This window comes from Hordeum vulgare, chromosome 1H, assembly GCF_904849725.1.
Source record: "Hordeum vulgare subsp. vulgare chromosome 1H, MorexV3_pseudomolecules_assembly, whole genome shotgun sequence".
NCBI classification, from domain to species: domain Eukaryota; kingdom Viridiplantae; phylum Streptophyta; class Magnoliopsida; order Poales; family Poaceae; genus Hordeum; species Hordeum vulgare.
In genome coordinates, this window is record NC_058518.1 from 516,108,825 (window position 1) to 516,180,913 (window position 72,089).

Below are 72,089 nucleotides of genomic sequence, written 5' to 3' on the forward strand. Positions count from 1 at the left end.
CTGTCGGCCGGGTCGGGAGCCGGCCCATGAAGTTGTGGCGGGCGGCCAATTCGGCACCACGCTCACCGGTGTCCCGGAGCTGGTGTCGTTGTTTTCCAGCCGCCGGTCCAAGGTGGAGCAGTCGGCCCGCGTGGTGGCCAGTGATTTGGAGCGCGTGGAGGAGCGCACCAGGGTAAGTGCCTCATCTTGGTCTTGAATTTTTTCCTCTTGCTTCACTGGGGGCGCGCGAGCGCACCCACTGGGTGTAGCCCCCGAGAATCGGGCCGGCCGATCATCGGCCGGGCCGAATCTCTTTGAGCCTCTTTTCTTGTTTTGCTTCTTTAGTGGGGGCGCGCTAGCGCACCCACTGGGTGTAGCGCACGAGAATCGGGCTGGTTATGCCTTAACCAGGCTGAATCTTACTCCTGCTTCTTCTTTGCTTTTTGCAGGATATTTATGATGCCCAGGTGCAGGCTTACAACGAGCTGCGGGCTCAGCACGAGGCGGCCGATGGCCAAGTTGTCGGGCTCCAAGCCCGGCTAGGTGAAGTCGCCGTGGAGCGGGACGCTCTGCGAGATGCTGGCGACCGAGTCGAGGAGCAACTGGCTCTTCTCCAAACGGAAGAGAAGGAGCTCGAGGCGGCCATCGGGTCAAGCTGGAGCAGCTGCGTGGTATGCTGCAGGAGAAGGACGCCTCCCATTCTGCCGACGTGGAACGCCTCGCGTCGGTTCATCTCGAGGAGATGAAGCTCAAGGACGCCACCTTGAGGGAGAAGGAGGAGGCCCTTGTCCAGAAGTAGACGCAGCTGGTCAAGGCGCTGGGATCTGCGGCAACTCTCCAGGAGGAGGTTGCCCGCCTTACTCAAGCGAGCAAGGTGCGGGAGCTCGAGGTCCTGGAGAGCGCCCATGAGACCGATGACGCCTTCCATCGTGAGTCTTTCTTTTTGTTTTGTCTTGAGCTTTCTTGGTCGTCTCCTCTTCTTACTCGTTTTTGCACCCCTTTTCCTGTCTCAGTCCTCTTCCCTGAGACCCACGACGCAGCCGACATGGCCGCCGAGGTGAGCCGTGAGGAGCACCCCGCGGATGGACGGGAGGTAGATGCTACCTCCGGCTGGAGCGTGGAGGACATCGGAGTGGGCCTCAGGGCCCGCCTGTGCGCCCTGGGCGAGTCTGTGGCTCGACTCCAGGTCGCAGGTTCGTCGATGGTGGCGGCCCTGTGGCCGGATGGCGTGGAGCCGGCGTCGATGAGCCGGCTCGCCCGTTGGCTTGCAACTGGCGGGGATCGCCTTGACGCCTGGTGCGCCTCGGCCGCGCGTGCTGGAGACTACATGGCCCTGCTCTTGGCCAAGTCCTGGTATCGAAATATGGACTTGGGCAAGCTCGTCACTCAGCGTGATGGCTCAGATGTGGAGCTGCAGGCCATGGAGGAGGCGCTGCACGTGAGGGCCAGCGACATCGCCGAGTACGTCGCTTCGGACGTGCTTAACTTGGAGCGGGGTGAAGGCGGCAATGTGATCCCTGAAGATCTACACGGCCTTCAGCCCTATGACCATGATGGCAGCTCCGACGAGACGGCCCACGACGTGGATAATGTTGGCACCTCCAGCGGTGCGGTGTACGCCGACTTCGGTGCGGACGGAGCCGGGAGCCCTCGCGGAGGAGACGGCGCAACCGCCTCGGGAGCGGTCGGGGATCGTGAAGCCACCACTTCAGGAGCAGCAGCCGGGGCGACCGATGAGGCCGCAGCCCCGTAGCCGGTGTCCTGTTTTCGTTGTCTGCAATTTCCTTGTGAGTCCAACAGTTCCACCCACTGGGGGTGTAATGAACCTCGGCCGTGGGCTAATGCATTTTGAATGTATATATTCAGCATTATATTCGTATCGCCATGCGTGTTGTTTTATATCTTTATCTTTTGATTCGTGGTTGACTTCTTTTTCTCCAACCCCTGTATTCCCAAGTTTCTACCCCGCCAGCCCGACAGCCAGGAGCCGGTCTGTGACTGGGTCGAGGTTTCTGGCCTTAGAACACAAGACTTAGATTTTTTGAAGCCATCAAGACTTAAAGATTCAGACATAAACCAGCAGAGGCCGACCTGAATGAGATCGTAAAATAGATCAAGCCAACCCGAGCCGGCAACCTTTTTGTAGTCGAACTTTACATGCATCCGGCCTTACCTGGCGTCACCTCGCTAGCCGGACGGCCGGAGCCGGTCTGCAAGCTGTTATGAGGTGACCAGGGATCGGTCCGGCTTACACTATGTGTTCTTCTACTACATAAGGAAGGCATCCGGGCGACTAGCGAGCCCCCGAGCTTATTAGAGCCAGCAAGGGGCTTCGCAGAGTGAGCACTCTAGATATGAATTTTAAAAAGAAGAATGAGGCATGCTCTTTTCATTGTATTCATTGAGAATCCCTAAAGAGGGAGAAAGATACATTTGTGCATGCTCTTTCCGTGTTTGGTACTTGCCTTCTAGCAGTAGAACGGGCGAAGCAATGCCGCGTTCCATGGACATTCCGTCTCCTGGTCGGAGTCGTCCCTCTTGCGCTTCCTTGGCTTTTGGGCATCGATCAAGTAGTATGCGTTGTTGTGCAATGCGCTACTGATGATGAAGGGTCCCTCCCATGGGGATGAGAGCTTGTGCTGGCCGACGGTGCACTGGATTCTTCTGAGGACCAAGTCTCCCTCCGTGAAAGAGAGAGGCTTGATCTTTTTGCTGTAGTAGTATCTCAGCTTCTGTTGATAGATGGTCGTCCGGCTCAAGGCCAAGTCCCTTGCTTCTTCGAGGAGATCCACACCATCTTCTCTTGCCTCATTCGCCTTCGTTTCCGTGTATAGGGTGACCCGAGGTGAGTCGAACTCGATATCCCTAGGAATAATAGCCTCGGACCCGTATACGAGGAAGAACTGAGTGAAGCCGGTCGACCGGTTGGGCGTGGTGCGGAGGCTCCATAGTACAGCCGACAATTCTTCGATCCAGCAGCCGACCGACCTGACAAGTGGTGCCACCAGTCTTGGCTTGATGTCGGCCAGGATCAGGCTGTTGGCCCTCTCCGCCTGGTCATTCGACTGGGGATGTGCCACTGATGCCAAGTCCAGCCGGATGCCTACCTTGGAGCAGTAGAACGCTAGAGCGCCTTTGGCGAAGTTGGTGCCGTTGTCGGTGATGATGCTCTGGGGGACGCCATATCGAACAGAGATGTCCGTAATGAACTTGACAGTCGTGGGGCCATCTAGCTTCTTGATAGGTCTGGCCTCGATCCACTTGGTGAATTTGTCGACGGTTACCAAGAGATGGGTCATGCCACCACGAGCCGTCTTGAAGGGCCCTACCATGTCCAATCCCCAAACGGCGAACGGCCATGACATGGGGATGGCTTTGAGTGCCGAAGGCGGCATGTGGCTCTTTGCGCTGAAGAACTGGCAGCCTTTGCATTTGTCGACCAGATCCACGGCCTACTCGGGGGTCGTGGGCCAGTAGAATCCATGGCAGAACGCCTTGGCTACCAGGGTTCTAGAGGCGGAATGATGCCCGCACTCCCCCTGGTGAATGTCTCTGAGGATCTTCTGTCCCTTTTCTGATCCGACGCAGCGCTGGAACACGCCAGTCACGCTGCGCCGTACCAGCTCGCGATTGATGATGGCGTAGGCTGCAGACCTGCGCTGGATCTGCCTCGCCTCCGCCTCGTCTTGAGGAAGCTCGCCGGAAGGAGGAAGGCCAGGATAGGTTGAGCCCATGACGGAGCCGACACAAGGGCTCGCTCCGCCTCGACCTGACTATTAGGGGCTTCTGCATCCCCCGCGCTTGGTGGAGCAGCGGTCGTGGACTCGAGACGAGGTGTCTCTGGTGCTGCTGTGGCAGCTGGCTCGCCGTCTACCTCCATGACGTCCACCCACTGGGTGTCGAGACGACACGATTCAAGGCAGGGCGGAGCCGGAGTTGTTGTTGTAGCCGGTGCCGCTATTGGAGTTGGCATGGCCAGCGTAGCCGACACAGGAGTTGTAGCCGGCGCAGCTGGTGGAGCCGACGTTGCTTGCACCGTAGATTCAGCCGGTGCCGCTATTGGAGTCGGCGTGGCCAGCGTAGCCGACACAGGAACTGTAGCCGGCGTAACTGGTGGAGCCGACGGTGCTTGCACCGTGGAATCAGCTGGCACGAAGATCAATGCTAACTCACGAGACGACCTGATAGATGGCTTGTGGAGTTGCTCGAGGGAGACGCCGGCTGGGATAGCCTGTCTCATGGAGCCAATTTTGGCCAGAGTATCAGCCGCCTCATTGTCTGCTCTGGGAACATGGTGGAACTTGCAGCCCTTGAAGGGGCCGCTGAGCTGCTGGATGAGGAAGTGGTAGCTTGCCATGTTGGCGTCCCTGGCGTCCCATTCGCCAGAAACTTGCTGCACCACCAAGTCTGAGTCGGCAAAGCATATGAGCCGCCGGATGCCAATCTCCTTGGCGAGCCGGAGGCCGTGAGCCAGCACTTCATACTCGGCGACGTTGTTGGAGGCGGCTAAGTGGATCTGGAGAGCATACTTGAGCTGGTCTCCTTTCGGAGACGTCAAGACGATGCTGTCTCTCAGACCTGTCCGCATCTTCGAGCCGTCGAAGTGCATCTGCCAATGCGTAGAGTCTGGAGGTGGCGGCTTGAACTGGGTCTCGGCCCAGTCGACTAAGAAGTCGGCCACCACCTGGGATTTGATGGCGGTGCGAGGCTCGTAGCGAATATCGTGGTCCGCCATGGCGATGGACCACTTGGCAATCCTGCCCGTTGCATCACAGTTGCCCATGATCTCTGAAAGCGGAGCAGTGCTCACCATAGTGGTGGCATGCTCTTGGAAGTATTGCTTCAACTTCTTTGCAGCAAGGTAAACACCATAACACATTTTTTTGGTAATGGGGATAGTTCTGCTTGGAGGCGGACAAGACCTCGTTGAGGTAGTAGACAGGGCGCTGCACTAACAGTACCTTGCCCTCCTCCTTGCGTTGAACTACCAACACTACACTAACCACGCGAGTGGTCGCGGCAATGTATATTAGTATGGGTTCCCTTTCAGCCGGCGCTGCCAAGATTGGCAGGCTCGGGATGACCCGCTTGAGGTCGCGGAAGGCTTCGTCCGCCTGGTCGTTCCACTCAAATTTCGTCGTCTTCTTCATGAGCTGATAGAGTGGAAGGGCCTTCTAGCCAAGCCGGCTGACGAACCGGCTAACTTCTGGACGTCTAGGATTCGAGCCAGCCGCACCATCCGCTCGATGGTTGTCACAGCCCTAGATTATATCTTGTAGTTAGTTGCATCATTAAGCATTCATGAATGCATTCAAATCATTTTTTTTCAAATTTGGATGATTTACAAATGGGGATGACCAAACTCTAACACCAAACAACATCCAAATAGGTTCAACAAGAGAAAAATCCTAGCTACTCTATATTCAAAACAAAACCCTAGCAACTCTATATGCAAAACAATTCAAAAGTGGTGACAAATCAATGAACCAAAATGGTTTTCATAAAAGTCCATCATTTTTGATAAATGTTGGAAAGAAAATATCACGGGTGATATATATTTTCAAAATACTTTTGGCATTTTATTTTAAACTCAAAAGCCATTGAAATCAATTAATTAATTGATTTCAAATACTTCCTAGTTTTATAAAATGTTGAAACTATTTTTGTGGCATTGATTATTTTTACTTCTGTCACATAATACTATTCTAGGATTTTATAAAATGATTAAATGTTTTATTAAAATCCTAAACCTAAATGCCAGAAAAAAATAAAAAAACAGAAAAAGGAAAAGAGAGAGAGACTTACCTGCGCTCACCTGAAGCGGCCCAGCCCACCAGGGGCACCGCTGTCTTCCTCCTCCTGCCAGGAGGAGAAGCAGCTGCGTGCCCGACGCATCGCCGGGCACCGCCACGTCCCCTGGCCGCCTCCTCCTCGCACCGTCCATATCTCCTCGCCGTGGAAGCCCCAGACCCCCCCCCCTCGAGCTCATCCTCCTCTCCTCTCTCCAGTTTCCCCTTCTCTCTCTCTGCTTCCCTCGTTGCCTCCATTGCCGAGCTAGAGCTCGAGCTCGCCCCTCTGGTCTCTGGCCTTCCCTCGCCTCTCCGAGAAGCCCAAAAGAACCGCCTCGACGCCCTGCTCCACCTCGCCATTGGAACCGAGCCCGGAGGCCCCCTGTCATCGCCTCGCTGCCATCTTCTCCACCTCCAGCCGCCGGACCTTCCTCGTTGATTCGCGCCAACCAAAGTGTCCCCGAGCTCGCCGTCTGCTCCAATCGAATCCCTGTGAGCTTCGGATCCGTTTCCCCCTTGCCTCATCGCCGTTCCCCTCTCCTAGCACCCCGTGCCACCTGAGTCCGAAGCTCCTGCTGCCGGCCATGGCGCCGCCGTGGCCAGTGCCACTTAGGGCTGCTGCCGAGCACCTCTCTGTGCTCTCCGCGCTCGCAGGAACCCGTAGCCGCCTCCTACTCCTTCTCTCGTGCCCCGTAGCCCTATTCCCCACCGTGGCCGAACTCCGGCGACCGCTCCGCTCGTCGCCGTCGTTGCTCCAGCCCACCTTAGAGCCCCAAACCGGCTGGAATGGATGCGGGCGAGTCCCAGCTCCATGTAGATAGCCTCGGCCGCTCGATTGGTCACCGAAGGGTGATTTCCGATCACCTCCGGCGTCGAGCCGCCGGTGGGTCTGACCCTGTCGGCCAGGGGTTTGACTCCCCTGAGTCACAGACAGGTGGGGCCCAGCCCTGTTTAAATTAAGTCAATCTCAAAAATTAACTAACCAGATTAATTAACCTAATGACCCACTGACAATGGGCCCAGACCCTAATTAGAAATAAAAGTTTAAAATTAAACCCTATTTAACACTTGTGTCACTCGCTAGTGGGCCCTCGCTGTCAGGTTTGACCTGGCCCAGGCGTAGTTGACTGCTGACGCAATGTTGATGCAGTGCTGACGCAGTAATTGATTTTCAATTATAAAATTATTTCAGAAAATGCCTAAGACTTGTAAAAATCATAGAAATTAAAATATAACTCGGATGAAAATAATTTATATATGAAAAAGTATCAGAAAAATCCAAGGAATCTGATTATGGCATTTTCATGCATGTTTGAAAAAGTTAACAACACCAAATAGGCAAAATGATGAATAGGGTAAATTTAATAAATAGTTTGGAGTTGGAAATTGATACTTATTTGAATTCCACTTCAATTTCTATGCTCAAACATTGGTCAATGCAAATCAGTACCTCAGAATACTAACTCCATACATGTTGAAACAATTTGTTATGAGCATCAGGTCGAATCAATTAAAAGGGTACCCGGAACAATAACCGGCTTGAAGTGATGTTTGAATCCTAATTCAAACCAACCTCAACTTAGGAAATGATAGTCACATTAGCCCTGCCACCTTTCATTTCATGTCTTGAGCATGCATCATAGTGTTGCATTTCCGTGAGGTAATTGTTGTTCTTTCTTGTTTGCCGGTGTTGTTCCCCCTCGCTAAACGATGTTTTCGACGATGTGATCGTTGACATTGATGAAGACTCATTGCTATCTTCAGACGTGTCAGGCAAGCAAACCCCCCTTGAGCATATTGAAATAAACCCACTCTCTCGCTCCTGCTCTCTTTTACTGCATTAGGACAAACACGATTCAACTGTATATGTTATCGGTAATTGAACCCATTCCTCTGCATGACCTGATTTTGTCACAGTAAATAGTTGAAACCACTTAGCATGAGTAGCAACTGCTTGAGCCTTGTTGTGCTTACTCATCCAAGCTTGTTTACAATGCCTGCTATGCTTAGACTCGTGTCGGGCCTGATCCATCTGAATGATGTATCGGAATGGTTGTGTTCATGTCCTACAGCGTGAGAGTAAAAGTGTGAATCTAATTTGGTAAAGGTAGCGATGAGAGGCCATGTAGGAGTACATGGCGGGTTGTCTCATTGGGACCGTCCTTAAGAACTGAGTTCTGTGTGTGTTATCCAAGACAAGATACTACCACACATTGGGATACTTAATTGACCCTCTCGTCTTATTAATCGCCTAGATCTCTGTCCAGGAGTTGCAATTAGTTTCTGGTGTTTGTAGGAAAAGTGTTGGCGGCCGTGTTTAGCTCTGCCCGACGGGGTAGGCTTCACTACGGTAGATACACAGTGGCACGGTGTACCAAGTGGCACCCGAATGGTGGGCTTGGGAACCCTGCGTGCATCGTTTGGGGCCGTAGAGGAAACCTCGGCCGGACTTCCTTGCGGGTTCAGTCTCAAATAGGCGATAAACCTGGACTAGGGTCTTGTGTGGTTAACGGTCGTGGCCGACACCCACGCCAGTGCTTCCGCTTGAAGGTTGCCGAGATGCATGACGTGCATATGGTGCTAAGTGGTGGGAGCGTGTGTGAAGAAGTATACCCCTGCAGGATGATTCAATCTGTTCTAATAGCCGCGTCCTCGGTTATGGACTACTTGGAAACATTACGTGGTACATAGACAATTTAAATGGATACTCTAAAACATGCAAGATAAGTGTGAGTGCTATGGAAGGCCTTCTCGTAGGGAGACGAGAGTGGATCCATAGTGGTGTATTGAATTGGTGAATATGTGGACTCGTGTGCACTATCCCACCTCAAAGAAAGAACTTGTAGTCGTAGTACAGGTTAGCCAAGAGTCAAAGCTGGCTTGCTGCAATCAAACCCCACAATCCTTTCATTGAAACATGATGCATATATAGATAGTTCTGATGTAAGACTTGTTGAGTACCTTTGTACTCACGGTTGCTTTATTTATGTTTTTGCAGAGAAGACTTAGACTCATTAAAAGGTTTCTACGCGACGTGTTCGATGTTGACCGTAATAGCTTGGGAATCCCAGACAGAGATCTGGCTCCTTTGGTAGGGTCGTAGTAGCTTTTCAGGCTCTTCCAGCCACTTTTAGTAGATGTCTGTAACCAGACATGAATTGCTTCCGCTTGTTGTTTGTATGACTTGAGTGTCGGGTCACGAGACCCCTGTTTGTAATATCATACTATGTTGACTCTTATGAGTCTTTAATAAATGCTTGAGTCATAGAGTTATGTTGTGATGCCATGATTGTATCTACACATATCGTGCATAATGTGTGTATGTTTGAAATGCATTATATGTGTGGGGTTCGACACCTAGTTGATTGCCTTTAGTAGTGCTCTTTACAGGGAAATGCCTCTTTGTGATTCCATCGAGCCTTGGTAGTTTGCTACTGCTCGGAACACATTGATTGACCGGCATGTATCCTTCTTTGCTGCTGTGTCTGTCCCCTCGGGGAAATGTCACGGGGTGTAATGGAGTCCTTGTAGCTTGCTACGACTCGTCTACACACGCTGATGACCGACACCTGCTTTGCTGGGTTATGTATGCCTGTACCTGTACGGTTGTACCGCTGGGGTTTATAACTAGTCATGTCGACCCGGGTTCTTTGTCGTTTGAACGCTAGCAACATATTCATATACGTGAGCCAAAAGACGCAAACGGTCCCGGTCAAGGTAAGGTGGCAGCCGTGGAGTTTACTGTGCGTGAGGCCGCAAAGTGATGTGATGTGTTACAGGCTAGGTTCTTATGACTCAGGATCGGGGTCCCGACAATGGTGCCGATCTTCTCGGCGTTCGCCTCGATGCCACGAGCGGACACGAAGAACCCCAAGAGCTTGCCGCCTGGAACCCCGAAGAAGCACTTCTCTGGGTTGAGCCGGATCTTGTATTCTCGCAGGTTGGCAAACGTCTCCCGCAGGTCATCGAGGAAGCTAAAGTGCTGCTTCGTCTTGACGACGATGTCATCCACATAGACGTGGATGTTTCTGCCGATCTGTGGCAGTAGGCACTTCTGCATGTAGCGTTGGAATGTCGCACCAGCGTTCTTCAGACCGAATGTCATGGTGGTGTAGCAGTAGGCCCCGAAGGGTGTGATGAAGGAGGTATTCAGGCGATCAGCTGGATCCAGCTTGATTTGATGGTAGCCTGAATAAGCATCCAGAAACGACAGCAGTTCGCAGCCTGTAGTGGAGTCGATCACTTGATCTATCCTAGGCAACGCGAAAGGGTCTTTCAGACAGGCCTTATTCAGGCTAGTGTAGTCGATACACATTCGCCAGGTGTTGTTCTTCTTCAGCACCAGGACTGGATTAGCTAACCAGTCTGGGTGGAAAACCTCCATGATGAAGTCGGCTGCAAGGAGCCGGGTGATCTCTTCTCCGATTGTGCGTCGCTTCCCTTCGGCGAAGCGGTGCAAAGGTTGTTTCACCGGCTTTGCATTCGGCCGCACGTGAAGTTTGTGCTCGGCGTACTTGTTCGGAACACCCGACATGTCCTTGGGAGACCATGCGAAGATGTCCCGATTCTCATGGAGGAAGTCGACGAGCTCGCCTTCCTATTTGGGGCTGAGGCCAGCCCCGATGGTGACGCATTGCTTGGGGTTGGCAGGGTCGAGTGGCACCTTCTTGGTCTCTTTGGACGGCTTGAATGAGCCCTCGTCGGTCGACTGGGACGGAGGAGAAGGAATCGCCGGCTGCTCAGTGGCCTGGGCCACGAGCCGGTCGATCTGCCGCTTCTCCTCAGCGATCACCAAGGCGTCGGCGAGGCGACTGCTATCTTGGGCACACTCGAGCGACTTCTTGTAGTCTCCAGCAACAGTGATGATGCCCTTTGGACCCGACATCTTCATCTTTAGGTAGGCGTAGTGCGGAATAGCCATGAATTTGGCTAGAGCCAGTCTGCCCAGCAGCACGTGATACGGGCTGCTGAGGTCTGATACGTCTCAAACGTATCTATAATTTTTGATGGTTTCACTCTCTTATCTTGTCTTCTTTGGTTGTTTTATGTACCTTTTATATCTTTTTTGGGACTAACTTGTTAATTCAGTGCCAAGTGCCAGTTCCTGTTTTTTCCGTGTTTTTGACTCTTTTCAGATCTGATTTTGGAACGGAGTCCAAACGGAAGAAAAACCCCGAAATGATTTTTTCCCGAACGGAAGAAGATCAGGGGGCCTTTGGGCCAAGGCAGATGGGCTTCAGGGAGCCCACAAGCCCCCACTCCGCCACCAGGGGGAGGCGGCGGTGGGCAGGCTTGTGGCCTCCGTGGCCGCCCCCTGACCTAGATCTTTGGCCTATAAATTCCCAAATATTCCACAAAAAATCAGGGGAGCCTCGAAAATACTTTTCCGCCGCCGCAAGCTTCCGTTTCTGCGAGATCTCATCTGGAGGGGACTTTGGAGTTGGAGGGCTTCTTCATCATCATCATCGCCCCTCCAATGACTCGTGAGTAGTTTGTTGGGTAACGTAGCATAAATTCAAAATTTTCCTACGCATATTCAGATCTTCCTATGGAGAGACCAGCAACGAGAGAGGGGTAAGAGCATCTTCATACCTTTGAAGATCGCTAAGCGGAAGCGTTGCTAGAACGCGGTTGACGGAGTCGTACTCGCAGTGATTCAGATCGTGGTGTGATTCCGATCTAGTGCTGAACTACGGCACCTCCGCGTTCAACACACGTGCAGCCCGGTGACGTCTCCCGCACCTTGATCCAGCAAGGAGGAGGGAGAGGTTGGGGAAGAACTCCAGCAGCACGACGGCGTGGTGTCGATGGAGAGACGATGTCTCCCGGCAGGGCTTCGCCAAGCACCGGCAGAGAGAAGGAGAAAGAAGGGCAGGGCTGCGCCGAGAGAGAGAGAGAAAACCGTGTCTCCCAATGGCCAAAACCCCTCTCTATTTATAGGAGGAGGGGGGAGGGTTGAGCCACCCCTAGGGTTCCCTCCCTAGGGGCCAGCGGCCACCAGATGGGAGAGAGGGGGGCGGCGGCTAGGGTGGGAGGGGGTGGCGCACCACCTGGTGGGCCTAAGGCCCACGTGCGCCTAGGGTTGCCCCCTCTCCCCACCACTTGCGCATTGGGCTGGGTGTGGGAGGCGCACCAGCCCACCTAGGGGCTGGTTCCCTCCCGCACTTGGCCCATCTAGCCTCTTGGGGTCGTTGCCCCCATCGGTGGACCCCGGGGCCACCTCCGGTGGTCCCGGTATGTTATCGGTGACACCCGAAACACTTCCGGCGTCCGAACCCATCCATCCTATATATCAATCTTTACCTCTGGACCATTCCGGAGCTCCTCGTGACGTCCGGGATCTCATCCGGGACTCCGAACAACTTTCGGTAACCTCGTATAACAATTCCCTATAACCCTAACGTCATTGAACCTTAAGTGTGTAGACCCTACGGGTTCGGGAGACAGGCAGACATGACCGAGAGACCTCTCCGGCCAATAACCATCAGCGGGGTCTGGATACCCATGGTGTCTCCCACTTGCTTCACGATGATCTCATCGGATGAACCACGATGTCAAGGATTCATTCAATCCCGTATACGATTCCCTTTGTCTGTTGGTATAGAACTTGCCCGAGATTCGATCATCAGTATACCTATACCTTGTTCAATCTAGTTACCGGTAAGTCTCTTTACTCGTTCTGTAGCACGTCATCGTGTGACTAACTCCTTAGTCACATTGAGCTCATGATGATGTTCTACCGAGTGGGCCCAGAGATACCTCTCCATCACACGGAGTGACAAATCCCGATCTCGATTCGTACCAACCCAACAGACACTTTCGGAGGTACCCGTAGTGCACCTTTATAGTCACCCAGTTACGTTGTGACGTTTGATACACCCAAAGCACTCCTATGGTATCCGGGAGTTGCACAATCTCACGGTCGAAGGAAAAGACACTTGACATTAGAAAAGCTTTAGCATACGAACAATACGATCTAGTGCTATGCTTAGGATTGGGTCTTGTCCATCACATCATTCTCCCAATGATGTGATCCCGTTATCAATGATGTCTTCAGCTGCGGCTACGCCTTAAGGGACTTCCTAGGCAAGTATGCAAAGGATTTCCCCCGTGGCCTTGGAGACTTGTGTTGTGTTCCCTCGAAGCGGAAAGGGTGATGTAGCGTAGCGGTGGTAATTATTTCCCTCAGTTTGAGAACCAAGGTATCAATCCAGTGGAGGAGTATCTCAAGATCCTGCACAAACACAAAAGCTTGCTCCCAACGCTATGAAGTGGTTGTCAATTCTTATAGATTGTTTGCCAAGTGAGAACTGAAAGCAACAAAGTAACAAAGCAAAGTAAAAGCGGAGGTGTAAACGATGGATGTGAATAGACCCGGGGGCCGTAGTGTTTACTAGTGGCTTCTCTCATGAAAGCAAGTAGACGGTGGGTGAACAAATTACCGTCGAGCAATTGATAGAACCGCGCAAAGTCGTGACGATATCTATGCAATGATTATTTCTATAGGCATCACGTCCAAAACAAGTAGACCGATATTGTCTGATCTACTACTATTACTCCACACGTCAACCGCTATCCAACATGCATCTTGTGTATTAAGTCCCTAAGAACAGAGTAACGCCTTAAGCAAGATGACATGATGTAGGGTTTGTGCAGGATCTTGAGATACTCCTGCACTGGATTGATACCTTGGTTCTCAAACTGAGGGAAATACTTACCACCGCTACGCTACATCACCCTTTCTGCTTTGAGGGAACACTAACGCAAGGCTCCAAGGCCACGGGGGAAATCCTTTGCATACTTGCCTAGGAAGTCCCTTAAGGCGTAGCCGCAGTAGAAAGATCAAGCCAAGTATTCTCCCGTCGACGTGCCTATTTTTGGCGCCGTTGGAAGGTCTTTTGTTGCAGTAGAAGAAGTATTTCTGGCGCCGTTGCCGGGGATACACAATTAACATCAGAAGTATTTCTGGCGCCGTTGCCCGGGATACACAGCTAACATCAAGGTCCACTACCTCAAACCATATGGACTCTCGGCGGAAGTGAGCCTTGTCGCCGAAGAGGACGTCCAGCTGGATTTTGCCGATAGGCGAGCAGGACTGCCCAGGCACGATGCCGTGGAAGACAGTTTTAGTTGGCAGGACGTCCATCTCCTTGAGCCCGAGCTTGAGGAGAGTGTCGAGGTAGAGGATGTTGATGCTGTTGCCGCCGTCGACCAGCACCCGGGAGAACCTACAGGTGAGCCTCTTGGAGGCGAAGGTGGGGTCGAGGACGAGCGCGTATGAGCCCGGGTTGGGCATCACCGCAGGATGGTCCACCCGGCTCCATGTGATTGGTTTGTCAGACCAATGCATGTACTGGGGAACCGGAGGAACCGGGGCATTCACCTCGCGTCGTCTCTGCCGCACGTTGTGCTTGTGATCGCCTTCACTGGTGAAGACGACGAATGCTCCATCTTGATGGGGGTAGTCGTCGTGGAGGCGGCCGTTGTCGCGAGGCGGCGGCGGTGGAGCTGGTGCATGAGGCGCCGCCTGCGCACCTGGGGTAGCCCGCATGCCATCCCCTTGCGACAGCCGGCGTGCGAAGCTGCACTATCGGAGGGTGTGATTAGACGGTTGTGCCCCAGAATGTATCTTGGAGGGGGCGTCCAGCAGTTGCTCGAAGGACTGCTTGGGCAGCCAGTTGGCGTTGTTCCTGTTGGAACGCTTCCCTGAGGTCCGGCTTGAGGAGCCGACGTCTCGCCCTCCACACTGGCTACCAACTTGTTGTTGGAACGCGAATCCTTCTGATCCGACTTGCGCTTGTTGTTGTTCTGGCCGCCTCGACCGTCTCCAGCCGGCTTGGGAGTAGCCGGCGTGGGGACAGCCTTGTCCGAGGCGGTCACGTTGACGCGCATCGCTGAGTCGGTCGTGGCGTACTTGTCCGCCTTGGCCATGAGCACCGCCAGAGAGGTGGGCTCGAAGCACATAAGCTTGTGCTTGAGGAGGGTGCCATCTCGGCAACCGTCGATGAAGTACTGGATGGCTAGTACCTCATGCACCCCCTCGCAGGAGTTGCGGAGCTCCGTCGACCGGGTGACGTAGTCGCGAAGGGGTTCGTCGGGCCTCTGGATGCACATGGCCAGCTCGCGAGGCCGGCCAGGGTGCTTGTAGGTGCCAGTGAAGTTGCGGACGAACGCCTCCTCAAAATCCACCCAGGAGTTGACGCTGCCGGCCGGAAGGCTGTTAAGCCAAGTCTGAGCCGAGTCGGCCAACATGAGTGGCACGTAGCGACCGCTACGCGCTTGTTGCCCCTGGCAATGCCGACGGCTGTGGTGTAGTCGACCAGCCAGTCCTCTTGCTTGGCAGTGCCATTGTACTTGGGCGTGTCCCGAGGCAAGGTGAAGCCTCGGGGGAATGGCTCCCCTCGGATCCGGGGGGCGAAGCAGGCCGGACCGATGGGACCGTCTTCCTCCAGGAGGGCTGACTCGGCCAGGGTGATGAGACTCCTGCGGGCGTCCCGATCATCCTGGGGAATGCGAGTGCCAATCCGAGTAGCAAGAGGGGAGGCACCTCGCGAACCGTAGACATGGGTCCTTCCCGGGCGAGGAACCTCACACGCCGAATCGCTCGTCGCCACCGCGACGCTTGCTCGAAGTGTGCTCGCTCTGGCGCTGGGAGCGCCGGTCTTGGCTTACCTTGTTGGAAATATGCCCTAGAGGCAATAATAAATTATTTATTATTATATTTCCTTGTTCATAATAATCATTTGTTATCCATGCTAGAATTGTTTGACTGGAAACTCAAATACATGTGTGGATACATAGACAACACACTGTCCCTAGTAAGCCTCTAGTTGACTAGTTCGTTGATCAAAGATGGTCAAGGTTTCCTAGCCATAGGCAAGTGTTGTCACTTGATAACGGGATCACATCATTAGAAGAATCATGTGATGGACAAGACCCAAACTATGAACGTAGCATATTGATCTATGACCATGAGATCATATAACTCACTAGCACCAGACGAATACCTTGTGTGCATCAAACATCGCAACGTAACTGGGTGACTATAAAGGTGCTCTACAAGTATCTCCGAAGGTGTCCATTGAGTTAGTATGGATCAAGACTGGGATTTGTCACTCCGTGTGACGGAGAGGTATCTCGGGGCCCACTCGATAATACAACATCACACACAAGCCTTGCAAGCAGTGTGACTAAGTGTAAGTCATGGGATATTGTATTACACAACGAGTAAAGAGACTTGCCGGTAACGAGATTGAAATAGGTATGCGGATACCGACGATCAAATCTCGGGCAAGTAACATACCGAAGGACAAAGGGAATGACATACGGGATTATATGAATCCGTGACACTCAGGTTCAACCGATAAGATATTCGGAGAATATGTAGGATCCAATATGGGCATCCAGGTCCCGCTATTGGATATTGACCGAGTAGTTTCTCGGGTCATGTCTACATAGTTCTCGAACCCGCATGGTCTGCACACTTAAGGTTCAGTGACGCTTTGGTATAGTTGAGTTATAGGTGTTGGTAACCTAAAGTTGTTCGGAGTCCCAGATGATATCCAGGACATCACGAGGAGCTCCGGAATGGTCCGGAGGTAAAGATTGATATATAGGAAGTCCTGTTTTGGTCAGCAAAAAAGTTTCGGGATCATCGATAGTGTACCGGAGTGTCGGGAGGGGTGCCGGGGACCATCGGGAGGGGTGTAACGCCCTAAGGGGTCTCATGGGCTATGGGAAGAGATAAACCAGCCCCTAGTGGGCTGGAATAAGTTCCCACTAAGGCCCATAATGTTTGAGAAGGAAAAACACAAGGTGGAAAGAGTTTCCAAGTGGGAAGGTGGAATCCTACTCCAAGTAGGATTGGAGTAGGACTCCTCCACCTCCAATTTCGGCCAAACCTTGAGGGTTTGAGGCTGCCTCCTCCCCTCCCTCCCTCTTATATATACTAGAGGTATTGAGGGTTTTTGAGACACAACTTTGCCACGACAGCCCGACCACATACCTCCATGGTTTTTGCTCTAGATCGTATTTCTGCGGAGCTCGGGCGGAGCCCTGCTGAGATAGATCATCACCAACCTCCGGAGCGCCGTCACACTGCCGGAGAACTCATCTACCTCTCCGTCTCTCTTGCTGGATCAAGAAGGCCGAGATCATCGTCGAGCAGTACGTGTGCTGAACGCGGAGGTGTCGTCCGTTCGGCACTAGATCGGAACGGATCGTGGGACGGATCGCGGGATAGTTCGTGGGATGGTTCACTGGCGGATCAAGGGACGTGAGCATGTTCCACTACATCAACCGCGTTTCTTAACGCTTCCTGCTGTGCGATCTACAAGGGTACGCAGATCAGAAATCTCCTCTTGTAGATGGACATCACCATGATAAGTGTTCGTGCGCGTAGGAAAATTTTTGTTTCCCTTGCGACGTTCCCCAACAGTGGCATCATGAGCTAGGTTCATGCGTAGATGTCATCTCGAGTAGAACACAAAAGTTTTTGTGGGAGTGATGTGCGATTTGCTGCCCTCCTTAGTCTTTTCTTGATTCCGCGGTATTGTTGGATCGAAGCGGCTCGGACCGACATTACTCGTACGCTTACGAGAGACTGGTTTCATCGCTACGAGCAACCCCGTTGCTCAAAGATGACTGGCGAGTGTCTGTTTCTCCAACTTTAGTGGAATCGGATTTGACCGAGGAGGTCCTTGGAGAGAGGTTAAATAGCAATTCATACATCTTCGTTGTGGTGTTTGCGTAAGTAAGATGCGATCGTACTAGATACCCATGGCAACCACGTAAAACATGCAACAACAATTAGAGGACGTCTAACTTGTTTTTGTAGGGTATGCTTGTGATGTGATATGGCCAACGACGTGATGTGATATATTGGATGTATGAGATGATCATGTTGTAATAGTTAGTATTGACTTGCACGTCGATGGTACGGCAACCGACAGGAGCCATAGGGTTGTCTTTAAACTAAAGTTTGTGTTTGCAGATGCGTTTACTATATTGCTAGGAAGTAGCATTAGTAGTAATAGCATAAGTAGCACGACAACCCCGATGGCGACACGTTGATGGAGATCATGATGATGTAGATCATGGTGTGGCGCCGGTGACAAGAAGATCATGCCGGTGCTTTGGTGATGGAGATCAAGGAGCACATGATGATGGCCATATCATGTCACTTATGAATTGCATGTGATGTTAATCCTTTTATGCACCTTATTTTGCTTAGAACGACGGTAGCATTATGAGGTGATCTCTCACTAAAATTTCAAGACGAATTTGTGTTCTCCCCGACTGTGCACCGTTGCTACAGTTCATCGTTTCGAGACACCACGTGATGATCGGGTGTGATAGACTCAACGTTCACATACAACGGGTGCAAAACAGTTGCACACGCGGAACACTCGGGTTAAACTTGACGAGCCTAGCATGTGCAGACATAGCCTCGGAACACAAGAGACCGAAAGGTCGAGCATGAATCATATAGTTGATATGATTAGCATAGAGATGCTTACCACTGAAACTATTCTCGACTCACGTGATGATCGGACTTGAGATAGTGGATTTGGATCATGTATCACTCAAATGACTAGAGAGATGTACTTTTTGAGTGGGATTTCTTAAGTAATATGATTAATTGAACTAATTATCATGAACATAGTCTAATGGTCTTTGCGAATTAAGATGTAGCTTGCGCTATAACTCTACTGTTTTTATATGTTCCTAGAGAAAATTTAGTTGAAAGTTCATAGTAGCAACTTTGCGGACTTAGTCCGTAAAACTGAGGATTGTCCTCATTGCTGTGCAGAAGGCTTATGTCCTTAATGCACCACTCGGTGTGCTGCACCTCGAGCGTCGTCTGTGGATGTTGTGAACATCCGACATACACATTTCTGATGACTAGGTGATAGTTCAGTGCTCAATACTTAATGGCTTAGAAGCAAGGCGCCGAAGACGTTTTGAAAACGTCGCAGAACATAAGAGATGTTCAAGGAGATGAAATTGAGATTTCATGCTCGTGCCCTTGTTGAGAGATATAAGACCTCCGACAGGATTCTTTGCCTACAAAGTAAAGGAGAAAAGCTCAAAACCGTTGAGCATGTTCTCAGATTGTCTGAGTACAACAATCGCTTGAATCAAGTGGGAGTTAATCTTCCAGACGAGATAGTGATGGTTCTCCAAAGTCACTGCCACTAAGCTGCTAGAGCTTCGTGATGAACTATAACATATCAAGGATAGATACAATGATCCTTGAGTGATTCGCGATGTTTGACACTGCGAAAGTAGAAATCAAGAAGGAGCATCAATAGTTGATGGTTAGTAAAACCACTAAGTTTCAAGAAAGGCAAGGGCTAGAAGGGATACTTCGTGAAACGGTAAAATAGTTGTTGCACTAATGAAGAGACCCAAGATTAAACCCAAACCGAGACTAAGTGCTTCTGTTATGAGGGGAACGGTCACTGAGACGGAGCTACCCTAGATGCTTGGTAGATAAGAAGGCTGGCAAAGTCGACAGAAGTATATTTGATATACATGATGTTGATGTGTACTTTACTAGTACTCCTAGTAGCGCAAGGGTATTGGATACCGGTTCGGTTACTTAGTGATTAGTAACACGAAATGAAAGCTACGGAATAAACGGAGACTAGCTAAAGGCGAGGTGACGATACGTGTTGGAAGTATTTCCAAGGTTGATATGATCAAACGTCGCACGCTCCCTCTACCATCGGGATTGGTGTTAAACCTAAATAATTGTTATTTGGTGCTTGCGTTAAGCATGAACATGATTGGATCGTGTTTATTGCAATACGATTATTCATTTAAAAGGAATAATGGTTACTCTATTTGCTTGAATAATCACCTTCAATGGTTTATTGAATCTCGATCGTAGTGTTACACATGTTCATGATATTGGTGCCAAAAGATACAAGGTAACGAAGATAGTACCACTTACTTGTGGCACTGCCGCTTGAGTCATGTTGGTATAAATTGCATGAAGAGGCTCCATGCCGATGGATCTTTATACTCACTTGATTTTGAATCACTTGTGACATGCAAATCATACAACATGACCAAGGCCTTGTTTTCATTGAGATGAAACAAGATAGTAACTTGTTGGAAGTAATACATTTTGATGTATGCAGTCCAATGGGTGCTGAGGCACACAGTGGATATCATTATGTTCTTACTTCAATGACGATTTGAATAGATACATGAGTATTTACTTAATGAATCACAAGTCTGAAATATTAAAAAAGATCAATTCTGTTTCAGAGTGAAGTTCGTCGTAACAAGAGGATAAACTGTCTACGATATGATCATAGAGATGAATATGTGAGTTGCGAGTTTTGGTACACAGTTAAGACAATGTGGAAGTTCTTTCGCAATTCATGCCACCAACAACACCATGGTGTGATGGTGTCATAGCCGCGACCTATTTGATATGGCGCATGCTATGATGTCTCTTATCAAATTACCACTATCATTTATGGGTTATGCATTAGAGACAACCGCATTCACTTTAAATAGGGCACCGCGTATTTTCGTTGAGATGACAGAGTATAGACTGAGGTTTAGAGAAATCTAAGCTGTCGTTTCTTGAAAGTTTGGGGATGTGACACTTATGTGAAAAAGTTTCAGTCTGATAAGCTCGAACCCAAAGCGGATAAATGCATCTTCATAGGATATCCAAAATAGTTGGGTACATCTCCTATCTCACATCCGGAAGCAAAGTGTTTGTTTTTAGAAATGGGTCCTTTCTCGAGGAAAGGTTTCTCTCGAAAGAATTGAGTGGGAGGGTGATATAACTTGATGAGGTTATCGAACCATCACTTCAACTAGTGTGTAGCAGGGCGCATGAAGTTGTTCCTGTTGCGCCTACACCAATTGAAGTGGAAGCTGATGATAGTGATCATTGAGCATCAAATCAAGTTACTATAGACCTCGTAGGTCGACAAGGTCGCGTACTACTACAGAGTGGTACGGTAACCCTGTCTTGGAGGTCATGTTGTTGAACAACAATGAACCTACGAGTTATGGAGAAGCAATGGTGGGCCCGGATTTCGACAAATGGCTGGAGGCCATGAAATCCGAGAGAGAATCCATGTATAAAACAAAGTGTAGACTTTGGAAGAACTGCTTGATGGTAGTAAGACTATTAAGTAAAGATGGATCCTTAAAAGGAACACACACGATGATGGTGATAAGTCACTATTAAGAAAAGCTCGACTTGTCGCAAAGATGTTTTCGACAAGATCAAAGAGTTGACTATGATGTGACTTTATCACTCGTAGCGATGCTAAAATTTTGTTGGAATTATGTTAGTAGTTGCTGCATTATTTGTGAAATGTTGCACATAGGAAGTCAAAACATTGTTTCCTCCACGGTTTCCTTGAGGAAAGATTGTATGTGATACAATCAGAATGTTTTGTCGATCCTAAGGATACTAACAAGTATGCAAGCTCCAGCGATCCTTCAATGGACTGGTGCAAGCATCTCGGAGTTGGAATATACACTTTGATGAGATGATCAAATATTTTGGGTTTGTACAAGGTTTATGAAAAACTTGTATTTTCAAAGAAGTGAGTGGGAGCACTATAGAATTTCTGATAAGTATATGTGGTTGACATATTGTTGATTAGAAGTAATGTAGAATTTTTGTGAAGCATAAAAGGTTGTTTGAAAGGAGTTTTTGAAAGGAATACCTAGATTGAGCTACTTGAACACTGAGCATCAAGATCTATGGAGATAGATCGAAACACTTAATAGAAGTTTCAACAAGATGCATGCCTTGACAAGTTTTTGAAGGAGTTCAAAATAGATCAGCAAAGAAGGAGTTCTTGACTGTGTTGTAAGGTGTGAATTTGAGTAAGACTCAAAACCCGACCACAACAGAATAAAGAGAATAGACGAAGGTCGTCTTCTATGCCTTGGCAGTAGACTCTAAAGTATGACATGCTGAGTACTACACCTGATGTGTACCTTGCAACAAGTCTGTTAAGAGGAACAGAGAGTGATCCAGGATTGAATCGCTGATCAACGGTCAAAGTTATCCTTAGTAACTAAATGGACTAAGGAATTTTTCTCGATTATGAAGGTGGTTAAAGAGTTCGTCGTAAAGGGTTACGTCGATGCAAGCTTTGACACTAATCCGAATAACTATGAGTAGTGAAACAGATTCGTATAGTAGAGTAGATATTTGGAGTATTTCCAAATAGCACGTAGTAGCAGCATCTATAAGATGACATAAAGATTTGTAAAGCTCACTCGGATCTGAAAGGGTTCAGAACCGTCGACTAAAACCTCTCTCACAAGCAAGATGTGATCAAACCCCAGAACTGTAAGGGTGTTGGATTCGTTAGAATCACATAATAATGTGGACTAGATTATTGACTCTAGTGCAAGTGGGAGACTGCTGGAAATATGCCCTAGAGGCAATAATAAATTAGTTATTATTATATTTCCTTGTTCATAATAATCGTTTATTACCCTTGCTAGAATTGTATTGATTGGAAACTCAAATACATGTGTGGATACATAGACAACACACTGTCCCTAGTGAGCCTCTAGTTGACTAGTTCGTTGATCAAAGATGGTCAAGGTTTCCTAACCATAGGCAAGTGTTGTCACTTGATAACGGGATCACATCATTAGGAGAATCATGTGATGGACAAGACCCAAACTATGAACGTAGCATATTGATCGTATCGTTTTATTGCTATTGTTTTCTGCGTGTCAAGTATTTGTTCCTATGACCATGAGATCATATAACTCACTGGCATCGGAGGAATACCTTGTTTGCATCAAACGTCACAACATAACTGGGTGACTATAAAGGTGCTCTACAGGTATCTTCGAAGGTGTCCGTTGAGTTAGTATGGATCAAGACTGGGATTTGTCACTCCGTGTGACGGAGAGGTATCTCGGGGCCCTCTCGGTAATACAACATCACACACAAGCCTTGCAAGCAATGTGACTAAGTGTAAGTCACGGGATCTTGTATTACAGAACGAGTAAAGAGACTTGCCGGTAACGAGATTGAAATAGGTATGCGGATACCGACGATCAAATCTCAGGCAAGTAACATACCGAAGGACAAAGGGAATGACATACGGGATTATATGAATCCTTGACACTAAGGTTCAACCGATAAGATATTCGTAGAATATGTAGGATCCAATATGGGCATCCAGGTCCCGCTATTGGATATTGCCCGAGGAGTGTCTCGGGTCATGTCTACATAGTTCTCGAACCCGCATGGTCTGCACACTTAAGGTTCGGTGACGTTTCGGTATAGTTGAGTTATAGGTGTTGGTAACCTAAAGTTGTTCGGAGTCCCAGATGAGATCCAGGACATCACGGGGAGCTTCGAAATGGTCTGAAGGTAAAGATTGATATATAGGAAGTCCTGTTTTGGTCACCGGAAAAGTTTCGGGCTCATCGGTAGTGTACCGGGAGTGCCGGGAGGGGTGCCGGGGACCATCGGGAGGGGTGTAATGCCCCAAGGGGTCTCATGGGCTATGGGAAGAGATAAACCAACCCATAGCGGGCTAGAATAAGTTACCACTAAGGCCCATAAGGTTTGAGAAGGAAAAAACACAAGGTGGAAAGAGTCTCCAAGTGGGAAGGTGGAATCCTACTCCAAGTGGGATTGGAGTAGGACTCCTCCACCTCCAATTTCGGCCAAACCTTGAGGGTTTGAGGCTGTCTCCTCCCCTCCCTCCCTCCTATATATACTAGAGGTATTGAGGGTTTTTGAGACACAACTTTGCCACGACAGCCCGACCACATACCTCCACGGTTTTTCCTCTAGATCGTATTTCTGCGGAGCTCGGGCGGAGCCCTGCTGAGATAGATCATCACCAACCTCCGGAGTGTCGTCACGCTGCCGGAGAACTCATATACCTCTCTGTCTCTCTTGCTGGATCAAGAAGGCTGAGATCATCGTCGAGTTGTACGTGTGCTGAACGCGGAGGTGTCGTCCGTTCGGCACTAGATCGGAACGGATCGTGGGACGGAACAGGGGACGGTTCGTGGGACGGTTCGCGGGGCGGATCGAGGGACGTGAGGACGTTCCACTACATCAACCACGTTTTTTAGCGCTTCCTGTTGTGCGATCTACAAGGGTACGTAGATCGAAAATCTCCTCTCGTAGATGGACATCACCATGGTAGGTCTTCGTGCGCGTAGGAAATTTTTTGTTTTCCTTGCGACGTTCCCCAACATCCCTCGCCCTTCTGGCCGGAGGTGCGATGCGAGGAAGATCCCTCCGCGTGATGCTGACCGCTAGGGTTGCGGCGTGCTCCGGGGTTGGGTCCCGAAGACTCTGACCGGGCCTGACCGGGGTCAAGCGGAGTATGTTGTTTGTTGGTGGCGTCAAGGAGGTCCTTGACCCGCTTCTCCTGGAAGGCACGCTCCTCGCCCTGCAAGCTGGCCATTTCTTCCATGGCCGCTTGCGCCGCCCGCATGTTGGCCGCAGGGGTCTCGTAGGTGGGCTGGTTGCCGCCTAGGATCTCAGCAATGAACCGGCCGCGGCTGCGGACCGATCCAAGACGGCTAGGGGCCTCGGAAATCGGAGTGAGGCCGTATGCGGAGTTATACTCGCGCTGCGTGGCCTCCATCCGACGTTTTGCCGAGGTGACGACAATGCCCTCCTCCAAGATATGCTTGCGAGCCTCCTCCAGTGAGGCTCGGGGGTCGTTAGGGTTTGTGAAGGCAGCGATAGGTGTCTTCATACCGGCGATAGCGTCCTGAAGAGTATCGGCGGTGACAGCAGCATGCTCACCAGCGTCCACCGACGCCTTGCCATGAGCCGTGCTGGTGCCAGCGCCGATAACCATCACCTCCACGACGTTGGAGACGGCGGCGACATGGTATGGGGTGAAGAACCCGACCGACGGCGGAGGGCCATCGAAGACGAGTACGTTGCTGGGGTACACGTCATGTGCAGGCATCTCAGCGATAGAGAGCCTGCTGAAGCTGGCGAAGAGCGCCTCAACGTCGAAGTCCTCGCCGAAGTAGCAAGGACCGTCGTTGAGACGTAAGTCGCTAAAGAGAACGATGAGGTTCTCCATAGCAGCGATGACGACGCTAGGAAGCGCCTCGTCATTAGAATCTTCGTCCGGATCCGCATGGCGGATGGGGACGTCGATCATCATCGGTGTTGCCTCGTCGAAAGCGGGCTCCACGGGCATGCAGACCGATCCGGACGCGATGCATCCGGTGGCGTAGGTGCAGGGCCCCGCCGAGCGCGTAAAGCCAGCCGATGCCGCGATCGGCCCCACGGTGGGCGCGAAATGTCGGTGAATACTCACAACATATGCCATAGGTAGGTAGGCTAAAGTCGGTGAGAACCGAAGGGGCAAAGGAGGACGCTGGGAACGAGGTTGGTACAAGCATGGAACGCACGATGTACCTAGGTTCAGGGCTCTCCGTAGAGATAGGATCCCTAGTCCTGTCGGAGTGTTTGATGTATATGGATGGATTACAAGGTTGCTCTTGGAGCTGTGTTGGGAGGAGAAAGAGGGGAGCAGCCGGCTCGTCTCTGCCTCTCTCTATGTGGTTGGTGGATGTGAAGTGTTGTTCGACCGACCCTCTGCATGGAGGGTGACCGGGGGGTTTTATAGACGAACCCGCCGGCCTACAATATGGATAAAGGGTACAAGAGTGGGACCCGGCTGGCAGCCTCGCCGGCTGACCAGGGGCCCACGAGGGTCTTGTCTTGTCGCTTGAGGGGCCCGTCGGCTGCATGGTCTCGTTTGGCCGTGGGACCCGCCGGCTGGCCAATGAAGCTCTCGCGTAAGGTTGACGCCGAGCACGCGCTGTACGTCGAGCGTCGTCCGGCGAGATTCGTCATGGGCAGGTAGTACGACCGCCTCCACTGTTCCCCACGCCGAGTGCAGTAATGGAGTGGGAGTGTGACGGTCCGACACTATGCTAGGTGATGGCTCAGAGGCGGGGTAGGTCAGCTGCGTGGCCGTCGACGCTCGTACCTGCCGGACACTTCGATCCAGTACCTTTGCTGACGCGTAGCCACCTTTAATCGTAAGGTCTCGTCCTGACCTACGATCTGATGTGACTTGAGACCCCCGGCCGGCTAGCCTGCTTGGGCACGACCGCCTCGTTCCTAGCCGGCTGGCTTGGCCAAGACGGTCAAGAAGAGGTAGCCGTCTCGCTTCTAGCCGACAGGGGTTGCCTGACCGGCCAGAGAGTTGGCCGCCTGCCTCGTCCTCCAGTCGGCAGGCGCAGCCTGCCAGAAGACTTGGGCCTTGGGAAACTGTATTTGGTCATATCTTTGGGCAGGAAATGAAGGAGCAGGCTTGATGAGGCTACCCGGGGTTATCCCTCCGACACATTTTATTTTTGTGTGTGTACCAAATGAGTCTACTAGAAGCAAATGAGTAGGTCATTTTTGTGATAGAAACGTGGAATAACAATGATGCTAAACGCAATTCAGTTCAAGGAATAAAGGCAAAATACAGATAAACCATCCATCTCCTCTCCAAGCAGAGCAGAGGTCCCCCGAAGCTACTACACCTTGGCTTGTTCCCTGGTGATGCGAGATGGTGGTCTTGTTCAAGACATGCCAGCATGTCCAGTTTGTTGAGCAGAGATTGGTGCCTTCCTTCCTTGGCCTCCCACGGCCCCTCCCCTCTTGACCCCGGCATCATGTCCAGTTTGTTGAGCAGGCATCCTTGGTGGTGTAGCAGTCCTCCTTTCTTGGCCTCTCTCTCTCTCTCTTGACCCCGGTCGATGCAGCATGGAATCAGTGTAAAGCCTGCAATTAATGGGAGTAATTGGGTCATTGGGAGAAATTCAGATACAGTTAGCAGCAAAAGTACTAAGTAGTAGCAAGTGAGTGGGAGTGAGTGAGTTATCTCCTCCCACGCGGTCTCTTGATTCCAGTGGACGCAGCATCAATAGACCACCATGCTGCTAGTAGCTTGTCTATTATTATTATTGGCCTCCGAGGAGGCCCTGTGTTGATTCCATGTGTGTCTCCAGATGTAGGAGCTAGCATCGGTCTCGGTCTCCCACACCCTACCTTGATCCCCTGCCTTTGCCTTGACGCACTTGGAGGAGGCGTTGCTTGTGACTGTTGGTCCTTTCTGGGCCTCCCCTCCCGCGCCCTCTTTTGATTTGATGCCACCAGCTGACGAGTTAATAAATTCCCAATTATTTGTCAATAAATTCTCAGTTTTGTTGCATATACTCCCTCCGTCTCAAAATAAGTGTTTTAAGCTTAGTATAAAGTATAAAATAAAATAAGGCTATAGAGTAACAGAAATTATGTGTATGTGTCCACATATATATATATGTAGAGATGTACTCGTGTGTAGTTAAAATGTAGCAAACCCTAAGTAGAGTTTGCTACATGACTCGATACATTTATATTTAGACAAAAATCTAAGACAAGAATTTTGGGACCGAGGGAGTGGTAAGTAAATGAGAAAGGGGGGGCTACCTCAAACCTCAACCAAAGTCTGGCCACCGGAGTAGTATATCAGTCCCTGCTGCCCGAGTGCTGTGCTCACTGGAATTGGGCGGCTGCGGGCAGTGGGCGAGCAACGGGCCGGCGGCGGCTCCTCCTCCTCCTGTGCTGTGGATATTGAATTTTATTACCCCTCCAAAAAGAAAAAAGTACAAAATTATATCAAGGCCGAGCTCCAAACAGCATTTTCCGTCGGAAAAACGCTACTAAACGGAACGGAAGGAGTAGTAGTTGTTTGCTGCTCCACACTTGTCCAATGGCTATGGGAAAACTGTCAAGGGACATTCTCATGTCATAACATAAACAATAACATAAATTCTCATGTCAGGTATGTATGTATGTATGCTACATAATATGAAAAGACCAGACAACATATAGCTTGCTTCAACGGATGTCCAAATATAATAACTTGGTGTTCAATCCACAGACAAACATAGCCTGCTTGCTTGCTGTTCAAACTAGCAATACATACAAATTTCAAATCTCTCTATCATGGACAGACAGACACACAGACAAACATCATAATCATTTAGCAACTAACAAATACACCCACTTCACTTCACTTCAGTTCAGTTCAGACTCCAGGAATCAAACATAATCCCCTCCCCTCCCCTACCCTAATAATGCATAATCATACATAATAATCCAACCATAGCATACCATAAATTACTTCTCACAGGGACAAAACTACTTAACACACTCTATTACAGTTACCATACATATTATTGATTAAATTATAACAATTCTTCTTCTTCTAACCAACCAACCCAGTGCAGCAGCAGCACTCATCTTCTTGTTCCTCGCGCCCCAGAAAATCACCATTGTCTTCTCATGATACCTCCCTTGCGCTCACCTCGGCTCAACTAACCACACATCTATCTGCAGATCCCAGCTTAGCTTCTCCACCGTCCACAGGAGCATCCCCTGCTGCAGATTCGGTCGCACCTCCTCCTACAGCCTCCTTCACATTCTCTTCCCCATTCTTATTACAAGATTCGGTTGCACTTGCTACAGCCTCCACATTAGGAGCACTAGCTACCTTCTCTGCAGCACAAGGGCCCAGCTTATTAGAAGAAGATTCAGTGGCACCTCCAGTTTCCTCAACGGCAGCACCACCCGCTTTCCCCTTCTCTGCAGCAACCCCAGTAGTTTCCTCACCGCCACCCGCAGCAGCCATCACGCCTTCTTTGGCCTGTGTTTTCACCCCCTCCCCTGGCTCCTTCTCTAGTTTACCACTGGACTCTCGCACGTATCCGAAAATCCCACCAGAGGTTTTCATGCGCCCAGCTTCAGAGGGCTGGTCGCTCCTTGGCATCGCACGCCTCCTCCTCATCACCATCGACACGATGTCGCCTGCTGACGGCTTCTCCGCTGTTCTTGGACTCTCAAGTGCAATCTTGGTTCCCGTTGACACAGCTTTTCCAGTTCCAGCAGACAATGCATATGATCCTGGAGTCTCAAGCGGACCCTTGATTCCCATTGACATGGTGTCATCTGATGCTGGTTTCTCCTTTCTTGGCCTCCCACGCTTCTCCTTTCTAGGCCTCGCCTCTGTCAACGCACCATCTCCACTTTCACCAGAAATTGCTGCCTGTGGCCTCTCCTTTCTTGGCCTCCCGCGCTTCTCCTTTCTTGGCCTCTCAGCCTCTCCACTTTCAGCAGAAATTGCCCACTCTGGCCTCTCCTTTCTTGGCCTCCCACGCTTCTCCTTTCTTGGCCTCGCCGCCAAAAACGCAGCGTCTCCACTTTCAGCAGAAATTGCCCCCTCTGGCCTCTCCTTTCTTAGCCTCCCACGCTTCTCCTTTCTTGGCCTCCCACGCTTCTCCTTTCTTGGCCTCGTCGCCGCCAACGCAGTGTCTCCACTTTCAGCAGAAACTGCTGCCTCTGGCCTCTCCTTTCTTGGCCTCCCACGCCCTTTCTTGATCCCCGCCGATGCAGAATCTCCAGCTTTTTCACCAGGCATCGCTGCACCCGTTTCAGCAGACCTTGCATCTACAGTTTCAGCAAATATAGCTTCTGTTGGCTTCTCCATTTCTAGGTCTCCCAAGTGGTCATCTCCAGTTTCACCATACATTGCTGCTTCTGGCTTCTCCTTTCTTGGCCTCCCACGCTTCACCTTTCTAGGCCTCCCAAGCGGTCTCTTGATCCCCGCCGGCGCAGCATCCCCAGTTTCAGCAGGGGTTGAATCTCCAGTTTCATCCGGCCCTGCAACACCAGTTTCAGCAGACAGTGCTGACGCTGGCTTCTCCTTTCTCGGTCTCCCACGCGGTTTCTTGAATCCAGTTGAGGCAGCATCTCCAGCTTCAGCAGGCGTTGCTGCTCCATTTTCATCAGGCTCTGCGTCTCCAGTTTCAGGAGCAGGCATTGCCTCTCCAGTTTCCGTAGACATTGCTTCTAGCGGCCTCTCCTTTCTTGGCCTCCCACGCGGTCTCTTGATCCCCGTCGACCCACCATCTTCAGTTTTGGCAGGCGTTGCTGCTCCATTTTCATCAGGAGCAGGCGGTGCATCTCCAGCTTCAGGAGCAGGTGCTGCTGTTTCAGAAGCAGGCGCCGCATCTCCAGTTCCAGGAGCAGGCACTGCATCTCCAGCTTGAGGTGCAGAGGCTGCTGCATCTCTAGTTTCAGGGGCAGCTACTGCATCACCAGCTTCAGGAGCAGGTGCTGGTGCTCCAGTTTCAGCAGGCACCGCATCTCCAGTTTCAGGAGCAGGAGTTGCATCTCCGGTTTCAGGAGCAGGAGTTGCATCTCCAGCTTCAGGAGCAGGTGCTGTTGCATCTCCGGTTTCAAGAGCAGGCGTCGCATTTCCAGTTTCAGGAGCAGGCGCTGCATCTCCAGCTTCAGCAGACATTGCTTCCAGTGGTCTCTCCTTTCTCGGCCTCCCACGCAGTTTCTTGATCCCCGTGGACCCACCATCTCCAGTTTCGGCAGATACTGCTTTTGATGATCTCTTCTTTCTTGGCCTCCCAAGAGGTTTCTTCATTCCCGTGGACGCGACAGTGTCAAGAGCAGTTCCAGCAGACCTTGGTGGTGGTGGTGGCCTCTCTATTGTTGGCCTCAGAGACCCTATATTCAGCCCCCTGGACACAGGCCTAACTGCTGCTGGCGGCGTCGCTAATGTTGTTGGATTCCCAAACCCTTCCTTCAACCACCTCGACACATTTGGAGAGCCTGACTCTGTGTCTGACCCAGTAAGAGAAGAGTCAGACTCTGAGTCTGATGCAGTTGTAGAAGAGTCTGTTTCTGTGACACCTGTTGACATTTCTTCTGGCTCCTTTCTCGGCCTCCCACGGCCACTCTTGAGACCCGTTGACATTCCTTCTGACTCCTCCTTTCTCGGCCTCCCACGGCCACTCTTGACACCCGTTGACATTCCTTGTGACTCCTCCTTTCTTGGTCTCCCACGGCCTCTCTTGACACTGGTTGACAGCCCTTGTGCATCCTTTCTCGGCCTCCCACGGCCTCTCTTGACACCGGTTGACAGGTCCTTTCTCGGCCTCCCACGGCCTCTCTTGGGCGTCGAGAAACCACCTTGTCCATTCTGAAAAGCAGCTTGTGAGGAGCCAAGTTTCTGCTTCTTCCTTGGCCTCCCACGGCCTTTCTTGGTCAGTGAGGAAGCACCTGCATTGGCTGACACCAGAAGCTTAAGGGAACGGCCGCGCCCCCTCTTGCGCTTGCGCTTTGCTCGCAGCATGTATGAATGGCTATATGCACGCGCGGGAGTGTATTCATCATCATCGCCACTGTAGTCGTCATCAATGGAAGCGGAGTCGTAAGAATCACTGGAACTGGAGTCGTAAGAATCACTGCTAGTCTGTAGCCCTCGAGATGCAGATGGAACCAAACTGAGATCCGAGAAATCCTTGGGCGGCGCGGGCAGCAAGAGTGCGTCCTTGCGGGGCCGGCCACGTAATCCTCCAGATGTATCCAAACTGATGAGATCCAAAATATCGTCTTTGTGGGTCGGCGGCGGCGCGGGGAGGGGGAGGGCCGGAGGCGCGGTGAGGAGGAGGAGGTTGGACTTGCGGGGCCGGCCACGGCTTGCGGTGTTGGAGGGGGGGAAGACGTAGCAAGCTCTCAATTTTGATCCGTAGCCGCGGATGACGCCTTCCGAGACGAGGCGACGGAGGTGGGATTTGAGGAGCTTGTCGTGGTTGGCGGGGAAGCCGGTGAAGCGGCCGAGGATGAAGGCGGCGATGGCGATGCGGCCGCAGGTGCCTCCTAGCTCCGTCATGGCCTGCTTAATCATCTGCATCGGAGAAAAGACAAGATGAGATCCAGCCAGCCAGACATCCATCCAACTTAGAAACGGCAAGGGTAAGAGCAAGAGGGGAGGGGAGGGAAGGAGCTTGCTTTACCTCGGGGTAGTCCGGGTGCGGACTGGCGGCGGGCAGCGGCGGCGGCGGCGGAGAGGCGACCACCATCCTTCCTTGTTCCTGGTTTGGTTTAGGGTGGAATCCAAGAAAGTTAAGAAAAAAAAAAGGAAGGGTAAGGGTAGGAGCAGGTGGAGAGAGAAGGGGCTTGCTTACCTCGGCGGAGACCGGGCGCGGGCTGGCGGCGGCGGGCAGCGGCGACGAAGGAGAGGCGGAGGCGGCCGCCATGCCTCCTCCTGTTGGGTGGGGAGGGGTGGGGATTGATGGATCTGGCGGCCGAGCTTGGTTGGCGGCGGCGACGGCGGGCGGCGGCGAGGATGGAGAGGCGATCCCCATCTCTTGTTGGGTGGGGGTGGGGGTTGGGGGTGGGGATTGCTGGATCCGGCGGCGGCGGCTTGGCTTCGGCCTTCGGCTGGTGATTTGTGGAGTAGTACATTCTTATACGTATTTATTTATTAGTACTGTACTACACACAAGGCAAGGCAAGGGAAAGAGATAGGGATAGAGGCTGGGCCACATGGATCGGATGGGCCCTTCTCTTACTTGCCCCCTTTTAAAGTAAATTTTGACATATTATAAAACGGGTGTTAGGGCATATTTCTTTTTAAGTGGTTTTGCTGATTGATGACAATGGGTATGAGGACTAATCGTGTGCATTGAACATTTAGGATAATCCTTGTCTCGACACAAGACGATTCGGTGCCCCTTGGAGTCTATCGAAGACTGTTGCTTTCTACGTTTCTTTTCGATGAATTTGAGTCGTAGAAAAGCCGTACTATTAAGGTGGTTCGCTTCGGAAAGGTTAGGGTGGAATCATCACGTACACATTTGTTCTTTTGCACCACCTTTCATTCGCTTCAATGGAGCTCTAGTTCGTTTCACCTTGTCAGTGCAAAGTGCTTTCACTCGCGAGCGGTAGTACCGTTCTAAGAGCGATTGTACTTTTTTGCTACCGTTCTCTGCGGTAGTACCGTCTGGTACTATCGTGTTGGATTTTTGCACAGCCGGAGCCTCATCGGAGGTAGACATGGAAGTATTTTTTTTTACTTCCGTAGCAGTTGGATACTACGCTGTAGTACCGCTCAGGACATCGGTAGTACCACATCTGGCAGCAGTAGTACCGCTCCTAGTAGCGGTAGTGCCGCTTTGCTCGGGCTGAGAGTGGGGGTAATGGTTGGATTCTTTCCCCCACTATATAAAGGGGTCTTCTTCCCAAGAAGACTACCTCTCCCCTTCCAGAAACTCATTTGTTGCTCCAAATCTCATTTTCGCTCGATCTCTCTCCATAGCCAATCAAACTTGTTGATTCTCTAGGGATTGGTTGAGAAGGCCCCGATCTACACTTCCACCAAGAGATATTTGATTCCCCTCACTAATCCCTTGCGGATCTTGTTACTCTTGGGTGTTTGAGCACCCTAGATGGTTGAGGTCATCCCGAAGGCACATTCCATTGTGGTGAAGCTCCGTGGTCTTGTTGGAAGCCTCCAAGCTTTGTGTGGAGATAGCCCCAACCTTGTTTGTAAAGGTCTGGTCGCCGCCTTCAATGGCACGACTAGTGGAATCACGGCATCTCACATTGTCTGAAGGGGTGAGGAGAGTACGGTGGCCCTAGTGGCTTCTTGGGGAGAATTGTGCCTCCACACCGCTTCAACAAAGACGTACTTCCCATCAAAGGGAAGGAACTTTGGTAACACATCCTCGTCTCCACCGGTTCCACTTGTGGTTATCTCTTACCTTTACTTTGTGCTTATTATTGTTATGTTATATTCCTTGCTTGCACTAGTTGTTGTTGTTGTTGTTAGCATCATATAAGTTGCTCACCTAGTTTTTCATCTAGAGAACCTTTTGTTGCTAACCCTAATTTGTTAAGAAAAGTTAAAATTGGTAGTTGCCTATTCACCCCCCTCTAGTCAACCATATCGATCCTTTCAATTGGTATAGATCCTCGTCTCTTTATTAAGGGTTTCACCACTCGAAGAGTATGGTTGACGATGGTGGTAGTGGGCATGAAGTGCCCGAGGCCGTAGAGTTGAGTTCGATCACACGTGACGACTTGAATGAGGCTATAGCCTCACTCAAGACGTCCATGACGGTCGAAGTCAAGTACATGCTTAAGGATTTACTTGAGGGGTTGAAGAATTCTCCTGAATCGTTGCTTGTGGCTAAACCCACCACATCGGAGTCGGAGGCCAATTCCAAAAAGGAAGCGGCTAGAGGTACTCGAACTTCTTCCCTTCTTGACAATAATGGGACGGGAACCTTTGCCTCGGTTCCTCCTCCCCCGGTCTATGGAGGACCGGTCCCTACACCGCATATTAATAACCTTGGTCCTCCTCCTAAGCTTGTTAAAGGTGATTTTGCTAATTGTTTTTTTTTGCATCAAGTCTCATTTGAATCACAGCTCAACAAATCTTTGGAGAATAATCGACAAGGCTTCTACCGACATGATTCAAACAACCTCACTCCAAGAGAAGAGGCGGACAATCAATACAATCATTCCGGTGTTGTTCATCCTTCAATCTGTGGTTCCTCCCGAAGATCTATCTCACATGCGCCCCTTCACTCGTGCAAAGGATTGTTGGGAGCACATCATGGTGTTGTACAAGGGGTCGAGCATTCAACGGTCCAACTTTTAAATGGTACTTGATGAGGCGGATGTGTTTGTGATGCTAGAAGATGAGGATCCTCATGATCTCTACTAAAGGGTGACTACTCTTGCTATTGCTCTCCAAGATCATGGGAGCAAGGATACGAATGACACTTGGATCAAGCGTAAGTTTCTCAAGGCCATCATGCCATTCAACAAAGCCATGTCCTTTGTAATTTGTCAAAGGCCAGATTTCCACACCTTGACCTCAAGTGAAGTGTTGGATGAGTTCATTGCCATGAATATCATGAACAAGACCGCCGACAATGCTCTTGCTCGTGTCCGGTCAAAGAAAGCCTCACCCAACCTTGCCTTGAGAGCCAAGGCCATTTCTGATGAAGAAGAGGAAGGGTAAGAAGAGGGTTGCCCCGAGGACACAAAGTATGCTTATAACGAGCACATGGCTCTTGCATCAAGGCAAATTTGGGGCAACAACAGAAACTCAAGACCCAACTTCTCCAAGAACAACTCTAGTGGTTCCAAGAACAAGCAACGCGTGAGGACATGCTACAATTGCGGCAATGTGAGTCAATTTGTGGTGGATTGTCCTTATGAGAAGAGGGAAGACAACGGGGGCAAGCTCATTCGCAAAGACAAAGCCAAGTCATTCCCAAGCAAGAACAACTTCACCAAGAAGACTCCTCCAAAGTGTTTGGTGGCCCGTGAAGAGTACACCTCCGATGATGATGAGGATGATACAAGACGTGAAGGGATGGCAACGGCTACCGTGGCTGCTACCTCTTGAGCTTGTGTTGGTTTTCCCTTGAAGAGGAAAGGGTGATGCAGCGAAGTAGATAAGTATTTCCCTCGGTTTGTTGAGAACCAAGGTATCAATCCATGGAGGAACTTTGCTACCTCTTTGAAGCATAAGAGGCAGGATTTTTTCACTTCCGATCTCATTGATACTCTTGATGTGGAAGAAAAGGCAAGAACAAAACACATACATGCTTGAGGTATGGAAGGAGGTTCTAGTGCCATTCTGGTGCAAAATGAAAGCTTCCAGCCCCACAAGTTCAAGATCAAGGGCAAGTTTGACGGTAAGGGAAAATTTGATGGGAAGAACAAGGCTTCGCAGCACACCAACTTCAAGAAGAAGGCTGACAAGAAGAAATGTGTTTGTCATGTCTGTGAAGATCTTGATCATTGGGCACCTAATTGCCCTAACTGTTATGACAAGCGTCAACATGGGAAAGGTGACAAGATCGCCAATGTTATTATTGGTGACGTTGAGATGCAAGATGTTGGGTATGGTATACTTACCACTATTCTCTCAGTATGTCGTTCTCCTGATTGGTTGATTGACACACGTGCTAATGTGCATGTATGTTGTGATATTTCCATGTTTTCTTCATATCAGGCCGCAGGGACTACTTCCGTCCTGATGGGAAACTATTCAAGTGCTTCTGTTCGTGGTGTTGGCAACACCAATATGAGGTTTACTTTGGGAAAGATCGTGCGGCTGAGGAACGTACATTATATCTCCTTTGTGAATAAAAATCTTGTTAGTAGATATCTTCTATGTAGGGATGGTTACAAGCTTGTCTTTGAGTCCAAAAGAATTGTAACATCAAAGTATGGAACTTTTGTTGGTAAAGGTTATGAGTCAGGAGGTTTGTTCGGACTATCCTTGTCAGATGTTTGTAATAAAGTTGGTAATCATGTTTGCAATAATAGTGAATCAAATGTCTGGCATTCACATCACTATCATGTTAATTTTGGTTGTATGACGCGGCTAGCCAAGTTGAACTTAATCCCCAACTTCATTGTTGTCAAGGGATCTAAGTGTCAAGTTTGTATGTGATACCTCTCCGACGTATCTATAATTTTTGATGGTTCCATGATATTATCTTGTCAACTTTGGATGTTTTGTATGCATTTTATATCTTTTTTTTGGGACTAACCTATTAACTCAGTGCCAAGTGCCAGTTCCTGTTTTTTTTCCGTGTTTTTGACCCTTTTCAGAGGAGAATATTAAACGGAGTCCAAACAGAGTAAAATCTTCGAAATGATTTTTTCCGTAACAGAAGATACGCAGGGAACTTGAGAACCAAGGCAAAGGACTCCGGGGGAGGCCACAAGCCCCCTAGGCGCGACATGGGGGGCGCGCCTAGCAGGCTTGTGCCCCCCCCCCCCGAGGCTCCTTTGCCCTACTACTTCCGCCTATAAATTCCCTAAAAATCTGAAACCACGAGAGAGAGAGCCACGAAAATAATTTTCCGCCGCCGCAAGCTTCTGTCTCCGCAAGATCCCATCTGGGGCACATTCTGGTGCCCTGTCGAAGGGGGGATTCGGACACGGAGGGCTTCTTCATCAACACCATTGCCTTTCCGATGATGCATGAGTAGTTCACCACAGACCTTCGGGTCCATAGCTAGTAGCTAGATGACTTCTTCTCTCTCTTGGATCTTCAATACAAAGTTCTCCATGATCTTCATGGAGATCTATCCGATGTAATCTTCTTTTGCGGTGTATTTGTCGACATCTGATGAATTGTGGATTTATGATCATATTATCTATGAATGTTATTTGAGTTTCCTCTGATCTCTTATATGCATGATTTCGTATCCTTGTAATTCTCTTCGAGTTGTGGGTTTCGTTTGGCCAACTTGATCTATAATTCTTGCAATGGGAGAAGTGCTTGGTTTTGGGTTCATACCGTGCGGTGTCTTCACCCAGTGACAGAAGGGGTAGCGAGGCACACATCGTGTTGTTGCCATCAAGGGTAAAAAGATGGGGTTTATATCTATTGCATGAATTTATCCCTCTACATCATGTCATCTTGCTTAAGGCGTTACTCTGTTTGTTATGAACTAAATACACTAGATGCATGCTGGATAGCGGTCGATGTGTGGAGTAATAGTAGTAGATGCAGACAGTATCGGTCTACTTATCTCGGATGTGATGCCTATATGTTTGATCATTGCCTTAGATATCGTCATGACTTTACGCGGTTCTATCAATTGCTCGACAGTAATTCGTTCACCCACCGTAATATTTGCTATCATGAGAGAAGCCTCTATTGAACACTATGGCCCCCGAGTCTACTTCACTTCATATTTTCAGCTCTACACTTTCACTTTGTTGCACTTTCCGGCTTCAGATCTCACCTTGTAATCAATCGTGAAGGGATTGACAACCCCTTTATAGCGTTGGGTGCAAGTTTGTTTGTTTTTGCGCAGGTACTTTGGAGACTTGCCTTGATACTCCTACTGGATTGATACCTTGGTTCTCAAACTGAGGGAAATACTTACTGCTACTGTGCTGCATCACCCTTTCCTCTTCAAGGGAAAAACCAACGCAAGCTCAAGAGGTAGCAAGAAGAATTTCTGGCGTCGTTGTCGGGGAGCATCAAGTCAAGAATAGTCTCCCTTCAACGTGTCAATTTCTGGCACTGGGGACTATTCTAAGTGAAGCTTATCCAAGTAACTGTTGCAAACTCATCTATTGCATTTACTTTTTTGCCTCTCGTTTTCCTCTCCCCCACTTCTGGAAAACAAAAATTTACAAAAATATTTCCTTTTTCGTTCGCCCTTTTCTTTCGCTTGCTTTCTGTTTGCTTGTGTGGGATAGTCTACCTATCCTTATGGCTAGTACTATCGCTTTGAATGATACTCCCGAGAGCGAAGTTCTCAATTTCACTTAGAATGAGGGAGAAAATTTAAAGGATGCTTGGTATAGGATTTGCAATACTCAGAGTAGATCTTCTCGTAAGCAATCTACTACCGTTCTGCTTCGCAACTTTTATGTGGGAATTTCCCCTTGGAATAGGTATGTTCTTAACACAATTGTAGGTGGAAATTTCTTGGGTAGCCATACCGTTGATTCTTACGGTGCCTTAATAAATTTGGTAGGCTCACCCCCACTCATGGTTAATGGAACTACCTTAACTTTGGAACATGTGATGTGTAGGTTGGATATCATTGAAAATAAAGTTGCTACGATTGAACTCATTGAAAATTTGGATAAAAAGATCCACAATCAAATCACTCAGTATGGATCAAAGGTGGGATTGACTTTGAAAAATTTAAAGGAGAGGGAACCCACAGTTAACGAAAAACTAGGTCATGATTCCGCTAGAATTGGCAAACTAGAGGATGTTATAACCAACCTGGGTTCCGCTTTTGCCGCTGTTCAGAACACTCCAAATTTTGACCACAATAAGGCCACCAAGTTTGTTTTTGTTCCTAAAAACAGTGGTGAACCATCTAGTAAGAGAGATGAAGATCTTAAAGTGTTGAGTGTTCACCCTACTTATGGTTTGAGCACCAAAGACGACGATACTTGATTCTATCGCCTTATGCCTAGCTAAGGGTGTTAAACAATAGCGCTTGTTGGGAGGCAACCCAATGAATTTGTCTTTGTTTTTTGATTGATGTTTTGTTGTGTCCACACCATCATAATTCTGTTATGATTGTGTTTTTTGTGTTTCTTTTTGTGTTTGTGCCAAGTAAAACCTTTATGACTAGTTTTGGTATGGTTGTTTGATCTTGCTGAAAAAGATAGAAACTTTGCACTCACGAAATTATTTTTAATTCATATCCAGAAAGAGATTTTGAGTTGATTCTTTTTGCTGCTGGTTGATATGCCAATTGCCCCAATTTTCATAATTTTTCAGAATTGTTGAGATACCAGAAGTATACGAAGTATACATATTGCTACAGACTGGTCTGTTTTTGACAGATTCTATTTTTGTTGTGTTGATTGCTTATTTTGATGAAACTATGGATAGTATCGTGGGGTACTAGCCATGGAAAAGTGATAATACAGTAATCTAACACCAATATAAATAGAAATCAAGTTTGCTACAGTACCTGAAGAGTTGGTAGTTTGTTTTCTTGTGCTAATGATATCACGAGTTTCTGTTTAAGTTTTGTGTTGTGAAGTTTTCAAGTTTTGGGTGATGTTCTCATGGACAATGGGATAAAGAGTGGAAAGAGCTCAAGCTTGGGGATGCCCAAGGCATCCCAAGCCAAATTTAAGGACACCAAAAAGCCTAAGCTTGTGGATGCCCCGGGAAGGCATCCCCTCTTTCGACTTCAATCCATCGGTAACGTTACTTGGAGCTATATTTTTATTCACCACATGATATGTGTTTTGCTTGGAGCGTCGTGTATTGTAGGAGTATTTTCTTTTTGTTGTGTCACAATCATCCTTTCTGCACACCTTTTTGAGAGAGACATGCACTCATCGTGATTTTGCTAGAATACTCATTGAGCTCCGCTTATATCTTTTGAGTTAGGCAATTTAGCTCGCATGTGCTTCACTTATATCTTTTGAGTTAGATTACTTTGCTCTAGTGCTTCACTTAGATCTTTTTAGAGCACGGCAGTGTCATATTTTGGAGAAATAAGAACTCTCGATCTTCATTTATATCTTTTTGAGAGTGCTCTATCTAAGTAACTTGGTAATTGGCTTGTGATATGAAAGTAGTCCTAAAGATGATAGGCATCCAAAGAGGATATAATAATGTTGGGGAATGTCGCATGGGAAACAAAAAATTTCCTACGCGCACGAAGACCTATCATGGTGATGTCCATCTACGAGAGGGGATGAGTGATCTACGTACCCTTGTAGATCATACAGCACAAGTGTTAGTGAACGCGGTTGATGTAGTGGAATGTCCTCACGTCCCTCGATCCGCCCCGCGAACAATCCCGCGATCAGTCCCACGATCTAGTACCGAACGGACGACACCTCCGCGTTCAGCACACGTACAGCTCGACGATGATCTCGGCCTTCTTGATCCAGCAAGAGATACAGAGAGGTAGAAGAGTTCTCCGGCAGCGTGACGGCGCTCCGGAGGTTGGTGATGACCTTGTCTCAGCAGGGCTCCGCCCGAGCTCCGCAGAAACGCAATCTAGAGGAAAAACCGTGGAGGTATGTGGTCGGGCTGCCGTGGAAAAATCGTCTCAGATCAGCCCTAAAACCTCCGTATATATAGGTGGGAGGGAGGGGACCTTGCCTTGGGGCTCAAGGAGCCCCAAGGGGGTCGGCCGAGCCAAGGGGGGAAGACTCCCCCCCCCCCAAACCGAGTTGGACTTGGTTTGGTGGGAGGGAGTCCTTCCCTTCCTTCCCACCTCCTCTTTTTTTTTTCTCTTGATTTTCTCTTCTTGGCGCATAGAGCCCTTTTGGGCTGTCCCACCAGCCCACTAAGGGCTGGTGCGCCACCCTCAAGGCCTATGGGCTTCCCCGAGGTGGGTTGCCCCCCCCCCCCGGTGAACTCCCGGAACCCATTCGTCATTCCCGGTACATTCCCGGTAACTCCGAAAACCTTCCGGTAATCAAATGAGGTCATCCTATATATCAATCTTCGTTCCCGGACCATTCCGGAAACCCTTGTGACGTCCGTGATCTCATCCGGGACTCCAAACAACATTCGGTAACCAACCATATAACTCAAATACGCATAAAACAACGTCGAACCTTAAGTGTGCAGACCCTGCGGGTTCGAGAACTATGTAGACATGACCCGAGAGACTCCTCGGTCAATATCCAATAGCGGGACCTGGATGCCCATATTGGATCCTACACATTCTACGAAGATCTTATCGTTTGAACCTCAGTGCCAAGGATTCATATAACCCCGTATGTCATTCCCTTTGTCCTTTGGTATGTTACTTGCCCGAGATTTGATCGTCAGTATCCGCATACCTATTTCAATCTCGTTTACCGGCAAGTCTCTTTACTCGTTCCGTAATACAAGATCCCGCAACTTACACTAAGTCACATTGCTTGCAAGGCTTGTGTGTGATGTTGTATTACCGAGTGGGCCCCGAAATACCTCTCCGTCACACGGAGTGACAAATCCCAGTCTTGATCCATACTAACTCAACTAACACCTTCGGAGACACCTGTAGAGCATCTTTATAGTCACCCAGTTACGTTGCGACGTTTGATACACACAAAGTATTCCTCCGGTGTCAGTGAGTTATATGATCTTATGGTCATAGGAATAAATACTTGACACGCAGAAAACAATAGCAACAAAATGACACGATCAACATGCTACGTCTATTAGTTTGGGTCTAGTACATCACGTGATTCTCCTAATGACGTGATCCAGTTATCAAGCAACAACACCTTGTTCATAATCAGAAGACACTGACTATCTTTGATCAACTGGCTAGCCAACTAGAGGCTTGCTAGGGACGGTGTTTTGTCCATGTATCCACACATGTAAATGAGTCTTCATTCAATACAATTATAGCATGGATAATAAACGATTATATTGATACAAGAATTATAATAATAACTATATTTATTATTGCCTCTAGGGCATAATTCCAACAGTCTCCCACTTGCACTAGAGTCAATAATCTAGCCCTCACATCATCATGTGAATTACATTGTAATAAATCTAACACCCATACAGTTCTGGTGTTGATCATGCTTTGGCCATGGAAGAGGTTTAGTCAGCGGGTCTGCTACATTCAGATCCGTGTGCACCTTGCATATATTTACGTCCTCTCCCTCGACGTAGTCGCGGATGAGGTTGAAGCGTCGTTTGATGTGTCTGGTCTTCTTGTGAAACCGTGGTTCCTTTGCTAAGGCAATGGCACCCGTGTTATCACAGAACAAGGTTAGTGGATTCAGTGCGCTTGGCACCACTCCAAGATCCGTCATGAACTGCTTCATCCAGACACCCTCCTTAGCCGCCTCCGAGGCAGCCATGTACTCCGCTTCACATGTAGAATCTGCTACGACGCTTTGCTTGGAACTGCACCAGCTTACCGCACCCCCATTAAGAATAAATACGTATCTGGTTTGCGACTTAGAGTCGTTCGGATCTGTGTCAAAGCTTGCATCGACGTAACCTTTTACGGTGAGCTCTTCGTCACCTCCATACACGAGAAACATCTCCTTAGTCCTTTTCAGGTACTTCAGGATATTCTTGACCGCTGTCCAGTGATCCACTCCTGGATTACTCTGAAACCTACCTGCCATACTTATGGCCAGGCTAACATCCGGTCTAGTGCACAACATTGCATACATGATAGAACCTATGGCTGAAGCATAGGGGACGGAGCGCATATGCTCTCTATCTTCATCAGTTGCTGGGCACTGAGTCTTACTCAATCTCGTACCTTGTAGAACTGGCAAGAACCCTTTCTTGGACTGTTCCATTTTGAACCTCTTCAAAACTTTATCAAGGTATGTGCTTTGTGAAAGTCCTATCAGGCATTTTGATCTATCCCTATAGATCTTAATGCCTAGAATGTAAGCAGCTTCTCCTAGGTCCTTCATAGAGAAACTTTTATTCAAGTAACCTTTTATGCTCTTCAAAAACTCTACGTTGTTTCCAATCAGCAATATGTCATCCACATATAATATTAGAAACGCCACAGAGCTCTCACTCACTTTCTTGTAAATACAAGATTCTCCAACCACTTGTATAAACCCAAATGCTTTGATCACCTCATCAAAGCGTTTGTTCCAACTCCGAGATGCTTGCACCAGTCCATAAATGGATCGCTGGAGCTTGCACACCTTGTTAGCATTCTTAGGATCGACAAAACCTTCGGGTTGTATCATATACAACTCTTCCTTAAGGAAACCGTTAAGGAACGCCGTTTTGACATCCATCTGCCAGATTTCATAATCGAAAAATGCAGCTATTGCTAACATGATTTTGACGGACTTAAGCATCGCTACGGGTGAGAATGTCTCATCATAGTCAATTCCTTGAACTTGTGAAAAACCTTTTGCCACAAGTCGAGCTTTATAAACGGTCACATTGCCCTCAGCGTCCGTCTTCCTCTTAAAGATCCATTTGTTCTGAATAGCCTTGTGACCCTCAGGTAGTACCTCCAAAGTCCACAGTTTGTTCTCATACATGGATCCTATCTCGGATTTCATGGCTTCTAGCCATTTGTTGGAATCTGGGCCCACCATTGCTTCTTCATAATTTGCAGGTTCGTTGTTGTCTAACAACATGATTGATAAGACGGGATTACCGTACCACTCTGGAGCAGCACGTGATCTCGTCGACCTGCGTGGTTCGACAGAAACTTGAACTGGAGTTTCATGATCATCATCATTAACTTCCTCCTCAACCGGCGTCGCAACGACAAAGGTTTCCCCTTGCCCTGCGCCACCATCCAGAGGGATGAGAGGTTCGACAACCTCGTCAAGTTCTATCTTCCTCCCACTCAATTCTCTCGAGAGAAACTCCTTCTCGAGAAAAGCTCCGTTTTTAGCAACAAACACTTTGCCCTCGGATTTGAGATAGAAGGTGTACCCAACTGTCTCTTTTGGGTAACCTATGAAGACGCACTTTTCCGCTTTGGGTTCCAGCTTTTCAGGCTGAAGCTTTTTGACATAAGCATCACATCCCCAAACTTTAAGAAACGACAACTTTGGCCTTTTGCCATACCACAGTTCGTATGGTGTCGTCTCAACGGATTTTGATGGTGCCCTATTTAAAGTGAATGCAGCTGTTTCTAATGCATAACCCCAAAACGATAACGACAAATCAGTAAGAGACATCATAGATCGCATCATCTCTAATAGAGTACGATTACGATGTTCGGACACACCATTACGCTGTGGTGTTCCAGGCGGTGTTAACTGTGAAACAATTCCACATTGTCTTAAGTGAGTACCAAACTCGAAACTCAGATATTCACCCCCACGATTAGACCGTAGGAACTTGATCTTCTTGTTACGATGATTTTCCACTTCACTCTGAAATTGCTTGAACTTTTCAAATGTTTCAGACTTGTGCTTCATCAAGTAGACATAACCATATCTACTTAAATCGTCAGTGAAGGTGAGAAAATAACGATATCCGCCGCGTGCCTGCACGCTCATTGGACCACACACATCGGTATGTATGATTTCCAACAAGTCACTTGCACGCTCCATTGTTCCGGGAGAACGGAGTCTTAGTCATCTTGCCCATGAGGCATGGTTCGCACGTGTCAAGTGAATCAAAGTCAAGTGACTCCAAAAGTCCATCAACATGGAGTTTCTTCATGCGCTTTACACCAATATGACCTAAACGGCAGTGCCACAAAAATATGGTGCTATCATTGTTAACTCTAACTCTTTTGGTCTCAATGTTATGTATATGCGTATCGCTATCAAGATTCAATATGAACAATCCTCTCACATTCGGTGCATGACCATAAAAGATGTTACTCATAGAAATAGAACAACCATTATTCTCTGACTTAAAAGAGTAACCGTCTCGCAATAAACAAGATCCAGATATAATGTTCATGCTCAATGCAGGCACTAAATAACAATGATTTAAGTTCATCACTAATCCTGACGGTAACTGAAGTGACACTGTGCCGACGGCGATTGCATCAACCTTGGAACCATTTCCTACGCGCATCGTCACTTCATCTTTCGCCAGCCTTCGTCTATTCCGCAGTTCCTGTTTCGAGTTGCAAATATGAGCAACAGAACCGGTATCGAATACCCAGGCACTACTACGAGAGCCGGTTAAGTACACATCAATAACATGTATATCAAATATACCTGATTTTTCTTTGGTCGCCTTCTTATCTGCCAGATACTTGGGGCAATTGCGCTTCCAGTGACCCATACCCTTGCAATAGTAACACTCCGTTTCAGGCTTAGGTCCAGCTTTGGGTTTCTTCGGCGGATTGGCAACAGGCTTGCCGCTCTTCTTCGAATTACCCTTCTTGCCTTTGCTGTTTCTCTTAAAACTAGTGGTCTTATTCACCATCAACACTTGATGCTCTTTACGGAGTTCAGACTCTGCGACTTTCAACATCGCAAACAACTCGCCGGGTGACTTGTTCATCCCCTGCATGTTGTAGTTCAACACAAAGCCTTTATAGCTTGGCGGCAGTGATTGAAGGATTCTGTCAGTGATAGCCTCTTGCGGGAGTTCAATCCCCAGCTCAGCTAGACGGTTTGAGTACCCAGACATTTTGAGCACATGTTCACTGACAGACGAGTTTTCCTCCATCTTGCAAGCATAGAATTTATCGGAGGTCTCATACCTCTCGATCCGGGCGTTCTTCTGGAAGATAAACTTCAACTCCTGGAACATCTCAAATGCTCCATGACGCTCAAAGCGACGTTGAAGTCCCGGTTCTAAGCCATACAAGACCGCACATTGAACTATTGAGTAGTCCTCCTTACGTGCTAACCAAGCGTTCTTAACATCCTGATCAGCCGTAGCGGGTGGTTCATCTCCTAGCGCAGCATTAAGGACATAGTCCTTCTTCCCAGCTTGTAAGATTAGCTTAAGATTACGAGCCCAGTCTACAAAGTTGCTTCCATCATCTTTCAACTTAGCTTTCTCTAGGAACGTATTAAAATTCAGGATGACTGTCGCGTGAGCCATGATCTACAACACAAATGTATTCAAAGTGGACTTAGACTATGTTCAAGATAATTAGATTTCAACTTAATCAAATTATTTGTTACACTCCCACTCAAAAAGTACATCTCTCTAGTCATTTGAGTGGTTCATGATCCACCTACACTATCTCAAGTCCGATCATCACGTGAGTTGAGTATAGTTTCAATGGTAAGCATCCCTATGCTAATCATATCATCTATATGATTCATGATCGACCTTTCGGTCTCATGTGTTCCGAGGCCATGTCTGCACATTCTAGGCTCGTCAAGCTTAACCCGAGTGTTCCGCTGTGCGCAACTGTTTTGCACCCGTTGTATGTGAACGTTGAGTCTATCACACCCGATCATCACGTGGTGTCTCGAAACGACGAACTGTAGCAACGGTGCACAGTCGGGGAGAACACAATTTCGTCCTGAAATTTTAGTGAGAGATCACCTCATAATGCTACCGTCGTTCTAAGCAAAATAGGGTGCATAAAAGGATTAACATCACATGCAATTCATAAGTGACATGATATGGCCATCATCACGTGCTTCTTGATCTCCATCACCAAAGCACCGGCACGATCTTCTTGTCACCGGCGCCACACCATGATCATCCATCAACGTGTTGCCATCGGGGTTGTCGTGCTACTCATGCTATTACTACTAAAGCTACATCCTAGCAAAATAGTAAACGCATCTGCAAGCACAAACGTTAGTATAAAGACAACCCTATGGCTCCTGCCGGTTGCCGTACCATCGACGTGCAAGTCGATATTTTTCTATTACAACATGATCATCTCATACATCCAATATATCACATCACATCGTTGGCCATATCATATCACAAGCATACCCTGCAAAAACAAGTTAGACGTCCTCTAATTTTGTTGTTGCTTGTTTTACGTGGTGACCAAGGGTATCTAGTAGGATCGCATCTTACTTACGCAAACACCACAACGGAGATATATGAGTTGCTATTTAACCTCATCCAAGGACCTCCTCGGTAAAATCCGATTCAACTAAAGTTGGAGAAACCGACACTTGCCAGTCATATTTGAGCAACGGGGTTACTCGTAACGATGAAACCAGTCTCTCGTAAGCGTACGAGTAATGTCGGTCCAAGCCGCTTCAATCCAACAATACCGCGGAATCAAGAAAAGACTAAGGAGGGCAGCAAAACGCACATCACCGCCCACAAAAAATTTTGTGTTCTACTCGAGAAGACATCTACGCATGAACCTAGCTCATGATGACACTGTTGGGGAACGTCGCATGGGAAACAAAATTTTTCCTACGCGCACGAAGACCTATCATGGTGATGTCCATCTACGAGAGGGGATGAGTAATCTACGTACCCTTGTAGATCGTACAACAGAAGTGTTAGTGAACGCGGTTGATGTAGTGGAATGTCCTCACGTCCCTCGATCTGCCCCGCGAACAATCCCGCGATCAGTCCCACGATCTAGTACCGAACGAACGGCACCTCCGCGTTCAGCACACGTACAGCTTGACGATGATCTCGGCCTTCTTGATCCAGCAAGAGAGACAGAGAGGTAGAAGAGTTCTCCGGCAGCGTGACGGCGCTCCGAAGGTTGGTGATGACCTTGTCTCAGCAGGGCTCCGCCCGAGCTCCGCAGAAACGCGATCTAGAGGAAAAACCGTGGAGGTATGTGGTCGGGCTGCCGTGGAAAAATCATCTCAAATCAGCCCTAAAACCTCCGTATATATAGGTGGGAGGGAGGGGACCTTGCCTTGGGGCTCAAGGAGCCCCAAGGGGGTCGGCCGAGCCAAGGGGGGAAGACTCCCCCCCCCAAACCGAGTTGGACTTGGTTTGGTGGGAGGGAGTCCTTCCCTTCCTTCCCACCTCCTCTTTTTTTTTCTCTTGATTTTGTCTTCTTGGCGCATAGAGCTCTTTTGGGCTGTCCCACCAGCCCACTAAGGGCTGGTGCGCCACCCTCAAGGCCTATGGGCTTCCCCGGGGTGGGTTGCCCCCCCGGTGAAATCCCGGAACCCATTCGTCATTCCCGGTACATTCCCGGTAACTCCGAAAACCTTCCGGTAATCAAATGAGGTCATCCTATATATCAATCTTTGTTTCCGGACCATTCCGGAAACCCTCGTGACGTTCGTGATCTCATCCGGGACTCCGAACAACATTCGGTAACCAACCATATAACTCAAATACGCATAAAACAACGTCGAACCTTAAGTGTGCAGACCCTGCGGGTTCGAGAACTATGTAGACATGACCCGAGAGACTCCTCGGTCAATATCCAATAGCGGGACCTGGATGCCCATATTGGATCCTACACATTCTATGAAGATCTTATCGTTTGAACCTCAGTGCCAAGGATTCATATAACCCCGCATGTCATTCCCTTTGTCCTTCGGTATGTTACTTGCCCGAGATTTGATCGTCAGTATCCGCATACCTATTTCAATCTCGTTTACCGGCAAGTCTATTTACTCGTTCCGTAATACAAGATCCCGCAACTTACACTAAGTCACATTGCTTGCAAGGCTTGTGTGTGATGTTGTATTACCGAGTGGGCCCCGAAATACCTCTCCGTCACACGGAGTGACAAATCCCAGTCTTGATCCATACTAACTCAACTAACACCTTCGGAGACACCTGTAGAGCATATCTATAGTCACCCAGTTACGTTGCGACGTTTGATACACACAAAGTATTCCTCCGGTGTCAGTGAGTTATATGATCTCATGGTCATAGGAATAAATACTTGACACGCAGAAAACAGTAGCAACAAAATGACACGATCAACATGCTACGTCTATTAGTTTGGGTCTAGTCCATCACGTGATTCTCCTAATGACGTGATCCAGTTATCAAGCAACAACACCTTGTTCATAATCAGAAGACACTGACTATCTTTGATCAACTGGCTAGCCAACTAGAGGCTTGCTAGGGACGGTGTTTTGTCCATGTATCCACACATGTAAATGAGTCTTCATTCAATACAATTATAGCATGGATAATAAACGATTATCTTGATACAAGAATTATAATAATAACTATATTTATTATTGCCTCTAGGGCATAATTCCAACAAATAAAAACTTCTATACTCATGTGCATCGATTAGTAAAGAGAAGTTTGATTCCTCTCAATTAATTTTGAGACATGGATATGGTAATATTAGAGTTATGTTAGTAGGGTGTTGTGAATCTAGAAATACTTGTTTTGAAGTTAGTGATTCCCGTAGCATGCACGTATGGTGAACCGCTATGTTAGGAAGTCGGAGCATAATTGATTTATTGATTGTCATCTTTTGTGTGGCGGTCGGGATCGAGCGATGGCTAACACCTACCAACCCTTCCCCTAGGAGTATGCGTTTAGCATTTTGTTTCGATTACTAATAAAACTTTCGCAATAAGTATATGAGTTCTTCATGACTAATGTGAGTCCATGGTATAGATGAACTTTCACCTTCCACCATTGCTAGCCTCTCTAGTGCCGCGCAACTTTGACCGGTGCACGAACCCTCCATATACCTTCCTCAAAACAGCCACCATACGTGCCTATTATGGCATTTTCATAGCCATTCCAAGATATATTGCCATGCAACTCCCACCGTTCCGTCTCATGACTTGTGCCGTCACTTACATATTGCCATTGCATGATCATAAGATAGCTAGCGAGATGTTTCATTGTCATACGCCAAGCTAGATCGTTGCACAGCCCGGCACACTGCCGGAGGCATTTCCTTTAGAGTCAACATTGCTCTAAGTATTGAGTTGTGAGTAAATAAAAGTGTGATGATCATCATTATTAGAGCATTGTCCCATGTGAGGAAAAATGAAAAGAGGCCAAAGTAGCCCACACAAAAAAATATGAATGAAAAGAGGCCAAAGAGCCCAAACAAAAAAAGAGAGAGAAAAAGAGAGAAGGGACAATGCCACTATCTTTTTCCACACTTGTGCTTCATAATAGCACCATGTTCTTCATGATAGAGAGTCTCTTGTTTTGACACTTCCTTATACTAGTGGGAATCTTCATTATATAACTTGGCTTGTATATTCCAATGACGGGCTTCCTAAAATTGCCCTAGGTCTTCGTGAGCAAGCAAGTTGGGTGCACACCCACTAGTTCTCCTTTTGAGCTTTCACACACTTATAGCTCTAAGTGCATCCGTTGCATGGAAATCCCTACTCATTCACATTGATATCTATTGACGGGCATCTCCATAACCCGTTGATACGCCAAGTCGATGTGACCATCTCCTCCTTTTTGCCTCACAACCTCCGCCACACTCTATTCCACCTATAGTGTTATATCCATGGCTCACGCTCATATATTGCGTGAGAGTTGAAAAAGGTTTGAGAAAGTAAGAGTGCAAAAACAATTACTTGGCCAATACCGGGGTTGTGCATGATTTAAATTCGTTGTGTGGGGATGATGGAGCATAGCCAGACTATATGATTTTGTAAGGATAACTTTCTTTGGCCTTGTTATTTTGAAAGTTCATGATTACCTTGCTAGTTTGCTTGAAGTATAATTGTTTTCATGTCAATAGCAAACTATTGTTCTGAATCTTACGGATCTGAACATTCATGTCACATGAAATAAGCTACAAAGGACAAATATGTTAGGTAGCATTCCACATCAAAAATTCAGTCTTTATCACTTCCCTGCTCGAGGACGAGCAGGAGTTAAGCTTGGGGATGCTTGATACGTCTCCAACCTATCTATAATTTTTGATGGTTCCATGCTATTATCTTGTCAAGTTTGGATGTTTGGTATGCATTTTATATCTTTTTTTGGGACTAACCTATTAACTCAGTGCCAAGTGCGAGTTCATGTTTTTTCCGTGTTCTTGACCCTTTTCAGAGGAGCATATTAAATGGAGTCCAAATGGAATAAAATCTTCAGAGTGATTTTTTCTGTAACAGAAGATACGTAGGGAACTTGAGAACCAAGGCAAAGGACTCCGGGGGAGGCCACAAGCCTCCTAGGCGCGGCCTGGGGGGCCCGCGCCTAGCAGGCTTGTGGGCCCCCCGAGGCTCCTTTGCCCTACTTCTTCCGCCTATAAATTCCCTAAAAATCTGAAACCACGAGAGAGAGCCACGAAAATACTTTTCTGCCGCCGCAAGCTTGTGTCTTCGCAAGATCCCATCTCGGCCACGTTCTGGTGCCCTGCCGGAGGGGGGATTCGGACACGGAGGGCTTCTTCATCAACACCATTGCCTCTCCGATGATGCGTGAGTAGTTCACCACAAACCTTCGGGTCCATAGCTAGTAGCTAGATGGCTTCTTCTCTCTCTTGGATCTTCAATACAAAGTTCTCCATGATCTTCATGGAGATCTATCCGATGTAATCTTCTTTTGCGGTGTGTTTGTCGAGATCCGATGAATTGTGGATTTATGGTCATATTATCTATGAATGTTATTTGAGTTTCATCCGATCTCTTATATGCATGATTTCGTGTCCTTGCAATTCTCTTCGAGTTGTGGGTTTTGTTTGGCCAACTTGATCTATAATTCTTGCAATGGAGAGAAGTGCTTGGTTTTGGGTTCATACCGTGCGGTGTCCTCACCCAGTGACAGAAGGAGTAGCAAGGCACGCATCATGTTGTTGCCATCAAGGGTAAAAAGATGGGGTTTATATCTATTGCATGAATTTACCCCTCTACATCATGTCATCTTGCTTAACGCGTTACTTTGTTTGTTATGGACTCAATACACTAGATGCATGCTGGATAACGGTCGATGTGTGGAGTAATAGTAGTAGATGCAGACAGTATCGGTCTACTTGTCTCGGATGTGATGCCTATATGTTTGATCATTGCCGTAGATATCGTCATGACTTTGCGCGGTTCTATCAATTGCCCGACAGTAATTACTTCACCCACCGTAATATTTGCTATCATGAGAGAAGCCTCTAGTGGACACTATGGCCCCCAGGTCTACTTCACTTCATATTTTCAGCTCTATACTTTCACTTTGTTGCACTTTCCGCCTTTAGATCTCACCTTGTAATCAATCGTGCAGGGATTGACAACCCCTTTATAGCATTGGGTGCAAGTTTGTTTGTTTTTGCGCAGGTACTTTGGAGACTTGCCTTGATACTGCTACTGGATTGATACCTTGGTTCTCAAACTGAGGGAAATACTTACTGCGACTGTGCTGCATCACCCTTTCCTCTTCAAGGGAAAGACCAACGCAAGCTCAAGAGGTAGCAATGTGCAATCTAAGCAACCTCGTAAGTCTCATACAATTGCAGAAACAAGAAATCTTGCGCCGCTAGAACTCATACATTCAGATCTTTGTGAAATGAATGATGTTTTGGCGAAAGGTGGAAAGAAATATTTATGACGTTAATCAATGACTCCACTAGATACTGCCACATGTATCTTCTAAAATCGAAACATGAGGCTTTGAATTTCTTCAATATCTATAAAGGTGAAGTGGAAAACCAATTTGATACGAAAATCAAGAGGCTTAGGTCCGATCGTGGTGGAGAGTATTTTTAATGAAATTGATTCTTTTTGTGCCGAAGATGGTATAATCCATGAGAGGAGGCCTCCCTATTCACCTTAGTAAAATGGGGTAGCCGAAAGAAAGAACATACTCTAACTGATTTGGTTAAAGCCATGTTAGACACATAGGGTCTCTCCAAGGCATGGTGGGGGAGGCTATATTGACTACATGTCATGTCCTTATCCGAGTTCCCACAAATAACAAAGAGATAACTCCATTCGAGGAATGGGAGAAGAAAAGGTTAAAACTCTCGTACCTACAACCTTGAGGCTGCTTGGCAAAAGTCAATATAGCAATTCCAAAGAAGCGAAAGCAGGGACCAAAAACTATGGATTGTGTTTTACTCAGGGTATGCTTTTCATAACATTGGTTATAGATTCTTGATTATAAAATTTGAGGTATCTAATGTTGCAAATATGCCCTAGAGGAAATAATAAATTGGTTATTATTATATTTCCTTGTTCATGATAATTATTTATTATCCATGCTAGAATTGTATTGATTGGAAATTCAAATACATGTGTGGATACATAGACAACACACTGTCCCTAGTGAGCCTCTAGTTGACTAGCTCGTTGATCAAAGATTGTTGGGGATATTATCTGTTGGGTAACCCGCCCTAGTTGGGCCGGGTCACCAAAGCTGGCGACTCATCTCCAAGTGGTTTTGGCCTTGGCCTAGCGAGGCTGGAAGTCGTATGGCGGTTCAGGACCTTCGTGAGGAGTCCATAGTAAGAAGGTCTCCAAGTCTTGGAAAGATGGCGACTTAGAGATTGGAAGAGTCATGATTTGTGTAAAGGAAAGGACCCTTGTAAACCCTAAGGACTCGACCTGTATATAAAGGCGAGTCCCAGGGAAGGAGAGGGCAGGTTAGAAATCATCGAGTGCTAGGTCAGGCGAGTTACGCCCCCTTGTAATCGAAACATCATCAATACAAACTCCAAGCAGGACGTAGGCTTTTACCTCCTCACGAGGGGCCGAACCTGGGTAAATCTCTGTCTCGCTCCCGCATAACCCCTTTGAGTCGCCACCAAGGTGCGATGGCTCCAACACTAAGTCCTTTCACGAGGACATCTGTCGTGACAAAACCACGACAGTTGGCGCCCACCATGGGGCCTGCGCATGGTGGAGTTGAGTTCTCAAAGGGAGCCCTACCAGGGTCAGGGAGCTACGCAGCGGGGCTCATGACTCGGAGCCGATGCGGGAAGTACTACATCAACAACTTGCTATGGGGGCCCGAGGCCGATTCGATCGAATCCGGTTACAGGGTCCCCTTCAGCAAGATCACGTCTTCGTCGGCATGATTGGATCACCCATGCCTAAGCTGGACACCTCCTCCAACATCGCCGAGCCGGCCAGGTACGTCCGCCCCGTCGTAACGCCAAACCTAACTCGTCCGGTCTTTGTTGGGTTCACACAGGGATCTGAGGAACGAGAACAATCAGCGACCCAGGAAACCACGCCGGTCAATACTGATGACGAATCGTCCCTGGGCGATTCAGATTCAATCCAGTCTCTACACGGGGGCTGCCTTGGGGGCTTGTCACTGGCCATGGACCCCGAAGTTCTTGACCGGACTCGCCATCAGATCGCCATTTACATGGCAGGGGCGACTCAACCCTCGCCAAACCCGGCAGGCGGAGATGGAACTGGCGAAACGTCTAGAAGCTCGGCCGCGATCTTGGTGGAGTTAGCAGCAGAAATAACAAGGCTCATGGCGACCCCCATAACACCGGAAAACCAGGACGCGGTAAACACGGAACTGACGAAGCTAAGAGAGGGGGTGGCAAAGGCTCAGCGGGACGCTGAGGCGGAGGCCGCCAGGATCGAGACCCGACAGACTCAAATTACCGCTGAGGTAGCTCGCTTGAATACCGAAAACTGACGGCTCGAAAGGCATCAGCGCGCATCTGACGCCGTCCATCAGCGGAGGCATCAGGGTCGACACTCCACGAACTCCCGGGGCAGGAGCCGCCTCGGGGGGAGGGCCGGGCCAACCATCGAACCCGCCGTTTCAGCCAGCTGTGGATCGCGTTCCCCGATTCCAGACACCTCAAGGTCACTTTTCCAACCCGGTGGACAACGTCCTTGCCGCGACTCACCATTTAGAATCCCTTCCGATTCACGGCAACACTCTAGCCGAGATAGAGGTCAGGAACGCCATTGAGATGTTGAAGATGGCGGTGGTTCAAAACGCCTAGTTCTCACACAGCCTAGATCGGCTGCACTCCACTCCCCAGGCAAGCCGCACCAGGAGTCGGCCAGAGGACCAACCCGCTATAACCAGCGAACCGCGACCTTTTCCCCAGGTCAATTCGCCTGATCATCGAGACCCGCCAGGTCAGGATCACCCAGACACCCAAGTCGCCCCAGTGCCTCTTGTTGGAGGCAGCAGACAAGTGGGGGTGCTGTGTTTGGCCCCCGCCCTTCGCAACGAGCAAATGCCCAAGGATTTTAAAGGACCAAGAAAGGTGCCTAACTACACTCGGACCTTGAGCCGGCATCGTGGGTCGAGAGTTACGAAATCGCCATGGACATGCTCGATGTAAGCGAAGCAGTCTGTGCCAGATACTTCACAATGATGCTCGAAGGGACGACGCGTACTTGGTTAAAGAACTTGCCTCCCAACTCCATCCAGACTTGGGCTAAATTAAAAGAGCGTTTCGTCAAAAACTTCCGAGGAACCTGCAAACGCCCGATGACAATAGTCGATTTACAGCACTGCGTTCAACGCCCGGATGAGTCGGCCCACCACTGGTTGCGGCGGGTCGCAGAAATCATTCACTCGTCGGACGGTATTACGGCGGCTCAGGCTGTGCTGATCCTAGAGCAGAATTGCCACTACGAGCCCTTGGTGCAGAAGTTGGGGCGACTCAAGCGAAAGGTCCAAGACATGGGGGAGCTAATGGACACCCTCACTAGGTACGCTGAGGCAGACGACACCAAAGATCCCGGAGAGGATGGTGGTAAAGCCAATTCGCCAAGGAAAGGCGAGTCATCCAAAAATCATACCCGGTTCCAGGGACGCGCCCGCCATAATCATGGAGCGAATGGCAAGAGAAGGCAGCAGGAAGAGTCTTCGGACTTAGTTGCCAACACCAACACCAATAATGGAAACCAGCGCCAGAAAAAGAATAGGGGTTATAGTGGCAAAAAGCCACGCAACTATAATGAGTTACTCAAAGGCCCCTGCCCGCACCACGCCATGGCAGACGGACCGACGACTCATTCCTGGGAAGACTGTTACGTGATGCGGGAGTTTCGGGCGGAGGCGATCAAAAAAGGGCAAGGCGGTGACCCGGACCAACGGCAGGAACAGTTTGGAGCATCTAATCAACGCCAGAACCCCTTCGGCGGCTTCCCCGAACCCGGGGCTCAGGGTGGCTCGCAGCCAAGCAGTGGCCAGTATCCGGTGCATCACCAACGACGGATAACCCGCCTGGGGTTTTTCAACAACCACCCCCATAGGGGGCTTCGCAGGGGCAGGATGAAAATGGCGGCTTCCGCAACAACCCCAAGTAGTTAAGCAATGGGCAGTACCATGTTTTCACCACCAATGCCTGCAGGCGTGATAAAAAGGTGAGTCACCGAGCGTACAGTGTATCTGAGCCGGCACTCCCCAGATACCTCCACTGGTCCGAGCAGACTATATCATGGAGTAGGGAGGATCACCCTCCAAGAGTTGACAATCCCGGTGACTTAGCTTTGGTCATGGCTCCCCAAGTTGGAGGGTATACTTTATTGAAGGTACTAATGGATGGTGGCAGCATCATCAACATATTATACTTCGACACTTTCCAAAGGATGAACCTGTTGGAGAAAGATTTGATGCCCTCAACCACGGTATTCCACGGGATTTTCCCAGGTAAATCGGCGTATCCCATAGGCCGAGTTAGGCTCATAGTTGCGTTTGGAACATCGTCTAACTACAGGAGTGAGTCGCTTATGTTTGAGGCGGTCAAGTTAAAGAGCCCCTATCATGCGCTGTTTGGGCGACCGGCTTACACCCGGTTCATGGCTCGCCCCTGCTATGTTTACCTTAAACTCAAGATGCCTGGTCCTAAAGGACCCATCACGGTTGATGGCGATAGGAGGATTGCAAGAGAGTGTGAAGAAGGGGATGTGGCTTACGCAGAAGTCGCCTGTGCTGCGGAAGAGCTTAAATATCACCAGGCCAATGTTGATCTGGCTGATATGTCACCTTTAAAGAAGCCAACGACAGACGCTGAGCCGCCCCTCAAGTTCAAGCCAACAAATGACACTAAGACAGTGGATTTCGTCCCTGGCGACTCAACCAAGCAGTTCACTATTGGGACGGGCCTGGATCCCAAATAGGAAAGCACGCTCATCGAATTCATCCGTGAGAATCGGGACATCTTCGCATGGAAACCTTCTGACATGCCTGGTGTGCCAAGAGAATTCACTGAGCACCATCTTAATGTTGACCCAAAAGCAAAACCTATTCAACAATATCTTATTAGGTTCAATGAGGAACGACGCAAGGCAATCGGGGAGGAAGTTGCCCGTCTCTTGGCCGTCGGATTCATCGTAGAGGTCTTCCACCCCAAATGGTTGGCTAACCCGGTCTTGGTGCTCAAGAAGAATGGTACCTTCCATATGTGCATTGATTACACGGATCTTAACAGAGCTTGTCCAAAGGATCCTTTCGCTCTTCCCCGCATCGATCAAATTATTGATTCAGTGGCGGGATGCGAATGTTTGTGCTTCCTGGACGCTTATTCCGGATATCACCAAATCAAAATGGCCATGGAAGATCAGGAGAAAACAACTTTTATAACCCCCTTTGGGGCTTTTTGCTACGTGTCCATGCCATTCGGACTCAAGAGTGCAGGGGCGACTTACTAGCGCTGCATCCAAAATTGCCTCCGTGGCCAAATCGGACGCAATGTTCATGCCTATGTTGATGACATCGTGGTTAAAACCCACAGGAAGGAAACACTACTGGGAGATCTCAAGGAAACTTTTGATAATCTGTGGGTATATCAGATGAAGCTTAATCCCACCAAGTGTGTCTTTGGTGTTCCCGCAGGGAAATTGTTCGGTTTTTTGGTGTCTGAGCGCGGCATTGAAGCTAACCCAGACAAGATCGAGGTGGTTACTTCCCTTGGGAAACCAGCGAATATTAATCAAGTCCAACGGATGGCGGGTCGTATTGCGGCCTTAAGTCGCTTCATAAGCCGTCTAGGAGAAAAAGTTATTCCCCTTTATCAATTGCTTAGGAAATAAGACCATTTTGTTTGGACAAACGAAGCCAATGAAGCTTTCGAAGCCTTAAAATGGCAGCTGGTCAACCCGCCGGTCTTGGCCGCCCCGACTGAGAAAGAGCCCATGCTTTTTTATATTGCGGCAAACTCCAAAGCGATGAGTGTGGCGGTGGTCTTCGAAAGGAAGGAGGAAGGGAAGGAATATCCTGTGCAGTGCCCGGTGTATTTAATCAGCGAGGTGCTAACTCTTTCCAAGCAGCGATACCCACACTGGCAGAAATTAGTTTATGGGGTCTTTATGGCAAGCCGGAAGCTCAACCATTATTTCCCAGAGCATCCCATCACGGTGGTTAGCTCCGCTCCCCTCGGGGACAAAATCCAGAATCGGAAGGCGACAGGGCGAATCGCCAAGTGGGCGATCGAACTTGGGCCGCACCACGTGCGATACACCCCTCACACGGCTATCAAGTCTCAGGCCTTGGTTGATTTCGTCAATGATTGGACCGAGTTATAGATCCCGGAAGACAGGCCTGACCTTACATACTGGACTATTTATTTTGACGGATCTAGACAGTTGGAAGGCTCGGGGGCTGGCGTGGTGCTGATATCGCCTCAAGGAGACAAATTCTTCTATGTCCTCCGACTCATGTTTCCATGTACCAACAACGCTGCGGAATGCGAAGCTTTGCCTCATGGCTTACGACTCGCCAAGGAGATGAACCTTACACGGTCAGATGTTTTGGCGATTCTGATTTGGTGGCTTAGCAAGTTTCAGGTACTTGGGATTCTCGGGACCTCTTGATGGTGGCTTACAGGAGGGCTGTGTCTGATTTGGCGGGTCACTTCCATGGCTATCAGGTCGATCACATCGACCGGCGCCTTAACGAAGCACCTGATGCCCTTTCACGTCTCGGTTCCGAGCGTAAGCCGGTTCCCCCAATGTTTTTCTAGATACTCTGCATAATCCTTCCGTGAGGTTGCCCTCGGAGGAGGAGTTGGCAATACCAGATCCCGAGTCTCAGTTCGTGGCGGCTCTTCATGTTACGCCGGATTGGGTTCTTCTGTATCTGGCCTATCTCGCCCGAGGTGAGTTACCTACGGATGAAGTGTTGGCTCGCCAAATCGTTCGGCGAAGCAAATCCATGGTGATCATCAATGGCGAATTATATAAAAGAAGCACTTCTGGGGTTTTCCAACGATGCGTTTCCTCCGAAGAAGGGTGCATAATTCTAAATGACATTCATTCCGGAGATTGTGGGCATCACGCCGGGTCACGCTCCTTGGTTTCAAAAGCGTTCCGTCATGGTTTCTTCTGGTTGACGACCCATGCAGATGCAGAGGAGATAGTTCGTCGATGTGATGGATGCCAACGTTACGGGCGACAGGCCCATGTGCCGGCTCAAGAACTAAGGATGATACCCATCACTTGGCCTTTCGTGGTCTGGGGGTTAGACATGGTTGGCCCCTTTAAGATGTCGTCCAACAAGAAAACTCATTTGTTGGTGGCGGTTGATAAGTTCACCAAGTGGGTTGAAGCAGAACCTCTTGGAGCTTGCGATGCGGAGACAACAGTCAAATTCTTGAAAAAAATGATCTTCCGGTTCGGATATCCACACAACATCATTACTGATAATGGAACTAATTTGTCTCAAGGAGCGATGCAGGAGTTTTGCCATCGTGAGCACATCCGGCTTGATGTTTCTGTGGTAGCTCACCCGCAATCTAATGGACAGGCGGAGCGGGCGAATCAGAAAGTTTTGCGAGGAATCAAACCGCGACTCATGGTTCCCTTGGAACGTACCCTGGGGTGTTGGGTTGAGGAGTTGCCTTCAGTACTATGGAGCATCCGGACCACCCCGAACCGTTCTACGGGTGTTACTCGCTTCTTTCTGGTATATGGAGCAGAAGCCGTTCTTACCACTGATATTAGGCATGACTCGCCCAGAGTCGCCGCTTATGTGGAACATGACAATGAGTTGGCGCTTCAAGACTCTTTGGACGCCTTGGAGGAAGCACGTGATTTGGCTGCAGCCCGATCGACCATTTATCAGCAGGACTTACGGCGTTATCACAGCCGCCGGGTCAAGAGCCGAACTTTTCACGAGGGCGACTTAGTGCTTCGACTGATACAAGATCGTACTGGCATGCATAAGTTATCACCACCATGGGAAGGACCGTTCGTCGTCAGCAAAAACCTTCACAACGGGTCCTACTATCTGGCGGATCTACGGCCTGATCGGCCAACCACGGAGGCAGAGTCAACTCGCCCCTGGAACATAGCCCACCTGCGGCCTTATTACACTTGAGCTATTAGCTCTACGTTTTGTAAGTTTTTCATTTCTTATAAAGCAATAAAATTAACGCCTCCCGGCTTGGGGGCTTTCCTGCTAATTCATCTTATTGAAAGGTATGGATCTTTATTTTTTGTTCATCAACAAGTCGCCCAAGCATGGACGCTATTCATACCAAAGAGCTTAAGTCGCCATGATGCGCTTATGACAAAACTGGGTATCGATAAGCCAAAGAGGATCGAAGTCGCCACAAGCGCGCGATTCAAACATAGGCGCCTTATATGATTCTGTGGATTAGGCCGGCTTACTTGAGGGCAGTTTGTTCTCAAGTCGTTTTGTGGTAATAGCGTATACGCTTCTACAATCCTATGACAGTCTTTCCCTTAATCATAGGTCACTTGGGGGCTTCCTCTCACTGAGATCAGCCTTACTACCCATTTGGCCTACGAAAAATTACCGCATTACAAATGGTTATACTGGACTGTGTGTTGGCCGAATCGCCATATGGACCCGTGAACTCTTGGCGAGTTATTTCGCTCATGGACCCTGAACTCGCCTTGGTTAAAACATGTCTCGTACCGGCTAGCGCCTCACATGGAAAGTAGAGAAACCATTTGTTCATTGAACCCGCTTCACTGAAGCTTGACTCGTGCCTGATCAGCCGGTCTAAATACTTGAGCTTTTGATACAAAAGTCTCCCTCGGGTAGCACTTGAGTTTATTTAACTCGTCCTATCTTGTCGCGACCTGATGAGCCGATGAAATTGCTATTTTTTACCTTCCTGGCACTGCCACAAGGTCTTTCAGACTTTTTTTCTGACTCGCCGCAAATATTTTGGGCCGATTATTATTTATTATCATCCATTACTCATCGAGATGGTTTGTTATATGTCTTCAAGCCTAACAGGTTGATGATCAAAATCATTCTAGCCATGGCGGATCAAGCATCATAAAAACGCCTCGACGGCGGGTCAAGCATTTTAAAGCGCCTTAAGGGCGACATAAGGATTTTTCAAGATACCACAGAAGCAGTTTGATCTCTAAAAAGACTTATTACATGGCTCTTATGGCCAAATCTATGAAGTTTTATTCTGCTGATGTCCTTGGATCAGCCTGCTGCGAGCTCTGGCCGACTTCAATTTGCAAGTCGCCCAGTACCCAGTTACACTTGGATAACGCGGCGAACTCATCTTCATCGTTCAACACTGATGATAGATCCACCTCCAAGTCAAAAGGATTCTTGGGTCGACGCTGAGTTAAGCTGGTCGTTACAAAGGTTGGCGGGTTAACTTTCTTGTTCTTGTTGTCATAGGCGGCTTGGTATTTTGATAAATCCAAGCTTGCAGCAAGCTGAGTCGCTGCCAAACGGGATTCTTTGACAACACGCTGGTAGTCTTCTTCAGCAAATTCTGACCCTTCATCCTTGATCTGGGGAAAGCCCGCCGCTACTTCTTCTGGGTTTATTTCTGGAGCATACGCCAAACACCGACTCAGTGTAGTCAGTGCTCCTTTTCGGGCGGCAGACCGAGTTAGCTCACCAAGTTGAGGAGGAAGAGTAGATGTCGTGGGTATAAGCCTGACAGTAGATGTGTAGGGTACAAAAAGGATGGGCAGAGCCTTAGCTACGGCGAGGTTGTATGAGTTCAGGCCCCTCTGCGGTGGAGGTAAAAGCCCTACGTCTCAGTGCTCTGGGAGCTTGTTGTCGAGTGGAATATGGAATACCATGAGTTGCTAACCCCTGCACCAGCGGGGGAGGGTGGCTTATATAGAGTGCGCTGCCCTCCACAACGGTTCTGGTACAGGGGTGGAGTAGTGGCGATTGAATGCGTACGTTACAGGCAACGTACGTCCTAAATGCTAATAATGTTGGAAATATGCCCTAGAGGCAATAATAAATTAGTTATTATTATATTTCTTAGTTCATGATAATCGTTTATTATCCATGCTATAATTGTATTGATTGGAAACACAGTGCATGTGTGGATACATAGACAAAACACTGTCCCTAGTAAGCGTCTAGTTGACTAGCTCGTTGATCAAAGATGGCCAAGGTTTCCTGGCCATAGGCAAGTGTTGTTACTTGATAACGAGATCACATCATTAGGAGAATCATGTGATGGACTAGACCCAAACTAATAGACGTAGCATGTTGATCATGTCATTTTGTTGCTACTGTTTTCTGCGTGTCAAGTATTTGTTCCTATGACCATGAGATCATATAACTCACTAACACCGGAGGAATACTTTGTGTGTATCAAACGTCGCAACGTAACTGGGTGACTATAAATATGCTCTACAGGTATATCCGAAGGTGTTCGTTGAGTTAGTATGGATCAAGACTAGGATTTGTCACTCCGTGTGACGGAGACGTATCTCGGGGCCCACTCGGTAATACAACATCACACATAAGCCTTGCAAGCAATGTGACTTAGTGTTAGTTGCGGGATCTTGTATTACGGAACGAGTAAAGAGACTTGCCGGTAAACGAGATTGAAATAGGTATGCGGATACCGACGATCGAATCTCGGGCAAGTAACATACCGAAGGACAAAGGGAATGACATACGGGATTATACGAATCCTTGGCACTGAGGTTCAAACGATAAGATCTTCGTAGAATATGTAGGATCCAATATGGGCATCCAGGTCCCGCTATTGGATATTGACCGAGGAGTCTCTCGGAGCATGTCTACATAGTTCTCGAACCCGCAGGGTCTGCAGACTTAAGGTTCGACGTTGTTTTATGCGTATTTGAGTTATATGGTTGGTTACCGAATGTTGTTCGGAGTCCCGGATGAGATCACGGACGTCATGAGGGTTTCCGAAATGGTCCGGAAACGAAGATTGATATATATGATGACCTCATTTGATTACCGGAAGGTTTTTGGAGTTACCGGGAATGTACCGGGAAAGACGAATGGGTTCCGGGAGTTCACCGGGGGGGGGGGGAACCCACCCCGGGGAAGCCCATAGGCTTTGGGGAGACACACCAGCCCTTAGTGGGATGGTGGGACAGCCCCAAGGGGGCCTATGCGCCAAGAAAAGGAAATCAAACGAAAAGAAAAAAAAAAGAGGGAGGAAGTGGGAAGGGAGGGGGACTCCTCCCACCAAACCAAGTCCAACTCGGTTTGGGGGGGGGGAGTCCTCCCCCCCTTGGCTCGACCGACCCCTTGAGGGTCCCTTGGACCCCAAGGCAAGGTCCCCCTCCCTCCTCCTATATATATGGAGCAATTAGGGCTGATTTGAGATGACTTTCTCATGGCTGCCCGACCACATACCTCCATAGTTTTTCCTCTAGATCGCGTTTCTGCGGAGCTCGGGCGGAGCCCTACTGAGACAAGGTCATCACCAACCTCCGGAGTTCCGTCACGCTGCCGGAGACTCTTCTACCTCTCCGTCTCTCTTGCTGGATCAAGAAGGCCGAGATCATCGTCGAGCTGTACGTGTGCTGAACGCGGAGGTGACGTCCGTTCTGTACTAGATCGTGGGACTGATCGCGGGATTGTTCGCAGGGCGGATCGAGGGACGTGAGGACGTTCCACTACATCAACCACGTTCACTAACGCTTCTGCTGTACGATCTACAAGGGTACGTAGATCACTCATCCCCTCTCGTAGATGGACATCACCATGATAGGTCTTCGTGCGCGTAGGAAATTTTTTGTTTCCCATGCGACGTTCCCCAACAGTGGCATCATGAGCTAGGTTCATGCGTAGATGTCTTCTCGAGTAGAACACAAAAGTTTTTGTGGGCGGTGATGTGCGTTTTGCTGCCCTCCTTAGTCTTTTCTTGATTCCGCGGTATTGTTGGATCGAAGCGGCTCAGACCGACATTACTCGTACGCTTACGAGAGACTGGTTTCATCGCTACGAGTAACTCCGTTGCTCAAAGATGACTGGCGGGTGTCAGTTTCTCCAACTTTAGTTGAATCGGAATTGACCGAGGAGGTCCTTGGATGAGGTTAAATAGCAATTCATATATCTCCGTTGTGGTGTTTACGTAAGTAAGATGCGATCCTACTAGATACCCATGGTCACCACGTAAAACATGCAACAACAAAATTAGAGGACGTCTAACTTGTTTTTGCAGGGTATGCTTGTGATTTGATATGGCCTACGATGTGATGTGATATATTGGATGTATGAGATGATCATGTTGTAATAGATAATATCGACTTGCACGTCGATGGTACGGCAACCGGCAGGAGCCATAGGGTTGTCTTTATACTAACGTTTGTGCTTGCAGATGCGTTTACTATTTTGCTAGGATGTAGCTTTAGTAGTAGTAGCATGAGTAGCATGACAACCCCGATGGCGACACGTTGATGGAGATCATGGTGTGGCGCCGGTGACAAGAAGATCGTGCCGGTGCTTTGTTGATGGAGATCAAGGAGCACGAGATGATGGCCATATCATGTCACTTATGAATTGCATGTGATGTTAATCCTTTTATGCACCTTATTTTTCTTAGAACGACGGTAGCATTATGAGGTGATCTCTCACTAAAATTTCAAGACGAAATTGTATTCTCCCCGAGTGTGCACCGTTGCTACAGTTCGTCGTTTCGAGACACCACGTGATGATCGGGTGTGATAGACTCAACGTTCACATACAACGGGTGCAAAACAGTTGCGCACGCAGAACACTCGGGTTAAGCTTGACGAGCCTAGCATGTGTAGACATGGCCTCGGAACACATGAGACCGAAAGGTCGATCATGAATCATATAGTTGATATGATTAGCATGAGGATGCTTACCACTGAAACTATACTCAACTCACGTGATGATCGGACTTGGGATAGTGTAAGTGGATCATGAACCACTCAAATGACTAGAGAGATGTACTTTTTGAGTGGGAGTTTAGCATATACTTTGATTAAGTTAAACTCTAATTATCTTGAACATAGTCTAAGTCCACTTTGAATATATTTGTGTTGTAGATCATGGCTCACGCAAGTGTCATCCTGAATTTTAATACGTTCCTAGAGAAAGCTAAGTTGAAAGATGATGGAAGCAACTTTGTAGACTGGGCTCGTAATCTTAAGCTAATCTTACAGGTTGGGAAGAAGGATTATGCCCTTAATGCTGTGCTAGGAGATGAACCACCCGCTACGGCTGATCAGGATGTTAAGAACGCTTGGTTAGCGCGTAAGGAGGACTACTCAATAGTTCAATGTGCAGTCTTGTATGGCTTAGAACCGGGACTTCAACGTCGCTTTGAACGTCATGGAGCATTTGAGATGTTCCAGGAGTTGAAGTTTATCTTTCAGAAGAACGCTCGGATCGAGAGGTATGAGACCTCCGATAAATTCTATGCTTGCAAGATGGAGGAAAACTCGTCTGTCAGTGAACATGTGCTCAAAATGTCTGGGTACTCAAACCGTCTAGCTGAACTGGGGATTGAACTCCCGCAAGAGGCTATCACTGACAGAATCCTTCAATCACTGCCGCCAAGCTATAAAGGCTTTGTGTTGAACTACAACATGCAAGGGATGAACAAGTCTCCCGGCGAGTTGTTTGCGATGCTGAAAGTCGCAGAGTCTGAACTCCGTAAAGAGCATCAAGTGTTGATGGTAAGCAAGACCACTAGTTTCAAGAAAAAACGGCAAAGGCAAGAAGGGCAATTCGAAGAAGAGCGGCAAGCCTGTTGCCAATCCGCCGAAGAAACCCAAGGCTGGACCTAAGCCTGAAACGGAGTGTTTCTATTGCAAGGGTATGGGTCACTGGAAGCGCAATTGCCCCAAGTATCTGGCACATAAGAAGGCGGGCAAAGAAAAATCAGGTATATTTGATATACATGTTATTGATGTGTACTTAACCGGCTCTCGTAGTAGTGCCTGGGTATTCGATACCGGTTCTGTTGCTCACATTTGCAACTCGAAGCAGGAACTACGGAATAGACGAAGGCTGGCGAAAGATGAAGTGACGATGCGCGTAGGAAACGGTTCCAAGGTTGATGCAATCGCCGTCGGCACAGTGTCACTTCAGCTACCATCGGGATTAGTGATGAACTTAAATCATTGTTATTTAGTGCCTGCGTTGAGCATGGACATTATATCTGGATCTTGTTTATTGCGAGACGGTTACTCTTTTAAGTCTCAGAATAATGGTTGTTCTATTTCTATGAGTAACATCTTTTATGGTCATGCACCGAATGTGAGAGGATTGTTCATATTGAATCTTGATAGCGATACACATATACATTGAGACCAAAAGAGTTAGAGTGAACAATGATAGCGCCATATTTTTGTGGCACTGCCGCTTGGGTCATATTGGTGTAAAGCGCATGAAGAAACTCCATGCTGATGGACTTTTGGAGTCACTTGACTTTGATTCATTTGACACGTGCGAACCATGCCTTATGGGCAAGATGACTAAGACTCCGTTCTCCGCAACAATGGAGCGTGCAAGTGACTTGTTGGAAATCATACATACCGATGTGTGTGGTCCAATGAGCGTGGAGGCACGCGGCGGATATCGTTATTTTCTCACCTTCACTGACGATTTAAGTAGATATGGTTATGTCTACTTGATGAAGCACAAGTCTGAAACATTTGAAAAGTTCAAGCAATTTCAGAGTGAAGTGGAAAATCATCGTAACAAGAAGATCAAGTTCCTGCGGTCTGATCGTGGGGGTGAATATCTGAGTTTCGAGTTTGGTGCTCACTTAAGACAATGTGGAATTGTTTCGCAGTTAACACCGCCTGGAACACCACAGCGTAATGGTGTGTCCGAACGTCGTAATCGTACTTTGTTAGAGATGGTGCGATCTATGATGTCTCTTACTGATTTGCCGTTATCATTTTGGGGTTATGCATTAGAAACAACTGCATTCACTTTAAATAGGGCACCATCAAAATCCGTTGAGACGACACCATACAAACTGTGGTATGGCAAAAGACCAAAGTTGTCGTTTCTTAAAGTTTGGGGATGTGATGCTTATGTCAAAAAGCTTCAGCCTGAAAAGCTGGAACCCAAAGCGGAAAAATGCGTCTTCATAGGTTACCCAAAAGAGACAGTTGGGTACACCTTCTATCTCAAATCCGAGGGCAAAGTGTTTGTTGCTAAGAACGGAACTTTTCTCGAGAAGGAGTTTCTCTAGAGAGAATTGAGTGGGAGGAAAATAGAACTTGACGAGGTTGTCGAACCTCTCATCCCTCTGGATGGTGGCGCAGGGCAAGGGGAAACCTCTGTCATTGCGACGCCGGTTGAGGAGGAAGTTAATGATGATGATCATGAAACTCCAGTTCAAGTTTCTGTTGAACCACGCAGGTCGACGAGATCACGCGCTGCTCCAGAGTGGTACGGTAATCCCGTCTTATCAATCATGTTGTTAGACAACAACGAACCTGCAAATTATGAAGAAGCAATGGTGGGCCCAGATTCCAACAAATGGCTAGAAGCCATGAAATCCGAGATAGGATCCATGTATGAGAACAAACTGTGGACTTTGGAGGTACTACCTGAGGGTCACAAGGCTATTCAGAACAAATGGATCTTTAAGAGGAAGACGGACGCTGAGGGCAATGTGACCGTTTATAAAGCTCGACTTGTGGCAAAAGGTTTTTCACAAGTTCAAGGAATTGACTATGATGAGACATTCTCACCCGTAGCGATGCTTAAGTCCGTCAAAATCATGTTAGCAATAGCTGCATTTTTCGATTATGAAATCTGGCAGATGGATGTCAAAACGGCGTTCCTTAACGGTTTCCTTAAGGAAGAGTTGTATATGATACAACCCGAAGGTTTTGTCGATCCTAAGAATGCTAACAAGGTGTGCAAGCTCCAGCGATCCATTTATGGACTGGTGCAAGCATCTCGGAGTTGGAACAAACGCTTTGATGAGGTGATCAAAGCATTTGGGTTTATACAAGTGGTTGGAGAATCTTGTATTTACAAGAAAGTGAGTGAGAGCTCTGTGGCGTTTCTAATATTATATGTGGATGACATATTACTGATTGGAAACAACGTAGAGCTTTTGGAGAGCATAAAAGGTTACTTGAATAAAAGTTTCTCTATGAAGGACCTAGGAGAAGCTGCTTACATTCTAGGCATTAAGATCTATAGGGATAGATCAAAACGCCTGATAGGACTTTCACAAAGGACATACCTTGATAAAGTTTTGAAGAGGTTCAAAATGGAACAGTCCAAGAAAGGGTTCTTGCCAGTGTTACAAGGTACAAGATTGAGTAAGACTCAGTGCCCAGCAACTGATGAAGATAGAGAGCATATGCGCTCCGTCCCCTATGCTTCAGCCATAGGTTCTATCATGTATGCGATGCTGTGCACTAGACCGGATGTTAGCCTGGCCATAAGTATGGCAGGTAGGTTCCAGAGTAATCCAGGAGTGGATCACTGGACAGCGGTCAAGAATATCCTGAAGTACCTGAAAAGGACTAAGGAGATGTTTCTCGTGTATGGAGGTGACGAAGAGCTCGCCGTAAAAGGTTACGTCGATGCAAGCTTTGACACAGATCCGGACGACTTAAGTCGCAAACCGGATACGTATTTATTCTTAATGGGGGTGCAGTAAGCTGGTGCAGTTCCAAGCAAAGCGTCGTAGCAGATTCTACATGTGAAGCAGAGTACATGGCTGCCTCGGAGGCGGCTAAGGAGGGTGTCTGGATGAAGCAGTTCATGACGGATCTTGGAGTGGTGCCAAGTGCACTGGATCCAATAACCTTGTTCTGTGACAACACTGGTGCCATTGCCTTAGCAAAGGAACCACGGTTTCACAAGAAGACCAGACACATCAAACGACGCTTCAACCTCATCCGCGACTACGTCGAGGAAGAGGATGTAAATATATGCAAGGTGCACACGGATTTGAATGTAGCAGACCCGCTGACTAAACCTCTTCCACGGCCAAAACATGATCGACACCACAACTGTATGGGTGTTAGATTTATTACAATGTAATTCACATGGTGATGTGAGGGCTAGATTATTGACTCTAGTGCAAGTGGGAGACTGTTGGAATTATGCCCTAGAGGCAATAATAAATGTATAGTTATTATTATAATTCCTGTATCAAGATAATAGTTTATTATCCATGCTATAATTGTATTGAATGAAGACTCATTTACATGTGTGGATACATAGACAAAATACCGTCCCTAGCATGCCTCTAGTTGGCTAGCCAGTTGATCGATGATAGTCAGTGTCTTCTGATTATGAACAAGGTGTTGTTGCTTGATAACTGGATCACTCCATTGGGAGAATCACGTGATGGACTAGACCCAAACTAATAGACGTAGCATGTTGATCGTGTCATTTTGTTGCTACTGTTTTCTGCGTGTCAAGTATTTATTCCTATGACCATGAGATCATATAACTCACTGACACCGGAGGAATGCTTTGTGTGTATCAAACGTCCCAACATAACTGGGTGACTATAAAGATGCTCTACAGGTATCTCCGAAGGTGTTAGTTGAGTTAGTATGGATCAAGACTGGGATTTGTCACTCCGTGTGACAGAGAGGTATCTCGGGGCCCACTCGGTAATACAACATCACACATAAGCCTTGCAAGCAATGTAACTTAGTGTAAGTCGCGGGATCTTGTATTACGGAACGAGTAAAGAGACTTGCCGGTAAACGAGATTGAAATAGGTATGCGGATACCGACGATCGAATCTCGGGCAAGTAACATACCGAAGGACAAAGGGAATGACATACGGGATTATACGAATCCTTGGCACTGAGGTTCAAACGATATGATCTTCGTAGAATATGTAGGATCCAATATGGGCATCCAGGTCCCGCTATTGGATATTGACCGAGGAGTCTCTCGGATCATGTCTACATAGTTCTCGAACCCGCAGGGTCTGCAGACTTAAGGTTCGACGTTGTTTTATGCGTATTTGAGTTATATGGTTGGTTACCGAATGTTGTTCGGAGTCCCGGATGAGATCACGGATGTCACGAGGGTTTCCGGAATGGTCCGGAAACGAAGATTGATATATAGGATGACCTCATTTGATTACCGGAAGGTTTTCGGAGTTACCGGGAATGTACCGGGAATGACGAATGGGTTCCGGCAGTTCACCGGGGGGGGGGGGGGCAACCCACCCCGGGGAAGCCCATAGGCTTTGGGGAGATACACCAGCCCTTAGTGGGCTGGTGGGACAGCCCCAAGGGGGCCTATGCGCCAAGAAAAGGAAATCAAAGGAAAAGAAAAAAAAGAGGGAGGAAGTGGGAAGGGAGGGGGACTCCTCCCACCAAACCAAGTCCAACTCGGTTTGGGGAGGGAGTCCTCCCCCCCTTGGCTCGGCCGACCCCTTGAGGGTCCCTTGGACCCCAAGGCAAGGTCCCCCTCCCTCCTCCTATATATATGGAGCAATTAGGGCTGATTTGAGACGACTTTCTCACGGCTGCCCGACCACATACCTTCATAGTTTTTCCTCTAGATCGCGTTTCTGCGGAGCTCGGGCGGAGCCCTGCTGAGACAAGGTCATCACCAACCTCCGGAGTACCGTCACGCTGCCGGAGAACTCTTCTACCTCTCCTTCTCTCTTGCTGGATCAAGAAGGCCGAGATCATCGTCGAGCTGTATGTGTGCTGAACGCGGAGGTGCCGTCCGTTCGGTACTAGATCGTGGGACTGATCGCGGGATTGTTCGCGGGGCGGATCGAGGGACGTGAGGACGTTCCACTACATCAACCGTGTTCTCTAACGCTTCTGCTGTACGATCTACAAGGGTACGTAGATCACTCATCCCCTCTCGTAGATGGACATCACCATGATAGGTCTTCGTGCGCGTAGGAAAATTTTTGTTTCCCATGCGACGTTCCCCAACAGCAACCCACCCCGGGGAAGCCCATAGGCCTTGAGGGTGGTGAACCAGCCCTTAGTGGGCTGGTGGGACAGCCCAAAAGGGCCCTATGCGCATTGGAAGAAAAATCAAAGAGAAAATAAAAAAAAGGAGGAGGTGTGAAAGGAAAGAAGGACTCCACCCACCAAACCAAGTAGGACTCGGTTTGGGGGGGAGTCCTTCCCCCCTTTGGCTCGTCCGACCCCCTTGGGGCTCCTTGAGCCCCAAGGCAAGGTCCCCTCTCTCCCACCTATATATACGGAATTTTTAGGGCTGATTTGAGACGACTTTTCCACGGCAGCCCGACCACATACCTCCACGGTTTTTCCTCTAGATCGCGTTTCTGCGGAGCTTGGGCGGAGCCCTGCTGAGACAAGGTCATCACCAACCTCCGGAGCGCCGTCACGCTGCCGGAGAACTCTTCTACCTCTCCGTCTCTCTTGCTGGATCAAGAAGGCCGAGATCATCGTCGAGCTGTACGTGTGCTGAACGCGGAGGTACCGTCCGTTCGGTACTAGATCGTGGGACTGATCGCGGGATTGTTCGCGGGGCGGATCGAGGGACGTGAGGACGTTCCACTACATCATCCGCGTTCACTAACGCTTCTGCTGTACGGTCTACAAGGGTACGTAGATCACTCATCCCCTCTCGTAGATGGACATCACCATGATAGGTCTTCCTACGCGTAGGAATTTTTTTGTTTCCCATGCGACGTTCCCCAACAAATAAATGCACCGGGAAACGTACCACCGTTTCCCTTCAGGGGGTTACGATGTTCTGAGTATCGTCCAGTCGGTTAGTTGGATGTTCTCCGAATGCTACTCTCCGACTGGATGGTCGAGGACCTGTTACCGACTGGACGATGGGGACTCCTTAATTCAGTCGGAACTGACTAAGGGCCTTGTCCCTTATGAGGCGTAGTTCTTGTGTAGGACTTACAGAGCAGGCCTATGACCCTACCCTAGGACTATAACCCCATCATTAGTCCCCGAATGGATTGGGGTTGGAACGACGAAGCGATGCTTGAAGTTTGGATCCGACTGGAACGGATGTGACTTTGGAGTTGCTTGCCTCGATCCATTTTATCTTCTCTGACCAACGATCCGAGTGGAAATCTTTCTGGAACAAACTGTCGGAAACCGAGTGCTTCCAGGGTATCTCTTGACGTGACCAGTCAACTGACAGCAGCAGATTTTCCAGGATCCTCAAATTTTGGTTTCCGCGCGCTCAGCGGGGATGATGCCAGCGCGCTCGAGTAGCGCCTGACGCCTCGATTCTCCCGCCTTCAACTTCTCCACTGATATCGCCATGGTCGGTCGGGGGATAAGGTTTCGGGGCCACCCGCCAGCGACCCAGTCGGAACCTTACTTAAACCCAGTGGCAAGGGTTTTTCGTTACACCCGCCGGATCTTTTGCCTTTGCTTCGTCCCCCTCGCCGCCTCCAGCGCACCTAACCTCTCCACTCCTCCTTCCCCTCCGCGGATTCGCAGCTTCCGCCATGACCAAGGGTCAGACCAGCAAGATGGAGGCGAGGAAGAATAAGGGGAAGGCGGCGGCTCCTGCTCAGCGGCGGCAGCGGCCGTTGCCGGCGGGGTGGATCCAAGGCGACTTCCTCCCCTCTACGGTGACGGAGGGGGATCTTCTGCAGCTGGTGGAGCACGGG

At 48.6% G+C, this 72,089-nt stretch overlaps 1 protein-coding gene across 1 annotated transcript; it reads right to left on the reverse strand.

The window, feature by feature from the left end:
• Positions 1–27,768: 27,768 nt before the first annotated feature.
• Positions 27,769–32,033, reverse strand: LOC123452992 (nascent polypeptide-associated complex subunit alpha, muscle-specific form-like). Its single transcript, XM_045129748.1, has 3 exons — positions 31,788–32,033; positions 31,617–31,694; positions 27,769–31,507 (listed from the first exon to the last, which is right to left on the reverse strand). The coding sequence occupies exons 1-3, from the start codon at positions 31,965–31,967 to the stop codon at positions 28,121–28,123; spliced, it is 3,645 nt and encodes a 1,214-aa protein (XP_044985683.1). The 5' UTR covers positions 31,968–32,033; the 3' UTR covers positions 27,769–28,120.
• Between the last annotated feature and the right edge of the window lie 40,056 nt (positions 32,034–72,089).

Coding starts and splice junctions, on each gene's coding strand:
- LOC123452992 (XM_045129748.1), bottom strand. CDS start 31,967: ATGGGGATCGCCTCTCCATCCTCGCCGCCGCCCGCCGTCGCCGCCGCC. Junction 31,695..31,787: donor CGCGCCCGGTCTCCGCCGAG/GTAAGCAAGCCC, acceptor AAACCAAACCAG/GAACAAGGAAGGATGGTGGT. Junction 31,508..31,616: donor CGCACCCGGACTACCCCGAG/GTAAAGCAAGCT, acceptor TCTCCGATGCAG/ATGATTAAGCAGGCCATGAC.